This window comes from Asparagus officinalis, chromosome 5, assembly GCF_001876935.1.
Source record: "Asparagus officinalis chromosome 5, Aspof.V1, whole genome shotgun sequence".
In the NCBI taxonomy this organism is placed as follows: Eukaryota; Viridiplantae; Streptophyta; class Magnoliopsida; order Asparagales; family Asparagaceae; genus Asparagus; species Asparagus officinalis.
The window spans coordinates 104145300-104217388 of NC_033798.1; the positions used below are offsets into that span (position 1 = coordinate 104145300).

The window sequence follows — 72089 nt, forward strand, 5'->3', positions numbered from 1 at the left end:
ATCGAGGTCGAAACCCGAGACTTTTCATGTCTCCTCCTTGGTCTGCTGATTCAGCTGATATCAGTGGCGGTGGGAGACACAGAGAGCGGGGAATGGAAGGATTAATTTCCACATAACCCCTAAACTTTCGGGGTTGTTGCACATAATCCACCTGAAACTTCGTTTATCTCACGTAACCGGCTGAAGTTTAGGCTGTCCCATAAACCTCCTGAATTTTAACTCTCTCTTACGAGATTGGCTACGTGCAATTTGCAAATAGCTAAGATGCCCGTAAAAGAGAAATTTTCAAGTTTTGCCATTTATCATTTAGCACATACCCCCTCCCCTAAATTTTGGGTTCTTTTTTATCTCAAGAAAAGTTTCGTTTCCTGCAAATTACATGTACTGCTGGGGGAGGGGGGTTCTTGTGATAAAATTTCAAATATCAGGGGGTTCTTGTGAGACGCCTCAATATCCAGGGGTTATGTGAGATAAAGTTCATAGAAATTATGTGCAATACATTCCAAAGTCTAGGGGCCTATCTGAGATTAACCCTAAGCAGAATGTACCTATGTTAACTTTTAATTTTCAAAAACATCCTATTTGGACATTTAATCTAAAAAACAGATCTATTTGACTTTTATTTTCAAAAACTGACCTAGTTTCAGCCTCAGCGCTGAGCCTCAGCGCTGAAACCAGGTCGGTTTTTATTAAAAAACTTCACAGGACTTGAAGTCCTGTGAAGTTTAGCAGCTATTTTGATAAGCTGCTAAATTTTACGAGACTTCAAGTGTCGTGTAGTTTTGAAATTAAAAAAAAAATCACTGGACTTGAAGTCCCATGAAGTTTAAGGCTGAATTTCTAGAGAAACAATTCTCTAGAAAAACGACCCTGCAACTCCACGGGACTTCAAGTCCCATGGAGTTTCGCTCTGCCTATATAACGCAAACGTGATCTGTGACTCGTCCTAGCGTCCCCTCTCCAAAAACCCTAGCCCCCTTCTGACGCAGTGTGGAAGTAAAACCTCGGAATCCACCAAGGGGACGTTCTCTGAATCCACAAAGAACAATCTTCAAATCCACAAAGAAAATATTAAAAGAGAAATTTTATAGATAAAATAAGTTTTTTTGGGATACATGTCTCTTCTTAAATAGAAAAACAAATAAGACTCCTAGTAAGACTAGAATTACAAAAAAATAGAAAGTGTCAAATTATATCCTAAAAAGACTCCCTATAATAAAGGAAACAAATCATGAATCAAAATTGAATTTGTTTCTTAATCTAATTTGACTCTAAAATTGAATTTATTTCCTAATCTAAATAGACTCCAACTTTATTACTAAAAATAAACTAAAGGTTGATTATTTTTAGATATCAGCCAAAACTGGGTGTAACTAATGAGATTTTAAAAATCTGATAATATAGTTGGCCCTGTCTCATCGAGATAGGCGATTTACATATATAATATGTTAGAATCTGTCTTCTGGGTTGGAAGATATGATCATTTCTTTGCGGAGGTCAATAATACGTATAAATCTGTATTTAGCTCGTGATTGTCTGCATCCCTCATGAAATTATCAGTTAAACGTCCTACATCATTCTCCCCTTGTTGAAAGAAGCTCGACCTCGAGCTTATATTTGCTTGAATAGTAACTTCATCGATAAATATCTTTCTTAACCTTCATCGATCAGCATCTGCCTTGTACTTAGCAATAATTTTCTCCATTTGTTCTTTTACCTTCTCGGCTAGAACTTCTTCTAAATCAAATTCATATATTATTCTTTCCGACATTATGTGTATTTTATTGGCGGCATGTGGATGTGTAGTTGACTTCAAAACTCCTCAAAATATGTTCCATGTTGCTTCCCGTATTCTAGTGCTTGAAGTATCATCAAATTCTTTTTAAAATTATTCACCAACTTTGCTTCTAGGGAAGAAAATCCCGCGTCATACTCTATACACAATTCTTTCATCTCCTTCGTCTCTAGCCCTCCACCAAGAAATTTACACATATCATCAATTGTCTCACTCTCTAATTTATCCTTCTTCTCCATCGGGACAACATCAATATGTGTAATATCACTCTCAACCCCTTTGAGAATATCATGCATATCATCCATCTTCACTATCATATCACCATAATGAATCTCATGCATAACGATTGTTTGCACCTTAGGAGGAATTTCGGTAGGGGCAGGTTATTCTTTTTTAGTTACAACCAAGTCATAGACCTCTTCAGATTGCTTCAAGTTTTTTGCTAAAGCCTTGTTATTTGCCACCAAATGTTTCTTCTCCTTAGTAGCTTTTATCTTAGATGACTCCTTTTCTGTAAGAGGCAGAAGTACAATTCGGTGTTCATCTTTCTTGAAGATATAAATATTATCTCTACTTCTGTGGGTAGCTCCAATATCGAATTACTATGGCCTACCTAAAAGCATATGATAAGTATCCATCTCGACCACATCACACAACACATCATCAAAATACATGTGACCGATAGAAAAAGATACACGATACATCTCATCGTTCTACACATCATTTCCCTTGTGAATCCAATCGATCTTGTAGAGAGGTGGGTGTTTCTTTGTCTTCAAACCTAACTTATTCACTATACACCAAGAGACAATATTCTTTCTACTGTGATTGTCAATAATAACATCACAAATCTTCTGCATCACAGTGCACCTCGTACGGAAGATATTATGCTCTGGAGGTGATTCTTCTTTCTTTATTGCTTCTTTAGTACTCTTCCCAACTCCAAGGTCTTGCTTAGGGTCATTATCACTGTTGAATTCATCATGTAGAGTCGAATCACATCGCTAGCGTCCATCAACACGATTTCGGACTCTTCTCATGTTCAGACACTCCACTGTCGACGCAAGTCGCTCTACGACAGTCTTCGTCTGATTAACATCGGTCTTCAGCACATCGAACTCAGTTCGAGAAATAGGGGTTCATCACCTACCATCGGATCAGAGGAATAAGGCTCAGATACCAATTGATGCAGCGTGGAAGTAAAACCTCGGAATCCACCAAGGGGGCGTTCTCTGAATCCACAAAAAACAATATTTGAATCCACGAAGAAAATATTGAAAGAGAAATTTTATTAATAAAACAAGTTTTTTTTGGGTTACATGTCTCTTCTTAAATAGAAAAACAAATAAGACTCTTAGTAAGACTAGAATTACAAAAAAATAAAAAGTATCAAATTATATCCTAAAAAGACTCCCTATAATAAAGGAAACAAATCATGAATTACAAAAAAAATAGAAAGTATCAACTTATATCCTAAAAAGACTCCCTATAATAAAGGAAACAAATCATGAATCAAAATTGAATTTATTTCCTAATCTAATTTGACTTTAAAATTAAATTTATTTCCTAATCTAAATAGACTCCAACTTTATTACTAAAAATAAATCAAATGCTGATTATATTTAGATGTCAGCCAAAACTAGGTGTAACTGATAAGATTTTAAAAATCTGACAATCTATTTGGCTCCGTCTCGTCGAGATAGGCGATTTACATATATAATATGTTAGAACTTACCTTCTGGATTCGAAGATATGATCATTTTTTTACGGAGGTCAATAATACATATAAATCTGTATTTAGCTCGTGATTGCCTGCATCCCTCATGAAATTATCAGTTAAGCGTCCTACATCACCTTCCTCCTCAACCTGCTCCCCTCACCCCAGCCCTTACCCCCGCCCCTAACCCCTCCCCTCACCAGCGCCGCCACCGACCACGACGTCGTCCCTACCACCACCCATCACCGTCGTCGTCACCGTCGGAGTTCACCGGAATTAGGACATCGTCAATATTAAGGTAAAATTTTGAAAAAAAATATTTTCAATACTAAGTTTTTATATATTCACATAATTCTTGGTGATTACTTGTAAAAAATTAGATTTTAAAATAAATTTGAAATTATTTATGAATTTTGAGGAGAAAAATTAAATAATATTATATATGAAGTTAGAGGGGAAATTATCGACATTTGTAACCGTGAAGTTAGAGGGGAAATTAAGGTTTGGCATTTGGTTAAAATTAGGGTTTTACTAATTATGGGTTTACTAATATCGATCTAAGAGATTTACTATCTAAAATTATGGGTTTCTAATATTGATATTAATTTTTTTACTCTTCAGAGGTAACAATGAATGATCGAATCGTAATTCTTTGTTCATATGATGGGAAGATTAACTATCTCAAAAATAATATGCTCGTTTATAAAGCTTGGGTCATCCACGATGAGAGAGTACTAGAGTTGATAGCTCAAGCCGGGTTCCAAAAGTGTTCAACAGTGCGATATATTAGGCTTGATTGGCCGCTTATTAGTGCACTTATTGAGAGGTGGCGGCCAGAGACCAACACCTTCCACATGCATATAGGGGAGTGTACTATCACATTACAGGATGAAGTCGTCATATTTGGGCTCTGCATCGATGGCCCGGCATTGCGAGTACCGATGACCATAATTGGGCTGAGGTATGTGCTAGGCTTCTTGGTCAGGTACCCGACTTGAGGAGTGGTGCGATGAAGCTATCGTGGCTTCGTCAGACATTTCAGGGAGATATACGAGCAGATGCCTCCATTAAGACGCTTCAGTATCATGATCGTGCGTATATATTGCACATGATAGGGTGCACGCTATTTCTTGATGCGAGCAAGACTCTTGTACATGTACGATGGCAGCCACTGCTAGAGGATATTGGTGTATGCGGTGCACTATCATGGGACAATACGGTGTTGGCATACTTATATAGAGAATTGGGTAGGGTATCCTTGATGCATAATAAAGAATTCAAAGGATGTTGCACATTGATACAAATTTGGTTATGGGAGCACATTCATAATGGACGACCTACTTTGCTTGTGCATCGTGACCTACATGGCCAGTTTTCTTTGGCATACAAGTATAATTGTCCACACAATTTTATTCATATTGAATTTATACTCATATATTCTTTATGCCAAATAGGTATAACGTGTAGTACGCTAAGTATAAATCAGCGACGCGACATCGTGAGTTTTACCGCAATGAGCTTGATGGCCTCCCACACGAAGAGGTAAATATAAATCTCAAGTCGTTATGAATATTATAGTTTTTGTTTGTTGATACTGATAAATGTTTTATCTTATTTCAGTTCAAGTAGAGACCATATTCACCACCGAAGCTCGATATGCATACTCTTGCACCCATCTGTCGAGATAGTCTCAGCTTGTGGAGAGCCAGAGTTCCATTAATATGTTAGGAGATTGTGGAGATGCATGTCTCCGACCGTGTGCTAGGCAATTTCTGCTCTCTCAGCATGTGTCAGATCCTGTCGAGCAGATTGATCGTAGGCGATGACCTACATCACATCATATGGATTGGTCCGTACTCCGGGCGGCCTACATAGACAGGTGGATTCACAGGTGGGATTGCATACAGGATACGAGAGACACAACTATTGACTATACCACGTATATACGTTGGTATTGGGATGTCACACGTAGATGGATCACGCGTGACCCACAGCCATCAGCTGGACACCTATCACACCCGCCGACAGATAGTTACATCCCTAGTGGGATGATCGGGAGAGATTATGTAAGTTTCTAATTATGATAAATTAAAACTGTAAACTTTTAATTAAGATGTTATTTGCTAAATTGTGTATATATTGTTTAACTCATAGGTCCGTGTTTTTGATAACATTGAAACTAAGATTAATAAGCACATGCCTAAGATTTAGGATCCGGCGGCGTTAGGGGTCTTCAACAGAATCAAGCAGATAATAGCATAGGTGTTTCACAAGACTCATGTCGACGAGTTTGCAGGCCGTGAGGACAGGTCACGATCATTTGGGCAAATGTACACGCGGCGACGTAGGCCACGTGACGATGACGATGTAGCCGGCACTTTGCATGCTGATGGAGCCGGTACTTCTCAGCAATCGAGGCTCATCAGTAGGAACGCAGGGGGCGGGGAAGAGCGAGGGGAAGGGGGAAGAGAGGGAGGGGAAGGGGGAAGAGAGGGAGGGGAAGGAGAGGAGGAATTTTGGGTTGTATGTGATCTTATTTTGTTAAAATTTGTAACTTTTATGATTTTTTAAATACTATACTTTTGTGGATCAATTATTGTTTATATATATGATCTCCATGAGTATTGTTTGATTCGTGTTTAATTCATGGCTAAAATTTAAGAATATTGTTATAATTCAGTATATATGAGATCGATTATTGTTCATAGGTGTATTTTCATGATTATTGTTTGATTTAGTATATATTGTTTGATTCGTGTAAATCGATTAATTCATGGCAAAAATTTCATGTATATTTTGGATTGTATGTGTAGCTTTCGTAATTACGTTGCATATATAAAAACATGCACATGCTATGCATGTTTTTTAACCTGCAACTTCACGGGACTTCAAGTCCCGTGAAGTTGCAGTTCTTATTTTCCAGAGTCGCGATTCTCTAGAAAATAAGCTAAAACAACTTCACGGGACTTGAAGTCCCTTGAAGATTTTTTGAACTTTCAAACTTCACAGGACTTGATCAAACTTCACAGGACTTCAAGTCCTATGAAGTTTAGTAGCTTATCAAAATAGCTGCTAAACTTCACGGGACTTCAAGTCCCGTGAAGTTCGTGAAGTATTTTCACAAAAGCTGACCCGGTTTCAGCGCTGAGGCTGGAACCAGGTCGTTTTTTGAAAATAAATGTGAAATGAGTTGGTTTCTGGGATTAAATGTCCAAATAAGACGTTTTAAAAATTTGTCCCCTTCAGTTGGTCATGTAGTGATATATCTCTGGGCGATTATCCATGTGTGTAACGTTTAATCTTCTGCCCTCCAACTCTCTCTCTCCCCCCCCCTAAACACTCACACATCCCTCTCAACTATATTATCCTATAACCCCCCTATAGGTTTAAGTGCAATTTTAACATGGGTCGGTAAAAATTGTATAGGAAGATATTTTGTCATTCAAATTGCGGTTCATGCTTTTAGGGGTCTTTTGGAAAACATGAAAGTTGAAGGGGATTTTCTGATTACCCCTAAAGGGGTATCATATTTTGAAAGTATGGGGGTTTATTTGATAATTGTCCAAAGCTAAAGGGGCATTTCTTAAAGGGTTAATTTCAATAACCCCCCTAAACTTTGGGGGCTATTGCACATAACCCCACTAAACATTTTTTATCACACATATCAGCCCTAAACTTTGGGCATCTCACAATACCCCCTTCAAGTTTGAACTTTTCTCACCAACGCCCTCTACATGTAATTTATAGTTAATTTAAATTTTCTTGAGAGATTTTTAAACTTCATCATTTACAGACATCATACCCTATCTCCCACATTTTGGATGTCTTTCTCTAACTAAAATTTGAGCAATTTGAAATTACATGTAGCGAGGTCTGGTGAGAAAAATTCAAAGCTAGGGGTGGGGACGGGGGGAGGGGGGTGAGGGTTGTGTAGTGGGATCCAGTAATTTTTCTTAGGGGTCGGATGGCAAGTATATATTTACCCAAAACTTGATATATCATATTGTAAAATAATATTCTTAACAATCATGCTAAATTTCTAACTTAATGGACTAAAATTAAAATGGGATACAAGTTTGTAAGAATTTGGGCGAAAATATATTTAATTTGGGGGTGGGGAAAAGTGTAAATGTAGGGGTTACGTGAGAAAATACAAATTTACATGTTCTAAGCGTGCAACTGCACCCCTAAAGCATGTATATAAATTTGCCACTGGGGTTGCAGTACACCCAAAGTTCAAGGGGGTCAAGTACACCCAAAGTTCAAGGGGGTCAGGTGAGATAAACAAAGTTTTCATAGTTACCACCCAAAGTTCAAGGGTTTTTGTGAAATTAACCCGTTCTTAAATGTAGCCTTTCAAATATTTTTACGAATTCTTATTTGGTTTGAGCTGATATTTTAATTATTGCACTGTTTACAATAATTTCTATTATGTATATATCAATTAAAGATTTATAATAAAAACTGTATATGATTTTCTATTTAAAGTCTTTAGATCCCTCCACCCCACCCGCCAGTATGGAGGCATAATATAGCGAGATAAAAAAAAAAATGAAAGCCAATAATATTTTAGCGTTTTCCTAGTTTTGAATTCTTTCAATTGTGTCCCTCACATTTTTACTCACTGATATCCTAATTTTTCTTCGTGGTTTTATTTGGAGCAATGTAAAGAAAGCTTTCGCTCCGAGCTTAGAGGGTGACTATCCTTTCTCACTCCAAGTTTCAAAATTTGTCTAACTGAATTAAATTCTGGTCTAGTTTGAATATTGTATTAAATTTTATATTATGTTAAAAAATATGGTAAAAGAGTGAATCAGCCCTTTGCATTTATGCATTAACAATCAAAATACGCATTTTACATGAACACATGAGACAACTTTAAGAATGCATTTGCATGTTTCTTAGATTCAAGATTAACTGTTGCAGATTTTGCTGGAACATCACAAATTATGTGAATATATAAGATATTCCTACATGAACTTCCATCAATACTAGCCTTTAGATTATGATCAGCTCATTCACAAAGGAAAAAATATGGAGGAATTTTCAAAACAATCCCGTATACACTTTTAATCCCCATAAAAAGACATGTTTTCAACTTACTTTCAGAAACAGACCTGGTTTCAGCCTCAGCGCTGAAACCTGGTCGGTTTCTGAAAATAAGTTGAAAACGGGTCTTTTTTGGGATTAAAAGTCCAAAGAGCACTGTTTTGAAAATTTTTCCAAAAAAATATATATATCTCAACATACCAACGAAAAAAGCCTGAGTTTAGTTAGAAGTGCAAACCAAAAGCAGAGGATCAGTTCCATTTGCCGAAAGCAAGCCCCATAACCTCAAATTTAACACAAGACCGCAATAGTCTTTCAAATTACCACTTTTTTTAGAAGTTCAATATTTCAATTACAAGACAATTTAGAACATCCAAGGCTCCACTTGGATTCAAGGAATTGAAGTGAAAAAGAAATTTACTACATTTTACATTTACTTCAATTACCTCGTATCCAAACATAGCCTCACAGTTCATTATGTAAAACAGAAAATACATGGATTTCGTTTTCTCCCCGTTTGATGCTCTATGACATAACAAAATGTAAATAAAACTGAAAACCGTCTCAAATTTTCAGCAGGTATTACAACAACTACGGAGTCGGTAGCAAAGCTCATGCATATATTCCAACTGAATACTGGATTGTCCACCACTATTGCATTTTTACCTGTGGATATTTAAAAAGTATGGATATCACTGATGGTAATTTTAGGCTGACATAAGAGAATGTATTTGTGATGAAGAGGATAACACTGAAATAAATAATTAAGTTAATTAGTTCATTGTGAGAAAGTAATACCAGATTTTACCGCTCCAAGCTCAAAGGTTATCCCCGTCATCAATATCTTTGGATCCTTGAAACTGAAATATTTATAAAATAAGAGGGTAACCAAATAGAATGTATGCTAAATCTTGCAGTAAAATAGATTACCATAAAAATCTATGCCAGCAAGAGTATGCTAACAGCCTGCGTAATTAAGCCAAGAGGGGAGGGAGGGGGCGGGGGAATCAATGCTATAGATTATTTTGAAAAGTAAGGTGGTCACTGTCCAGTGGATAAAAATATATATAGATCTGGCATGACACTGAAAACCATCACATAGACATATACATGAACAGACTATATATCAACATACATAGTACATATGGAAAGATAAACTTGTCTATAAATCCTAAGTACATGGCAAGAAACTTCAATTCAGGCTTCCAGCAAGTTGCGTCAACTGTAGACATAGAACCGAGAGGGCCTCAGGGTTAGAAATTCTAAATCCATCAAGTGATAGTAACTGAACTTGAATAGTCTAGAACTACTAGCCTTTGTTCACTCAAGTGTGAGTAAATCACACAGATATGATGGTGCCAAAATCTAGTTGAAAAGATGATTATATTAAATTGTGGGAACAAGACCAAAGGTCTGATTCTTGGCGATAAATGATGAGCAAGTTCAGGAAGTTTGGATTGAAAGTTTTAACACAATTAATTTTGTTTTGTCAGCATTTGTCAAGATCAGGATGTTGTTTCCATGTTAAAAGCCGAGATCAGGAGTCTACGCCTGACAACTTTGATTCAATGTTCAAAACGTTACTATAATAGTTCATACGGAAAACTTGTTGCATATTACAATATAGCAAAAGCATAAACTAAGTTACCTGATGAAACACTGAATGAAGATCATCCGCTGAATCACTATTACTGAGGTGAAACGGTATTTTGTCCAGTGAATAGTCCAGAAACGGTGCTAAGTGTTCCAATGAGTTAACTCCCTCTAATTGTTCCCGTCCGCTGCTTTCTGGGATCATTGAATTTTCATTCATTTCGGTACCAAATTTAAAATCTGATCCAGTCTGAGCATTGAACTGATTTGGTTGACCTTGATGATGTTGCACTACACATGAGTTCAATATCAGGCATTCCAGAATGACATCGGTAAGTGATTGATATTTTCTTTGGATTTAAACTAAAAATAATGCAACCTTCTTTGTAAATATGGCTGTAAAGAATTTCAATGAGTTCAGCGATAGAATCAAGGGTTAATTGTGGACAGACCCATGTACTGTCGCCCAATTGCGGATAGATCCTTGTAGCTCTGTTCGTTGACTGAATTTTTTTGACTCTTTTACCCTTGGGGATCTATCTTCAACAATAAAACTACAAGGGGTCTATCCGCTATTGAGCGATGGTACAGGGTGTCTATCCGCAATTAACCTAAAATCAAAGACTTATTCTAACAAAAGAAAAAGTTGTTTTGAGAGACAAGAGTTACTTGGAACCAATGCATCAAATCCAGCTGCAAACGTATCTTTGAGGCCACCACGTTCTGACCTCTGCTCAAGTGTTGAATCAAAACCTTGTTGGCTAGGAACAAATCCGAGTTGATTAATTGAACTTGGACTAGGAGTTATACCATTGAGCCCATGAATACTAGAACCATTTTCCCTAAAGCTAGAAGATTGATTCATTCCTGGGACAAGAGATTGGTAAATCCTGGGATTGGATGCTAATTGAGGAGAGCTTGTTTGCATAACCAAAGGGTTTGATGAAGAGCCAAAATGGTTGAAACTTAATCGGTTTGCCTGAGGAGTCGATGAATAGGGGTGGGGTATATTGTTTTGATCGACGTAAGGAAATCGGAACCATGTTTGAGCCATAGGATTGTGACCAATATGGGATTGTTGAAATGTAGCAAATGGAATTGGCTGTTGATGGTTTTGGGGTGCCTGAACTTGAAATCCTCCAAGAGAGCTAACACTAGAAACTTGATTAATGAAAGACGAGAGACCAGGATTTGCAGTATTTGCACCACTTCCACTGGAATCAATATTACTAAAATAGTGTTGGGTAACCGCAATGCTATTTTCCTTCAGGGATTTCCTGTACTTCTGCGCATAACAAAACAGACTATGAATAAAAAATATATAAGAAAAGATAATAACTAATAACACAAATCAAGAATATTAGAAAACTAAATTTCACTACAGAAAACGAAGATAAAAGGTAACCTGTAAATGACTGGCAACATTCTCTCTTGTAAGCCCAGGGACATTCATGAGATCAAGTATTTTTTTGGGGACTGCTCCTGGAAGATATAAGGGGGGGAAATTCACTTCTTTGGAATTCGGAAACAAGATTCTATGGAGATGTATAATGTGCTAATTCATACTTACGGTCTAAGCCTAATTTGTTAATGGCATCTATGAACTTAGAGTGTAGATCCGATTTCCAAGCAACCCTAGGCTTCTTTGGAGCGGCGAGGTCTTCATCTGAGTCTTCATCACTATATCCAACGCCTTTGTCTTCTTCAGATTCTGATATAGTTTCAAGCTTGTTAGCATCATCGTTGGTGACCTTTGCATCAAGCAGTGATTTCTTCATTACATGCTTCCATATGAGCTGGAGTTCTTCTAATCGCACGGGTTTCACTAGATAGTCACAAGCTCCATGTTTTATTCCTTTCATCACTGTTTTGACTTCACTGTCAACAGAAAACACTGCAAAAAAAATGATCATATGAGATCAATTAATACCCTGAATCAGATAAAATAACGAAAAAGATAGTAGTTTAATCATAGTAAGGAATTGAATCTTTAGATAAATTATTTACTTACTAATTACAGGCAAGTTCATCTCAACACCAACAATCTCTGTAAGCGTGAATCCATCCATGTCTGGCATCTTAACATCACTTATTACAATATCATAATTTCCCTTGTTTTCTCGTAATATTTGCAAAGCTTTATTTGGATGATGTGCAATAGTAACTGCATGTAATTTAACAATCAACAAAAATAGTTGTATTTTGGAAAGTAAATTAATTCATGTATAGAAGGGCTTTTCAAAGAATAACTAAGGAAGTTCAAAATCTTCACAGGTCAAATATTACAACAAACATATAAGTTATTAGAACAAATCATTGTACAGAAGGCCAGAAGTTAAAATTTTCTTGCTTGTGTACAGCATATATAATTCCAAACTTCGTAAAGAAAAGAAAATCATGAATCTGCATATTCTAGTTTGTACTAGTTCATTATAACAAAACAATTAAAACACACCCAAGATTAATAGAGACATTAAATTGATGGGAAAATTTGCAAAATAGTCCGTTTTTGCTAATTATTTAGCAAAATAGACCGTTTTGCTAAATAATTAGCAAAATAAACCTTTTTTTGAAAAAAAAATGTCGATTTTGAAAAACAAGACTCAGAAAACATACGGGACTACTAGTCCCGTATCCCGTATGTTTAGAGCCAACTTAATCACGGATTAGTGACTCAGAAAACATACGGGACTAGTAGTCTCGTATGTTTTCTGAGTTCATCTCAATATTTTGTGAAATTTTCTGAGTTCACTAATCCGTGATTAAAACATACGGGACTACTAGTCTCGTATGTTTTCTGAGCTGTTTTGCAAAATAGACCTCTTTTTGGCCTGTTGGCCAAAAAGAGGTTTATTTTGCTAATTATTTAGCAAAACGGTCTATTGCTAAATAATTAGCAAAAATAGACTATTTTGCAAATTTTCCCTAAATTGATTGTAAGCAAATAAATGACGAATTAACAGTACGTTGAAAGTTTTAACCTTTTTTTAGTATAAAATACACCACCTCAAAATCATGATTCAATAAAAATAAAATTCAAAAAATGTTATCTCAGTTATGTACATGAATATAGGTCCAACTAAAAACAAAACGGAATACATAAGAAAACAATTACTGAAAAATGTCTTTTTCATAATCCTATCACTTGTTCATCTTACATAAAAGGATAGAAGATAGGCAAACGAAGGGATGAAAATATCAAAAGCAGAGCATGTCAATCGCTATATATTATTGGCTGGTTCTAAACATGATATAATAGCGTAACAATTATTATTCCTAGTTATAAAATCCTCATCAATATAAAGATCAAAGTGTTGGCCATGTTGATAATGAATTGATGGGTACTCCATGATCCATCTACCTTTGGGTTTTATCGACTACTTAATGAACCTAAAGATTGTCTTAAAATACTCACAAAAATAACTTTCATTGTAGTCTTTTTCATTGAAAATTTGTTATTCACTGGATAGCAAAAAATAATTAGTACCGAGCCAAAATCTCCCATTACTTTGATTGTTTTTCAAATAGAAATCGAAGGATTTTTTATAAACTTAACTAGGATAAACATGCCAATTACTTTGATTGTTTTCCCCAAGCTGCCAAAATGAGTTGTTCAATTTCCAATAAATACTTTTTTTAAAAAATTACTTGAATGGAATTTTATGCATCTCTATGGGTACTAAGAAAGCATGTATTTATTATTGTTTGCCCCCTTGCATAAGTTCCTATCTCCATCATTCACCAATAGGCTTGGATCCAAATCTTTTGTGTGTGTGTAATTATGGTATGTGAAGTTAGTGTCCATGCATGCGTTGATATTATGGACATGAGATCATGTATATGGTCGACCTTTGTGCATGTGCGCATAAAATAATGATAGAAGCCACGGGGTCTGAGTAAGTAGTTAAAGGGTAGATGACGGTATGCAGAGATGTGTGTGCATGTGGACGTGCATGCCCTCGTGCATGTGGACGTTCACGCCTTCGTACACGTGGACGTGCATGTGTTTGTGCATGTGGTCATGCATGCCTTCATGCATGTTTCTTATGTGTTCTGTATGGATAAGTTTGCATGCATGTCCTCTACAAGTTCGTGTGTATTTATTTTGTATCCAAGAATACAAATAAATAGATGTCTAAAAAGAAAAAAATTAAAAATATTGAATAACATTTGGGTGTTACTTAGTCAATGATGAAGCTTACCACTGTTTTACTAAAGATATGATAGAAGTGTTAGATATAAGCATCATATAAAACTTAAGTTAAATTGGAAATTTGGATTGAACAAAGTTATTGTATATGCATGCTACAAAGAAACCTGTATAGCTGAAACTAGATAGCAAAATTTTCAAACTAGCTAGCTTGTCTTAGAATTCCATGTAAGATAGAATATCACAACACATTTTAAACTCTATACTACTTCAATTCTAAATTTTATCTCCAGTACTCATCTATGCTTGCTTTCTAGAAAACTTGCATTGTTGTCGTCCAACTTATGTGAACATACCTCCTTAATCAAATCATTTTGTTGAAGAATATAAACCCTGAAATAATGAATCTCCTCTGTGCGTCTATAGATTAAAAGAAGAAAATGAAACAAATGAAGAGATTATGTTGCAAACTTTGAGAATGCACACCTCTATAGCTTGGCCATTTGGAAGGATGAAAGTCAAAAGTAGGGATGATAGTATTGAAAGAAAAAAGTATGAAATTCTTTTACCTTTCTTCACTGATATTAAAAATTAAATAAGTAGGAAAATAAATTATAAACCCTATTTGTTATAATATTTTTTCAAGTTCAGGGTGTTGACTGCATCAACGATGAATGAATCACCAAATAGTTTCGTTGTCTATGTCTGTTAAATATTGATTGGGTTCACGATCATTTACAAAAGCAAGAAAAGTGGATTTTTCTTATTTTCTTTTAATAGAAAAAGAAATAGTGACCATGGATGTGATTAGATAATTAATCACAAATATAAAATGATCCATTTCCTCGATTATTTTGCTCTAACTAGCTAAAGAATAATTGGGTGATTGCTCAATGAAAAATGTACAAGTAATATTGTCTAAGTTTAAAAAATTAAAATAATATTATTGCTTCTTGTATGTTTATGTACATGTGTCAGTATGTCAATTTACTCGTATACAGTTATTGCTTATACCTTGCATAAGTTCTTATATTGTTTTTGTCGAATCGTATAAGTAACATATATTTTCTAACAAATAGAGATGTCCCCTCATTGCTCACGTATCTTTAGTTGGACAGTCCTATACATCATGATTATGGATTGGATTCTCTGTTTGTCATATCCTAAAATTTGCCATGTTTCATAGGCATATTGAGAATATATCGAAGGTGTATGTGTTGTTGGATAGCAGGTTCCTAATCTGTTTTGGTAACAGATTATTGGGATTCCTAATCTGTTTTGGTAATAGGTTATTGGGATTCCCAATCTGTTTTGGTAACAGGTTATAGGATTCCTAATTTGTTTTGATTTTGGTTTTAGAATTCCTAGTATGTTTTTGGTTTTAGGATTTCTATATATATGGAACGATTGGAAGAGAGCAGAGAGAAAAAAATTGGAGATATTTGGAGCACAGAAAAAAGGTATTTTCCGAGCTATTGGTTAGGGTTTTGTTTGGATAGAATTAGAGATTTGTTGGTGAGATTAATTGGTGAGTTTGATTGATTTGTAATCTCAGTTTGTACTCTTCTTCTCTATTAGTGAAAAACTCTATCCTCTTCTTGTCTCATGGACGTAGGCAACTTGCCGAACCACGTTAAATGGTTGTTTGTGTTTGTGGCATTGATTTGGTTCGTTTGGTCTTCTCTCGACGTTTGTTTGATTTGATTTCTCGTAGCACATTGGTTTGGTTGTTTGGCTTCCGCAGCGCTCAACATGTGTATCCAAGAGTTTCCCAGGTTAAAAATTAAATGCAAGAATGATAGGTTCACAATTTTATTTTATTTGCAAATACAATACACTTGAAAAAAAAATCGATAAAAATTCGATTTCTTTATAAGGAATATCATTGCTCACATAACCCTTGATTTATATTATGTCATTATTAACTTGGAAATATTTCATATAAGATATTTAACTCTTGCAATCATTACAAACCTTACAAATTCATGTTACAAGTAATGAGCATTAATATACACATATATAATCATTGTTATCGAGGCGTAAGGCGCAATGCGGGGTGCAAAGGTCCCTTACGCGCACCATGCGCAAGGCGCACAACGGTGTACATGTCTCACTAAATTAAGGCGCACAACTCAAACTAATATTTTCCAACATAAGACAAAAAAGCATAAGCAACATGCTTATAAATTTTTACATAGAAAGACCAATATAATTTCACCTACTAAATCACGAAAGAGACTTAATTAGCATGCATAACATAAAAAAAGTTCATAAGTTTCCACAAATCACAATGCAATATAATCTCCAACATAAGCAAAAGTCTATGAAACAAAACAAGCAAGTAACAAATAAGAAATATGTATTTTTATTTAAAATATAATATATGTATTTTTAAGTAACAATTAAGTGATTAAAAAAACATGGTTGTTCATAATTTTCTAGTTAGCATTCTTAATTATTATTTGCTAGTTAGCATGAAAAGATGGAGAATGGAGGTAACAATTACATATTTACATGTTCATAATTTTCTAGTTAGCATGATATTTAGAGAAGTTATAATTAGCAAACAAGTATACTAAATTACTAATTATTGTTTTCTTTTTATAGGTTAAACATGAAAAGATGGAGAATGGATTAGCAACTAGCAAGAAAGAGTCTACTACATGATGTAAATATGTAATATGTAAATTATTTAAAAAAAACAGAAGAAAGAGTCTATTACATGACGCGGGTGTCAAGCGTGTGCAAGGCGCGCGCCTCGTGTGCGTGCAGCGCCCCGCCTCTGGTGCGGGGAGCAATTGTGCCAGCCCGCAGCGTCCGGGGTGCGCGCCTCGATAACAATGTATATAATGTCATTCTATTCACACTCATAACATATTCATACTTGTGCATCATACGTGCAATTTATTGGTGTATGTAAATGCATGCACGTCATTTGTTGTATTAATGCCATCCATGTCCTAGTTTGTGAAAGTTTTTCATCTTTGTGTCTATAACATATTGTACAACTATCCCATATTCATTTCCCATGCAAGCAGAAGTGTGAAATTGTTGTGTTTGTATGCATTCATGTCATCATGGATATAGTTCCTTCTTCCATCTTTCTCCGTATGCTTTTATGCGTGATCGAGAGGGATAGAAATTAAGGGATGTGAGAATGCAATTGTAAGATATGTCCATACACAAGTGGTCAGGGATCGCATGGTGCCATGTTTCGTTTATGTGAATGTTAGCGACTATGTGCTCGTGCATGCATCATGTTACATATGCATGCATGTGTCTACATGGACATCACGTGCATGTGTTTGTACCCTTGTCATGCGTAAGACTGCATCTATCTAGATGTCCAATACAAGGTCTAGAAAACTACCCAACAATGGTTGTGATATTGTTTCTTCATCAACAATTAAGATAACAATATCTTGTTAGAATTTCCATGAAAAATAATCTTAAATATGACCAGAATATGAAACATAACCTAAATTTGGGAACTCTAAGAGAACTAAAGCCATTATATGTGTAATGTTGTTCAAGAACTACTATGTGTGTATATGTTAAATAGACACAAGAAGTCTACCATTTTAGGCAATTGTGTTAACCATCTTCAATCCTATTATTACTTAAGCCTCTGCTTCAAATTCCATCCTGGATATGCAATGTGTACAAATATAGATTTCTAAACATCATGCTAAAAGGTTATAAGCTCTTTGCTGCCCAAACTCATGTATGAACTAAAATTACCAAATCACTCACCTACTTTTCAATTTCAAATTGCCAACCATAATTTTCATAAAAATTATTAAATTCGCTACCAAAATAAGACACGTTGCATAATTAAAAACCAAATTGAACTATATGTTCCAGTTTTGAGGTGACAGTTACAAACTACAACATGTATATCCATAAAATTCTAGATCACAAACAACACAAAACCCAATATATAACGAATTAAATAATCCAAAAAATATCCTTACAGAAAAATATGCCAAAAAGGTTTAAATCCTAAACAGGAATCATTAGCAAGTAAAAGAATATCTGAAAAAGATTCAAACAAATAACTATAGAAGGGAAATAATATACCTTGGTAGCCGCATTTCAATAGAAGTCTCTCAAGCATCTTTAAGCAAACAGCATCATCATCAACTGCCAAGACTCTAATCTCCTTTGGACAAAACTCATCCTCTGTTGATTTCTCTAGAGACCCACCTTCAGTTTCACCCATTATTACTCCTAACATAAACCCTTAACAAAATCAACTTAAACCTAAATAAACTTCATTAAGAGATTCTCTCATCAAAACCAACTCACTCTTAGAATCCTTATACCTGTTTTCTTTCCTCTAATAAAGAAATAACAAGAAAGAAGAAAAAAGAGAGAGAAAGAAAGTGGAGAAATTTATAGAGTAAAAAATGGACGCTGGCATCGATTGTTTCTAATTTGACTTCCCAGGAAATAGAAAGTAATTGTCAGGTAATTACTGGGTTTAATGCAACAAAATCTTTGGAAGATACAGAGAAGAGAAATTGATAAATAGGCTCTAGTTTTTCTTGTATGCCCGCCAGCATAGAAGGAAAATGGGGTACATGCACAGACACATGAGCAAGTGTATCAGTAGGAGATTTGGAGGAAAAATAGAGAATTGATTCCCCTCAAATATAGTTACTGTATTTTTTAATAGGGGAATGTATGTCTCTAACGTGTGTATGAATTAGATATATTGGTAGGTTCGCAAGTTTAGAAGGAAGGATGAGTACAGAGACTGAGAGATGATTGCATCTGTATAAAATTTGGAGGGTATCGTATCAAATATGAAATATCACATGTAGATAGCTAGGAATTGCATACTGGATTAGCTTGGAAACAAAGTGGAATCCGTTTTTACAGGGGAAGTGTCTTTTTGCATGTGCAAGTATTGAATTACTCGGATCTCTGTACTGACGCGAGTTTAGAAGGAAAGATGAGTACAGAGGCTGAGAGATGAGCGAGCAGATCTGTAGGAAATTTGGAATTTATAATGGAATATATCACACATAGCTTACAGGAAATAGCGAATTAGATTAGCTTGGAAACGGATTGGATTCACTTCAAAGGGAAATGCCTGCCTTCTGCGTATATGAATTGAATATATTGAACTGGATGTCTATACTGATGCAAGTTTAGAAGGAAAGATGGGTATATAGGCTGTGACATGAGCTAACCAATATGTAGGAAACTTGGAGTGCATTGTAAAAATATCACGTGCAGCTTACTAGGAAATAGCTAATTGGATTCACTGTGAAGGGTGTGTGCCTTTTTGCACGTAGACCAATTAAATACATTGGATCGGATTTTCATATGTACGCAAGTTTAGAAGGGAAAACGGCACAGAGGCTGAGATATGAGGAAGCTTATTTGTAGGATATTTGGAGTATTTCCTAACATATATCATGAGTTTTAAAGGGGGTTTCCTTCTCATATGTGTATATGAATTGGACACATTAGGCCAGATTTCTGTATTGGTTTGAACTGTATCCAAATGGGGCGGAGCCAGAAGCCAGGATTTTCATTCAGATAGGAAACAAGTTGCAAACATAAATTTAAAAATCAAAATATATCATCCCCTACAAAAGTGCATTGTTGTTTCATAAGAGATAATATGTATATAACATAAATTTTATATTAAACTTTCGCTTTAAATAATATTTTCCAAACACTGTAATCCTCCAACTAACATTGATTCGGCTTCATTTTCTTATACTTAATTTCTTGCGGATCGTTTTCTTGTGCATAACGTTCACTCTTTTTTTTTTTGATAAATATCTCTCTTTTGATTATTTACATAAACTCCAAAATAATATTACATAAAAGAGGAGACAAAAAATCTGAAAATCTGAACTTACCCTTAAACCTAACTAAGAATTAAAACTTAGCTGTCGCCTGCATGAGTTAACCATACAAAAGCAATGAATGAAACAAATAGAGAAAATCATATGTTTGATTAGGTGGCATTTAACAAGAACAATGAAAAATTTCACGCATGTTATTCATGAGAATAAAATGACAAATAACAAGTAAAGTATACTGAAAATAAAATTGATCCTTAGGTAAAATTGAGATATACTTACTTGTCAAAAGCTTCAGTATAAATTGAGAGCAAAATATGTGAGTTCGGTTGAATAGAGGGTCGACATGCGAAGACGGAGATCGCGTGGGCGAGAATGAGATGATTGGTGCTTTATATTCTTTTTCTTGAAAATTACGGTGGGAATTAAATTCTCTGGGAAAGGGAGGTCCTGCTCTTGATGGACTTTGAGCTTGTTAAAGGTTCAATTAGTTTGACTTTGATTGGCATTTAATTGGTGTCTAATTTCTCTATGAATGGTTGAGATTTATGTAAGGCGAGGTGAAAATTTTCGGTGGTACCCCTAACAAAATTCAATGTCGGGCATTGATGAGTAATAAGTATGGAATATAATTAGCATTAAATATATTACCTTAATGATTCTGTTACAATTGCGGGTTTAGATTTTTATAGCAGTTTAATTATTTAAACAATTTCTCAAACAAAATGAGCTTGTGCGCAAAGCGCCCGTGGCCTAATGGATAAGGCGTCTGACTTCTAATCAGGCGATTGTGGGTTCGAGTCCCACCGGGCGTGATATTAACTTCTATTTAATATAGACATATATATAATTTTATTTTATTTTTTATTTTTTATTTTTAACATGATCTTTCCCTGACTAATTACCATTACAGTGATCTCAAATTATGGATATAATAACTTCGCTCTTCTTGGAAATAATTATGTGAATCCTAGCTGTCTAGCTATCGCTGCAGAAATTTGGACATTCTAGATTTCTAAGATAAAGATGGTTAATTGTTTTAAGGGACAAATTTTCAAAACCAACCCATTTGATAAACTAATTGCAAAAAACGACCCGTTTCAGATTTATTTAGAGAAACCGACCTGGTTTCAGCACTGTCGCTGAAACCAGATCGGTTTTTCTAAAAAACTTTACGAAACTTCACGGGAGTTCAACTCCCGTGAAGTTTTTTCTCATAACAAAACTTCACGGGAGTTGGAACTCCCGTGAAGTTTCGGAAACTTTTTTTTCAAAAACCGACCTGGTTTCAACGCTGAGGCTGAAACCAGGTCGGTTTTTGCAAATAAAACTGAAATGGGTCTTTTTTGGGGAATAGTTTATCAAATGGGTTGGTTTTGAAAATTTGTCCTTGTTTTAAGTCTTAGGTAACAACATTACTTTAGGATATTGAAAAGTAATCTATGAAGCATATCATCTTTCTATTTCATTTTAGCAATCTATGCCTCAATCGGTTGAGGACATAAATTTATCTGTTAATTACTAATTAGCAGCCAAACAAATACTACTGATATCACCACCAACCTATCTAAAAAACGGATAATCAGGCCAGGAGTGCAAAAGCACATCACGCAGAAACACACCCAGCAACAAATATTAGAAAATGCGTATATGCGCACATAATGCCTCTCCTTTAGAGCGAGACATCCAAGGAAAGGCATCAACTTGGTACTTTCTCATCTGCACATACTAGAGCAAGCACATCAACAACAATATATGGAAAATTATTTTGTCTGCCTGATCTAAAGTCATCAGGCTCACTTCAGTCAATTACATTTACATAACGTGAAAATTATCCAGAGTAACAATAGAAAATTCATTCGAGAATCTAACTGATGCAAATTAAATTACATACACGATTAGTGTACAAGGATCTATCATCATAGTTCGATAGCATACATACATACGGGCATATCTTCATTCCCAATCAAAATTCACTAATCATCCAGCTCAACAAGCTGAGCTCTTCTCTCTGCTGCTTTTTTCCTAATAAATATGCCCCACCTCATGGCAGCTTTGATCTTGAGCCATCCAACCACAGCTTTACCAGATGAACGGCTGCGATCATCATCAAAGTTAAAGTTCGGGCAAGGGGAAGGCATATAGGACGGAAACCCAAAACCGTCTTCAGGTAAATTAACAGAACCTCCACCCATGCTGAAGACTCTAAGTAAATGTTGCATATCTTCATTCTCAAGCATCTCATGGCTTCTCATTCTGATTTCATCCTCTGTAAGAAAATCATCAACACCACCTCCACGGTTGTCCCTTTGATGAGACCAGTCATCATAGGGATTAGGGTTTGCAGACTGTGCATGCTGACTGCTGAGTGGATTGTACTCTAAGCTCTGTTGGGGTGGGCCCAGAGCTAGACCCATGCTGTCTTTGGATGCAACCTGATTTTGCTGAGAATTGCCAAATTGGTTTGTTGGAGCAAATGAAGTGCTACTGAAATGCATCTGGACGTTAGGGGTGATATGCTGCGAATGAGCTGGGTATTTAGCCACGTGGTCCTCATAACCACCACCTGAAGAAAAATACACATTTGGTTAAGAATATGAAAACTAGTATGGCCAGCTCCATAATCATGCCTTCCATATTATGAGGCTTTTTATATAGTAATCTGTCATTGCAGATAGACCCCTTGCAGTATCACAGTTGCAGATAGAGACCTGTAGTTCAGTATGTGCAGATAGATCCCCTGTAGTATTTGCCTAAGTGCGGACAGACCCCCTTGGTGAACTTTTTTGATACTTGTAAGAGTCAAAAAAGAATTTAGTAATTCGGGGTCTATCCGCACCGATAGAACTACAGGGTGGTCTATCCGCCTCTGTAAATTTTTTCTTTTTTTTTCTTTTCTGCTCTTTTAAGAGTTAAAAATTCACTCAAGGGGTATATCCACACAGTTATAACTATAGGGGGAGCATATGTTACTGGGTGATACGACAGGAGGTCCATCCGCTAGTTCACTCAGGGGGTATATCCACACAGTTATAACTATAGCGGGAGCATACAAAACTGGGCGATACAACAGGAGGTCCATCCGCTAGTAAGCCTTTGCTAAGCTAAAACTAGCATGAATATTTGTCGAAATTCTAAGTTCCATGATCAAACCATGGGATGGATCCAAGTGGATCTTGTATCATGTCTTGATCTTATGGTGATTGGGAGCCTAGTAATCAAATATCTTGACCAATTAAACTGATTTGAAACTATCATTCATAAAATGATTAATCAAGCTGATCCAATATTTTACAGTCTTTATTACCACAACAGCACAACTGAAATCATAAATGAAGAATAAGGTTGATTCTACATTTTATATTCTTCGTAACTATTGAAAAAAGACAGGCATGCTAATTTATCCAAGATTGTATGTGTAGTTTCACTTTTCAGCTTCTAATAAACAAAAGAAATGTACCAAGAAAGTTGCGGAAGCAAAAAGTCGGAAAGAAAGGTATCATTAATGTTCCATTCCTGGAGGAAAATAAAAAGAAAGCATGCATGCAGTGCGGAATAGTAGGGTATCAATAAAATTGTAGCGTGGAAAGTTATCTAAACGAATACCAAAGCACAGTAGCAATGCAGATTGACCAGCTAACTGAAATTATGAGGGAATATTATAATGAATGCCTGATTTTTCTATGCATTCATAGCCTCGTTCTGACTTTTAGTTCGTAAGGTAACATGTCCTTCAAGCAAATGTTGATTGTATCACTGTACAGAGAATGAAAGATGATATCCAGTTTGGTCCTTGTTAGAATATAAAAGTATAACACCCTCAACCCTAACCACTTTAGAGTTTCATGTTAGAGTTTTGGTGTGGTGGCAGGGTCATTTGACATGGCATCAGAGCAATCCAGGTTCAAAGTCCACTGGACGCAAATTCAAAGAAGATATCAAAAATATATAAAGACGATACACGTTTGCACGCATGTAAGTCCAATTTCTGGCCCATGAAAAGGGCCCTCAGCCTGAGGGCGCATTATAACACCCTCAACCCTCACCATAACTTCAAATTTCTGGGTTAGCGGCAGGGTCCTTTGACAGTTCTCATTAATGGAACAAGATTCTAGTATCGACAACAATTAATAAGATTATCATACAGATTCTGAGTGGTCATCTTGCGTCTATTAACAAACCTCAAAGCTAATTCGATCATTTTAACTGCCAAGCATTCTCAAATATCAGAATCATATTTTGTGTCTATTAACAAGATTCTAGTGAATATTTTGCGTCTATTAACAAACCTCAAAAAAGCTAATTTGATCATTTAACTCCCACGTGCACTCAAATATCAGCATCATATTTCAACCTTTGAGGTGTAAGGAACACAGTACCTCCAACTGTTGGATTAATTGAAGGCTGCTCCATAATAGCAGGAACTGGTATACTTGGCTGAGAGACTTGTTGATCATAAGAAGAGTGATAATTTTCTGGAGCTGGTAATTCATTTTGACTTGCCTTCTTGCTCTGTTGTATGCTTAGAAGAGCCTTACCGTCATATTCTATGACATGCATCCAGTTATCATATGCTTTTTTCACCAAAGCATCAGCAAAGACCTGCAAAATTTAGCAATTATCAGTAACTATCAGAGATGTTAGCCAATTTAAAGTTTGTTGGTACCTTTGGAAATGCAGCCGAAACATGCTTGAGCAAGAATCAGTTAAATGAAGCACTAGTTAATTCAGATTTGGAGATACAATAAAAAGTACTCTTCTAATTCAAATCTAGTAAGAGACTTAAAAGTTAACAAGAGTTGAAAGAAGATCCGAGATTTCCAACAAACTCTCAGAAAATATCATGCTAGGATGAGACAATCAATTAAAGTAACTAGTTATATGGCATAGGCCAACCCTGAAGGATTTGAGAGGATCATTTAACAATATAAGTATCATGATGTCGAATGACAAAACAAAAGGACATATTGTCCTGCTTCTTTTCCCAAACACATCACCATTCGTCACAAAGAGACTTGTGAAAAAAAGCATTTGTTTAAGAAACCCCCAATTTTTCTGAATATCCAAGCGAGACATAATTATGACATCAAAGACAACTGCCAGTAGTAATTGAATGGGACTATCTTGTCATACATCCACATCCAAAGATGCAGTATGCTATAATTTACTATCAAGAATGACAAATGTAATACATCTGAGACAGATTCCTGCATTACCAACCTTCTGGCTGTCATTCAGAGATTCAGCCGAGTAGTACTGCCCACCAGCAATCAGACCAGTAAACTCATATATGTTGTTAAATATTGCACCAACACTCCTTGTATCATCAGAATAATATATATAATATTTTCCACCCATGACACATGTCTTCGCATGTTCAACAAGGACTTCCCACATCCTATTTGACATGCCACTTCCAAGGATCTATATTGTAGAGACAATGCATTAGAACGACAAGTAAATGAGGCTGATACTCTAATCGGAACTATAATACTAGGAAACCTTACATTCCGCAATCTATGTGAATCCCTAACAACAAGACGGAGGAAATCTTCAACTGTGTAGATTCCAGCCTTATTCAACCTTTTATGAAATGCACCATCCTTGCCAATTTTTTCCAATCTCCAGACGTCATCATTTAAGGCAGGTGGATAGTGTTTCTTGTATACTTGAAAACAATGTAAGACAAATGTGTTAATAGATAATCATACTAATCTGAGAAACACAGAACAAGAAACTAAATAATGATGACATTTTGAGAAAGACTCACATTCCCCTCTGTGATCCCTAACTGGAAAAGCTTCTGTTTTTGCCTCCCGAACCCGGATACCTTCACAATAGCCTGAAGCAACCTTTACGCCGAGCCTAAATTTTCTACACCTTATCCAGCTGGAATTGTCAGTGAACGTGAGCTCCCCAAGGGTCCCTACGCCTTCTTTAAGCAATAGTTGCAGGTCACCAGTTAAAAGCGGTCGCTTACCTTCCCTCTCTTTTACAACATGACTCTCAAATTCTTCTTCAGTCCAATCCTCGTCATCTTCATTGTTAAACTCACCATCGAGCACAACAACCTCTAGTTTAGCAGATGATTCTGGCCCTGATGTTACGACATGCCCAGTGTTTGCATCAAGCAATACAACATGGACTGCAGCTCCTTGTTCCCCTTCAACCTTTCCTCCTGTGAAAAGTGGCATGGATAACCTTGACCTAAAATTCAGCTGGAGATTTCTTCCATCTGGCCCTTCTATCCGTTTTGGGGAAGACCTGGGTTTCTTGATTTTTAGCAGAATACAAACAGGGGAAAATAGAATATCATGTATATCAAAATTGCAAGAAACGAAAGGTTGGAACAACTGAACAAGAATTCTGATCGTATCTATGGCTATAACATGTAGTTAGCAATAAGATCAACTGTGATCAGTTAATAACTAATATACATATCTTCTTAGGGTTAAGAAGGGTCCATCAAATTGTGATTCGCTAAAGAGAATGACTCAGTCAGGATCTCAACAAAGAACTGGCCTAGCTTAAGGAAAGCTCTGAGCCCCACCATAATCACCTATGAGCACGTTACAACCCTGCAATGGTACCTTTCTGCTATCTCTTCTATCCAATCTCAAAAAAACTTATGAGAAAGAAAAGGGCTATGATTTATTTCATTTGGAACTTGTTTTAAGAGCACTGGAAATCTGTTACCCTTAATTTATGTTCTTAGCTGAAAGCCTGAAACCATATAGTCTTAGAAAGTTTGACTTAATTATTGACTCATTATTAGCAGTGTCCTTATGCCTCTCCCACTATGGGTTATGATGCCCGCTATTTCTCAGCTACGATGTGCTGAGAAATATGCACTGAGCTTCAGATCCAAGTTATCCAACTTCTTGTTTATTTCTTCTTGATTTTTCAACATAAATATGTTCTGATCATATATTGCTCGTTGCCCAGTTTCTAACTCAAGTATACGAGCAGATAGGGTATTATATTGAGCATCTGAGAAACATGAGTGATCAGTTTGCATTGGAGGTGGTATGTGACTTGAGGAGGGGTCTGCTTGATGAGATGATTGTGAAATTTCTTATGGAATTTGTTCTTAAGGAGGGTGAGGCTCATGTTGGGGATTTTGGTCATTAAATTCAAAGTTTGTTAACTTCATCCTAGTGAGGGCATTGGAATCAAAGAACTCAATTGAACGAATCATTGAATTTTTAGTTTCAAGTTCAACATGGAATGCTTCAAAAAATTTAGTTAAAAAAGCTCGAAATGGAGGAAATCCTCTAGGTAGAACCAAAAGATTTTCAAAATACACTTCAGCCCAATTAACTTGAATATTTACCATTATGGCATATAGGGCTTTTGCTAAGTCTAGAGAGATGAAATAAAAACTCCCGGTTTTTGGAAACAAATTGTAAGCAAGGATACGAACAATAAACCTAGGATTCTAGGAATAGGTCTAAGTTTGTTAGAATGAGAGTTTTTCTTGACATGGGAGAAAGATATGATTCAAAAGCAAGTCTTGATCTCTCATATTAACACTATGAAGACTAACACCATGGTAAGGGATATTGAAAAAATTTCAATGGTTTTAGGAGTCAAATTAATCTCAATTCCCTTAACAAGAGTGTTGATCGTTTCAGTTTTGTTAACAGTTTCCAGACAAGTGATATTTATGTAAAACAATTGAACTAAAAGAGGATAATGGAGTTTTCTATTTTCAGATGAAAATAACTCTAGTAGCCCAACGTTTTCAAAATATGAACTAAAATTATGAATTACGAAGTCTTCAAATTTAACAAAACGATCCGGTAGTATCTCAAAAGTTTGAAATTCTTTAAATTTCTCAAGCAAATTTGGATCTTTTAAGTACATAGAGTAGTCCTCAACAACATTTGAAGGACCTGACCTTGATCAATCCTAGCCTTATATCATATTCTATTTAGATCAAATCTTGACCATAGGATTGATTTTTGATCTAATCTTGACCATTCATTTTTAACTTAAGAAAACTACCCTAACTCCTCCACCCACTCACGTTTTCACTCTCCCAAAACCGAAACCCCTCTTCCCCATTTCAGGAACACCGAACCCTAATCCTAGAGCATCACTTTTCCTCCTCTCTTCTCAAAGTCTTCCTCAAATTGTTGATTTTCTGAGTTTGTTAGTACTTGTAGTCAACTACAACCACTATTAGCCGACTAATTTCATCTTCTAGAGTATCGATAGTTTGGGTAAGTCTCCTACACTTGATCTTTTGAAATTCCTTACTTGAATCATGTCCAGGTCTAAGAGATCAATGTCAGATCTTTTAAATGTTGTTGATGACTACTCTATGTACTTAAAATCCAAGTTTGTTTAAGAAATTTAAAGAATTCCAAACTTTTGAGATACTACCGGGTCGTTTTGTTAAATTTGAAGACTTTATAACTCATAATTTCAGTTCATATTTTGAAAACATTGGACTACTAGAGTTATTTTCATCTGAAAATAAAAAAACCACATTATCCTCTCTTAATTCAATTGTTTTACATAAATATCACTCGTCTTGAAAATGTTTACAAAACTGAAAAGATCAACACTCTTGTTAAACAAAACTGAAAAGATCAACACTCTTGTTAAGGGAATTGAGATTAATTTGACTCCTAAAACCATTAGAAAAAATTTCAATATCTCTTACCAAGGTGTTAGTCTTCACAGTGTTAAGATGAGAGATCAAGACTTGCTTTCGAATCATATCTTTCTCTCAGGTCAAGAAAAATCCTTGAGTCATTCTAACAAACTTAGACCTATTCCTAGGTTTATTGCTCGTATCATTGCTTACAATTTGTTTCTAAAAGCCGGGAGTTTTCATTTCATCTCTCTAGACTTCGTAAAAGCCCTATATGCCATAATGGAAAATATTCAAGTTAATTAGGCTGAAGTATATTTTAAAAATCTTTTGGTTCTACCTAGAGGATTTCTTTGTTTTTTTAACAAAAAATTTTGAAGTCTTTCATATTGATCTTGAAACTGAAAATTTAATGATTCGTTCAATTAAGTTCTTTGATTCCAATGCCCTCACTATGATGAAGTTAACAAACTTTAAACTTCATGACCAAAATCCCCAAGATGAGCCTCACCCTCCTCAAGAACAAATCTCATAAAAAATTCCACAATCATCTCATCAAGCAGGCCCCTCCTCGAGTCAGAAACCACCTCCAATGCAAACTAATCCCCCATGCTTCTTAGATGCTCAATATAATACCCTATCTGCTCGTATACTTGAGTTAGAAACTGGACAACGAGCAATATATGATCAGAACATATTTATGTTGAAAAATCAAAAAATAAACAAGAAGTTGGATAACTTGGATCTGAAGCCTCAATGTATATTTCCAAGGACATCTACCTCCTCCAGACCTTTCATGTTAAGAGGAGCATGAATGCATCTCATGTAGTACTTTGATTAGTTTCATGTTTATGTCAAAAACTATGTCATAAGTTGGTTTGTTTATTTAAGTCACAAACTATGTGGTAGTTTCTTAAGACTTATGTATTATATCGTAAGTTGCTTTATGTGTTTAAGACTATGTACCAATTTGTGTTAATATTGCTACTATGTTTCCTTTATGCTTAGTATGATTTATGCATTAGTATGTTGTGTTCATGAGCTAAATATTCTAAACAGATTATAACGATGGAATTTATCGAACTATTGGTCTTTATGGTAAGTCTTTGTTGGTCTATTTGGATGGGTGAAGTAATGGACTATGTTCACAATTTGGATGACCTATTTAAAGTGTTAGCTCATGACGAAGAAATACTTGCATTTTTAGAATAATGTTCAATTCTTTTTGCTAATGACAAAGAGGGAGAAAATATTAAAATATATGAATTTCAGCAACTCTTATATGCTTTTATGCAGGGGGAGTAAGTATATAATGTTCATAAGTGTTTAATTCTTTTATGATATACTTACATATGCATAAATTGTTTGTCATCATAAAAAAGGAGAAGAATATTGGATATATTGTCCTAATATATAGTTTTGATGATAACAATTTATATACTATGTGTATTATTATGCACTAACATATCAATGCAGATATCAACATCAAATATAATCAAGATATGTGAACAAAGTGCAGGATGAGTTCAAAGCAACAAGAAGTAAAGAAGAAAAAATGCATAAACGTCATAATGTAATTTTTACATTTTCTTTACTTAGATTTATTGTACAAGTCTTGATCACTCACAACACATACACACATTGTGTTTTAGAACACGCTAACACATGTTTAGTGTGTGGTTAACAATAAAAATCCCCAATGTTAACCATTAGAGTTTATAGATAAAAAATGAGTCTCAAAATACTTCATACATCTCATAGTTACCCCTTAGTAGTCGACCAATAAGAATAGTAGTTGACTACTAAAGCCTTGGTCAAAATATCAGTTTCTGTTATTTTACAGTGTAGTCGACTAATATATATTGTAGTCGACTATTAAAGACTCGCACAGAATTTCAGTTTCTATGAAATTACAGTGTAATCGACTACTAGGATTTATAGTCGACTACTAAGAGTCAGTTCAGAATTCCAGAACATCTATCTTTACAGTATAATCGACTAATGACTATAGTAGTCGACTACTAAGAAATTTTCTGACTTCGCAGAGTCTAATTAGACTCAGTATAGTCGACTACTAAGACAATTAGTCGACTACAAATATAATTTTTTCAGATTTTAAAGTTTAAATTTATGACTATTTTATAGTCGTTTGTGGACGTTATTTGGGTTTAAAAAATTTATCTTTTCAGAGGCTATAAATGGGTTTAAACTTCAAAATTCATTTACCAATGTTCATATCCATAAGATCAACCTTTTGTGCAAATTCAAGAGTTCAAAATCAAATTTTCAGCCTAAGTGTTGATAAAAGAGGGTTTCTGAAATAGCCATTGATCTTCATCATACATACAAATTGTTTAGGCAATATTCAGAGATTAAAAGAGTTCATAAGCCACTGCTGCACTTCACTACACATTCAAGGCTTATAGGAATTTGTATTCTTTCTTCAAAGAAGCTTTCTCTCGGGTGTGAAAGAAGATCTCTTGGTTAAGAGATTGTTTGTAATTTGCAGGAACTTACAAATTGATTAGGTTTGGTTTTTTATTTTGTAATAGTTTTTTAAAATCATAGTGAAAATCTCAAGCAAGATTTGCTTGAGGACTGAATGTACACCCGGGGTGGTGGAACCAGTATAAAAGCTTGTGTTTGTGATTATTATTTTATGTGATTGTTGTTATCTTTCTTGCAATTTATAATCTACTTTGCAAAAAATTTAAATAAATACTATTCACCCCCCTCCTAGTGTTTAGAGTGTACTTCCGCAGATCCAACAGAGCGGCTCGTGGATTTCATCTTGTTTGTTGTTGTTACATTGAGATTTTAATTTAAACAATCATAAAATTCACATCTTTCATATAAAAAACAATTTGTCATCATTGCACTAAAATTTGAATTTATGATCTAAAACGTCATGTGCTTTCACATAAAAACCTATATTGGATAAAGCAAACTTGTCAAAAAGAACGTTCGGGCTTCAATGGAAGCTTTCAAAACTTTTTAGTTGATTTTTTATATTTGTAAATAGGGCTTTTAAGATATTGGTCCCTCAAATCTCATTCTATTTTGAAATTAATCCCCAAATTTTTGATATTTTGAAATATCAAATAAGTCATCCAGACTCATTGATTACTCAGATTACTCCCTTTAGTTTACATGTGTTAGCTTAATCGCAAATAAAGTCAACAATATGTAGTTTTACTATTTTCCATTATATTGTTTCCTTTAATACCCCTTTCTAACAGTAATGAAGGCGACGATGCCTTCTACACCCATCAAAATTTACACATTGGATAAAAAATTTGCACTTAAGAGCATATAACATAAGGTGGATTTTAATGGGGTTAGTAGCAGTAAACAATACATAGTTTTCTTGTTTTCCATTACACCGATGTCTTCAATCCTCGCTTCTGACTGTCATGAAGGCAACGACACCTTCTAAACCCATCAAAATTTACACATAGGGCAAAAAAATTGCATTTAGCGGCATATAACATAAGCTGGATCTTAATGGGATTAGAAGGAGTCGTTGCCTTAATAACCATTAGAAGTGGAGTTAAAGCTGGATTTTAATTGGGTTAGAAGGAGTTGTTTCCTTAATAACCATTATAAGTGGGGATGAAGACAATGATATAATGACAACACAGAAAAACTAATATTAGTTACTTTATTTTGTAGTTAAAGTGACAATTTTAAACTAAGGGGATTAACCTGAATTCTGAAGTAACCTATCGGCTTTTAGGGGACATGTTTCAAAGTATCAGTTTTTTTGGTTTTTTTTTTTTTTTGTGATGGTCTTCCTTTTCTTTTTTCTTTTTTTTTGGGCGAGGGGGGTACCTTAAAAACCCTTCTAAATAACTACATCCTTTTTCTGGTACATGAAGAGTACATACCGAATAGATATGATACTCTCCATATTATAGTTATTGAAAGGATAACACTATGGTCACACAATTGATAAGTAGCTGCAAGAAACTCAAAAGTTCTTAGGCATAGCATACATGACAAAGTGTTGTTAATATATATCATCACTCCTACTAGGAATGCACGGAAAGCAGTGAGCATATGCTCATAGATAAATAGCATCATTTTAAGTCATAACCCTAAAAGTATGATGTTAGATTGAGGTGAGGTCAACCATGCAGAGACGACCATATACTATCCAATGAATGGAGGTTATACAGTCAATGGCCACGGTCAGATACATGGTCCTCTTTCTAGATGCTGAAAATTTCGCTTAATTTTGGTCTAAGTGGAATAAGCATAAAGTACACCATTCACCAGCTAAAAAGGCAAAATAAAAATTTAACACAAACTCACTAGTCTTTCTGAAGAGAAGCGGACTGAGGACTTCAATCTAAACTTGTATATTAAATATCGGCTGATATATTGCTATATCGGCCGATATATCGGTTTTGATGCCCTTCTGATATGATGTTTTTGAAAAAATATTAGTTTTCGATTTTTACCAACTTTTTTTCCAATATATTGGAAATATCGGTCGATATTTCATTAAGGAAATATTGACCGATATTGGCTAATATCCAAATGAAAAACGTTATTGAGTTTGGGTTTGGTTTTGGTTCCCACCAAACCACAAAAGTTAATAAATTCCCAAACTCAAATACCCTAAACCCCTAGTCAATCTCATATTTCTCATCCCTCTTTGTTTGACACTTCAGCTCAAAAACACTACGCGATCTTAGGTACTAATCTCTCTCCCTTCTCTCCACTCTCTCTTCTCCAATCCTCTCAGCTCCTCCTCAGACCCCCTCTATCTCTCTTCCTCACTCTCCTCTCTCTCTCTCAACTTCTGTCTTCCTCTCTCTTCTTTGTTCATGTCCTCTCTCTCTCACACACAACTCTCTACTTGTATCTAATGTCTATAAACGTCGTATATCATTATCCATAATTCAATTTCTTATGTTTAGACTACATTAATTATATTTTGATTACATATTACAATGTTACATTACATATAAACATCATCCGATATGACGCCCCGATATTTTATGTATCCCCGATATATCCCCGATTTCCACAATCCGATATGGATTTTGGCTATCCAATATTTTTGATATTTATTACATTGATCTAAACATGATGAATCTTAATTTTAACTCGCTGGAATTTTGCTATAACATAAGAAAAATATTAGTTTTTAATAAAAAGAGTAGTGTTTTCAATCCTAGGGACCTTCGACTTCACTGGATATGATTGAGTGCTTGTTTGGTGGATTTTAGGGTGTAAAATAGTTGTCTGTTTGGGGCTGTTGTCAGCTGCTGGACAAAAACAAAAAGGATGGAGCTACTACAGGAAAGAAAAAGAAAGGGAGGGGGACTGTTTGAATTCGTTGTAAGAAGTCAAGAGTCGAATCTGAACTTCTGTTGGTTGTCTCAAGCTGAAGATTAAGACGAAGGTACTGAGATTATAACAGGGGAAAAATTTAAAAAAAATAAAGAAGAGACGTCATGCCATTAATTTGAGGACTCACTCCAACTTTTCAACTAAACTCATTTTTCATTCATCAATGTTCATCTCTAAAAGAAAGAATACATGTTAGTTGTAAAGAAACCAAACAACTGAAAATAAATCTCAATCCTAACCAAACATCACAAGTAATGAATGAAACAAAAAATAACCTGACACCACAGGAAATCAACGAACTAAATATCTAACCAAAATATCAATTAAATCTGAACAACATTAGTTTAATCCTAACTAAGTTTCCTAACCCTAATCAAATCCTTTAAGTTCTCCTGCATCACCTTCACATTAGATTAGTCATAGTAGATGCTTTGAATAAACCAACCAATGATGCAGCAACCAACAGCCTATGAAACCAATAAAGACGAATTATGCATCATTCTTTCACGCCCTATGTGTAAACTTAAGGAGTTAGCTGCAACACCAAATTAACAAATATGCCTACAAAGATAAAGTTCCATATCTAACTTAAAAGGTATAGGTTAACTACGTGCTATATGAAATGTCCTAGAAATGTAAACATTGTAGAAATATTAACTATCCCAGTTTCTTTAAATGGAAATGCCACAGCTCGCACCTGCCTCCAACCTTAGCAGGACCCAACTTTGCTAGAGCACGCTCCACTTCTTCACTAACCTGTACAAGCAGAGAGGAACATAACAAACCATGAGGTACAAATAAAAAGAGCTAACTAATCATGCATAATAGAGCACACTCCACTGCGCTTATTTCCTAACAACATGAAGCTGAAGTTCCTATCAAAACAATCAATGTCAAAAAAAATCATGACTATGTAATGTTATACTACTGTATGTAATATAAACTGCCGCACAAACTAAAGGAACAGAAGGAATAGACAACATTTCATCAAAATTTAGGAAGAAAAGAATAGGATGTAGAAAAATTTTAAGAAATGTGAACTCGGTTTGATGCACGAGCAAGATAAAGTGTTACCATGAGATCTTAGAGATTTTTACATGACCATTATTCATCATGATATACCAATCGTAAGAAAATGTTTACCACCTTTAATCATGCAGATAAAGATATGTTTGAAGTTATATAAGAATGTGGAATTTCAACATTTTCAATTCTTTTTTAAGGAATGTTGAATTTTATAAACAGCAAAAATACAGGGGCATGCATATGTCCAGGTTCACAAGAGTCACCACATGGCCAGTTTCCAGACTGGTCCTTACAAAGACCAAAAGGTCATGACCAAAACCGAGATGACATGGCCAAATACTTCGTCCAAATTTAAAAGACATTCTTTTTATCTTGCTATATCACAAGTTTTTTCCTTATTCATCAAGTGGTTAAAATATGGACAATTTTTATTAGAAGCTACTTAGGCCTGTGATGTGAAAAATTAAAACCCAAAAGAAGTCGGTTTAGGGTTTATAAGTCTTCAGATCATATTTAGTAGGTTGGGTTATCAAATTCTATGCTCCAAACCTTTGGCCTAAGCAACTTCTTATCACAAGCACTTGCTGTATAAGGAGGGAAGAAAACTATGAACGCTTTGCAGACATGAAGCAGCATATTTCTTTTGGACAATGATGAATAATAATAATATCAACAACATCCACAGCCAACAATCACAATTAAAACTGATTTAGGGGAAAGATCTTACAACTCGGCGAAGAATGGGCTCCAATGACGAACATAATTTCTGCAAACTATCCACCTTGAGAGCTTCCACAATCACACTATTCATAAAAAAGCAATTTCCAATCAACATAATGGAGCATGTTAAATTTTTGCATCAATAAGGGATGTGAGACTAATGACACTCTGGAGGGCACAAAAATCTAAACATGTCAAAAGTTAGGTGCCACTTGCACTACCTCCTTACAAGAAAGAAAAGAGCTCACAGTTACTTATTTATAGTATGATGGGCCTTTTCTTATCAATCTCCCAACATATATGCAACCATTAGCCCATGATGGAATATAAAAATAGTTGGTCATTACATAACAGTTCATCAAATACACACATCATACCGGTTACCACTGTCTGAGAAAGATCTTCCTCTTGCAACTAACCCTCTCTTTCTACAAATTTAAGTATCTTGAATTAGATAATCATCAGGCTTTGAATTCTCGAGACATCTAGCATTCTGACATCATGATATCGTCATATTAGCTATCTCAAAGTTCTAATTTTAAGTGGCTAATCTATCTGATTTTGAAGGAGGTTCCAAAGACAAGAAACTTATGCCCACTGCTAACCCAAAAGAGTCTTAAAGTTCTCAGAGATTTTGTAGATTGCTTATTTCCTCTTTTCCAACAGTAATGCAATAAGTAAAGGAACATCAAGCAAACAATTCATAGTGAGAAATAAAGCAAGCAAAACCTAGTTCAATAAGATCTCCTCTCAACGTCACTATAAAGAAATTCCTAAAATTAGAAAGTAAAACAAATTCAATTAATATAATAACTGAGCCCAATAACCTAAAAAATTATAAATATAAATTATAACCAATTCCATTAAGATATTTACTAAACTCAATAATCTCAGAAACCAATTAAGCTACAAACCATTCCAAACTCGCAAATTTCTCCAAGATTAACCCCCAAATTAGCCCAAATCTACATCAAACAAACAAAAAAATTGAGGGAAATCAAACCTTGCGAGAGCCGGAGGCTTGTGCCTCTTGGGCTCAGGACTCAATTCGTCGCCATCGCCGCCAGAATCCAATCCCCTTTTCTCCCTCTCTCTCGTCAGCGTGTTCGATCTCGTCAGATACCTGCTCGGTCTCTGCATTTGAACCTCCCCCAAAAAAAACCCTAGATCTCACCGGGATCCAGTAAGTCAATTTAAGAACTGATACCGTCGGTTGCTTAATAGAAGGGAATACAATTGAGGAGATTATGTAAATTGGGGGAATCGAGGGAGGGAAATGAAAAATTACGGGATGAAGTTTGCTTCTGTTCGTGAGAGTGAGGGAGACTGGACGAAGACCTGAAGAGGATCTATAAATCCAATCTCTTACAGGCGGCCAGCTGAGCTGTTGACTTCCTTGGACATGCTTTGCCTTTTAAACCTCCGTGATTTCGGGAAATTACAAGCAAGTCCTACTTCTTTCCTCAGTTGCTTTGCAATGTGTTTGGGAGAAGACTCCTTTCCTTCCCTTTCCTTTCATTACACCCTAATTTGGGGTATAAAATTTTGGCTCAAATTTCTCTTTCATTCATCTCCTCTATCCTCCTAAATGGAACTCTCAAACAATGTTAAAATTAGATTTCTCTTCCTCTCCCCCTCTCTATGCTCCATCCAAACAGGCGATTGGAGTTTTCGAGCTGTAGACGGAGAGGATATAGGGAGTTTCTATGTTTTTAATAAAAATAATAATGCAAGAAATTTCTTTGTGACTTGAGCAACTGTGTAGATTTAACTAATTAATGGAACTGTTAGTAAAAATCCATCATTATGAGAATAGATCAGTTTTATCTAAGGACACTGAAACCCAAAATTAGGCCATGGGAAACTCGAAAACCGACCTTATAAAGCGTTTAGGCTTTATGTTATGAAATAATTGTATAATACAAATTTTTGTATCGTTTAGAATGATTGTTAGGGCTTTTCGATAGCTTTGCTTTTAAAGGGTGCCATTTATGTTTGCCATGCTAAAGCATAACAAAAAAAAATTAGTTGATATATTTGATAATTTACACACTTTATGGAATGTGCTACCCTCCAAATTCGAAGAAAATCAGGAGAATTACAACACTTGACTTTGTAGCTAGTTTCAAACTACAAAATCATTTAGCCAATATGTTTTCATTTTCATGTACAAATCGCCCACTCAACAACGTCTAAATTACGATTAAAAAGCTTAAGCCTGAAAATAGTGAAAGAGCACAATACTTTGTCCATCTCTGTTTTTTTTTTTTTTTTTGCCCCCTTCAGTTTTATTATCATGTCATCGTCACATAGATCATTGTATCGGAACTTCAGATTTTATAGAACCACGGCAAGATGCTAGATATGTTGTCTACGTCTCTGTTTTGTCTCCTTTCACTAGTTATGAGCTTGCACCTGAGAGTCCACTAGGGTCCTTGTCATCTTTACCCATGACTCCATGAGCAAAGCTTCTGCAAATAATTTACATATTCTTTTGTGACCGAAACATAGATTGAGGTTTGTGGAAGCTGGATTTAAATTCCATTAGCTTGCTTCATCTTAATCCAGTCCATCAAGTTCTCTTTTTTTTTATATAAATAAATTGATGTACAAATCAATTCACACGCACCCACGATTGTTCACATTAGTCCATCCTAGACAACTTCAATGTGGTTGGTGAAAGACAACAAAGGTGCAATAAACAAAAGAAAGGTCATTAAACCTGTAATCGTACATTGTTGCTAGAGGAGAACTCTTGGTCTCGTCAATAAAAAATACATCCTCATTGTAAAGTTTGATTCATTATAGAATCATTGGAGATGTATAAATCAGGGGATATTCTAATTAAGCTATCTCATATTTTGAACTATGCTTTGATTAATCCTCCAAGGCATGGTCTGACCTCATTATGGGCATATATGCCCATTGGATGCCTTTTTCAATAATCGTTTTACTTCCATTATCATGATAAATATTACAGAGAGGATCATAAAAGAGAGAGAGAAACAATACAACTATTGTTACATTATTGTTATGGATTACATAGACATATCATTGTTATATGATTGTTGGCAAATGCCATCATAGACATATAAGGATCCAAATGTTTAGTCGATTTCTTATGACTTTTTCTTTTATCTTCTATTTATGTGAATGATTGTTGAAAATAAACTGAAGTAGCAGTTCCTTTTTGGCACTTAATATTATTTATTATACTCTTTTTTATTAATTTAGTTATCAATCTTTGATGAAGGCAATCAGTCCCAGCTCAATTTTTCTTCGGCATGGATTAAGCATAAATAAAAACATTTTATGAGATTTTCCACTATTTTCAGGCTAACCTGGATGTTATATCAGGGTTGGACTTCTGATGGCAAATGAATTCATCACTACAGCCAAAAAAATATTTGATTTCCATTGTTTGTTGGAAGGTTAAAGCTTTTTCTTGTTATCTTACCTAGTACTTGACTGAATTAGTAGCCAAATTTGTTAATTTGGAAAAACAGTTATAGGTTACCAAAAGAGTGGTCCAATTGAGATACTAATCATATCATACTCCCTTTAAAAGCACGAGTTCAGAAAAATCTTTCTATGGTCAATATTACCCTTCACTATTTTGAATATTATATTTAAATTTTAATCTATTGTAATTCTAATTATATCTTATCTAATCCCACATGAACTATCTATAGTTCAACAATTTAAAAAAAGATTAACAAACTACGTGGAATATTATTTTAAACTTTTTATTTAAATCTTAATCTATCTAAATACTAATTATATCCTATATTACCCCATATGAACTACCTATAGCTCAGCAATTTAAAAAAAAATAAGATTAAGATTTAATTCAAATTTTACACAAAATATCTTTAAAAGTTTAAAATTACTCAAAACACCGTGACTTTTCAAAACTTAAAACAACAAACATAAAATCTAAAAATTAAAAACAGCCCCCGAGGAATTTAAAAATTACAATTATTCCCTCAAAATTTCTAAAATTGTAGAAACAACCTCAAAAATTAAAATTAGAAAAAAAAACACCCTAAAACCAATGACTTCAAAACTTGCAAACAACATAGATAGATTTCAGGGATTACAATTAGACACTTAAAAACTTAAAATTTGTAATAAATAACCTCAAAGTTACATAAACTACAAAAACTCCCTCAAAATTTAAAAAACGCAAAAATCCTGAAAATTCAAAACTTATAACCGGAAAACATCAAATCTAAAAATTATCAGCAGATCATTAAAAACTTAAATTTATCAAAAAACAACTTAAAGTTTTAGTAATTGTAAAAAACACACTCAAAATTTCAGAGTTGAAAGAAACATCTTAACATTTAAAAAAAACACACTCAAAATTTCAGAGTTGAAAGAAACATCTTAACATTTAAAAACTTACCACCAACTCATAAAACATAAAAATTACAAACACCTGAAAGAAACATCTTAACATTTAAAAACTTACCACCAACTCATAAAACATAAAAATTACAAACACCCAACTTAAAATTTAATTTTTTTTAAAAAATAACATTAAAGTTAAAAAATTTATAAAACACACTATCAAAAGTTTAAAATCACAAAAGGCTAAAAATTGGCAAAGAAAATAGTAAATGTTTGATATCATTTCATTAAGATATATAAATTTAAGTTTCAAGTTAAAGTTCATCATCCCTTTTTAGCATCTAAAAGTAGTCTAAGTTGACACTGGTAAAAAATAACAATTACGATAGATTAAAACTATCTAGTTAAGGAATAAATATTTAAAAAATATATGACAGATTAAAAATTAATATTACTGTATAAATTTAAGGAACTACATATAATATTAGTAACAACATTAATTGATAGAAGACTAAATTACATAAAACTAACAAAAGACTATAATATAATAAGTTAGCATTAATTGATTATAATATATAAATATTCATCTCTGATGTTAATAATATTTATAGAGTAAAAAAATACAAGAAATTTTGCATGAAAAAACTATCAAGAAGTTCAGAGATATCCTTTAAAAAAGTAAGCTTTTTTATTTTTAAATAGATTCAGAGATATCCTTTAAAAAAAGTAAGCTTTTTTATTTTTAAATAGAGAAGTGAAGTAAATAAACCCAAAATATGAAAACATTCATGAATCACTTGAACTGACATCGACAAAATGTATATCTAGCAAAGAGCACCAATGAGTTCCCCCTTGAAGAAATGTTTAACAATTTTGTCCCAATTAAAAAACATTCATCGTGAAAGATACAAGAAAATTTAGTTTGTATGTATAAATTTTCTTACTTTATTCTTAAAATACTAAATGAATCATAAACTTATTATAAAATTACATATAAATAATTTTACAATAGAAACTAAAGTAAAGTAATTGATCAACTATGTTGCGAGATATAACAAGCCAGATAAGATGAGAGAAATTACTATAATGGACAAAAGGTATATAGATGATAATTAGTTACAATAGCATAAGTAAAAAAATTAAAATTGATATTTTTTCCAATATATGGTATGACTTTGCAAGTAAATTTATTTGAGGATATGACTACCTAATAAAAGATTAGTTTTTAAAGACACGATCAAAGATAAGTACATAATAGCACTGTTAGATTTCAAGATATTTAAATATGAATGTAGCATATTTTACTACTAAAATTTTTATTAAAGGTCACTAAACATAAAATTCACATTATATCTGTCTCAAATTTATAGGGAAAATATGCATGTTATCGTAAATTATGTTAACAATATATACCAACACAAAGATACAACTTATTGAAGAAATAAAAGAATGATAAATAAATCAAGCAAACATACATATAACATAATAAAAAAATATTACACTTTAAAGTTAATATGTATGACTTATTCAGAACAAGCTGCTAATATAGAAGCATATCTATCAAGGCTCTTTACAAATATAATACAATTTTAAACTATTGATGTATGTAATAATCACAATATCAAAGAGGTATGATCTTGTAAGACCTACTCTAAAATTTACACGATTTAACTTAAAAATACTCTAACAATATACAGACACGCTATTAGACCTATAATGTAAAGATAACTACTATTTACAATAAAGTTGAGCTGTGGTTCTAGCTTGCAAAGGATACAACAAGAAGATTGGATAGAGATGTTAATAAGAATGTCCAAATGATAAATATCACAGAATTACTAATAAAGTAGTACCAAGATTGAGTAATGTCCCTTATTCATGAAATAAACATATCAATATTAAATATTAACATTATAATTTAAGCTAATTTGATAATAAAAAGTACAGTTATTTAGTTCAGATCATTATGGAAAATGACATAGATAGAGTAAAAGTAACATTATTTAATGCGACATAAACTCTTATTGGATGCACATCAAAAGAATTTATTGCAAAGAAAAAATAGATAACTCCTAACCTTTTTTGAAAAATAAATTAGTAACAAAAAAATTCCATATATATGAAATTAACATTCAGTCTCATTGAAACACAAAAATAATTAATGTTTGTATTTTTAGAATTTTTGTTGAACATCAAAAATGCATTCAACTTCTTTGTGAAGTAAGACGAGAAGACAAAACATGAATGAGCTCAGGAAAAAATAATTACACAAGAAATCCAGCTCTAGCCTGGTGTCACGATCAATATAGATGATGAAGACACTACTCTAGAATTGCTCAAGAAAAAGATTAATGTCAAGAATGATTGATCTTAACTCAATAAAAAATAAAACAAAAAGAATAAAAGTTTTATTTTTTGAATATTTTATATAGAATAAATTATTTTTGTGTGGAAAACCAGGAATCTTTAGAAATGATTTTCATGAACTCTTTTAAATATTTTTATATGGTTATGTAGATGCTTTTATCATATAAATATACGAGAGTTAGCATCACTAGTAGAAAATCGTGTATCCTAGATGGAATATTCTAGATGGAAAATTTTTCGTCTAGTTTGCTAGTTTGCTATTAAACTAGACGGAAAATTTCCGTCTAGTATATTCCGTCTAGGATAAATCATTCTAGACAGAAATTTTCGTCTAGAATAGTATCCTAGACGGTTATTGTATTTTAAATTTTTTTTTAATATGGTCAGGTATTTTAGACGAAAATTTCCGTCTAGGATGTATCCTAGACGGAAATTTCCATCTGGGATGTTTAGGTTCAGATAAATAAGAGCATCTCCAACAGCTTTCCCAAAAATTTCTCCAAAATGGGGAATCAAATGTCATATTCCCCAAATTATTTTTGCTCCAACTCCAACAGCTTCCCCATTTTGAAGAATCATGCAGTTATTACAATAATAAAAATATTCTACATCTTTGACTAATAAATAATAAATTATTTTTTATTTGAAACTTTGAAATAACGGTTAGTTTCCAACGGCTAGTTTCCAACGGCTATTTTCTAACGGCTAATTTACAACGGCTAGTTGACTTCTATTTTTGTCTATATATATAAGAACAAATCTGGACACTTTTGTTATTTCATTCTCACATTCTTTGCTTCCTCATCTTTGCTTAACTTTGAAAATATATTTTATGGCTCGTCGTTCGTTGGCTAGTCGTTATCTAGTTGATACGTTCATGGATGACGACGACAATATTGACGACGAATATGAAGAATTGTTACTTGCTCAAATAGAAGAAAAAGGTCGTGCCAACCAGAGTTCTAGAGGAGGTCATCGTGGTTCTATTATGGGTCACTGTATTGTTAATGTTAGGAATCTTGACCCCAAGATTAGTTTATTTTGATAATAACAAATATTATATATTGTGTGTATTATGTGTTAACATTTGTTTTGCAGTATCAGAACTATATCAATAATTATTTTCAAAGAGATACTCAAGACATAGATGAGTTCAAGGCAAAATGAAGCAAAGAAGAAAATATACTTTATTGTCAAAATGTAATTTTATATTTTCTTTGCTTAGCATTTTGTACAAACCTTGATCACTCACACACATGCACACACATAGTGTTAGAACACACTAACACATGCTTAATGTGTTGGTTAACAATAGAAATCCCCTATGTTAGCCATTAGAGTTTATAAATATTGGGTGAGTCTTAAAACATTTTATTTACACCCCTTAGCAATTAGAATCTGGAAAAACTCAAAAGATCAAAGTTGTAGGTCTCTTCAAGATCTTTTCAACAAATCTTAAATCACCTCATTTCGATATCGTATGACAAAGTTACAGTCAAAATACTAAACAGAAAAATTCCAGAATCTGAGTTTACAGTGTAGTCGACTACTATGCCTTGTAGTCGACTACTGAGCAATTTTCTGACTTCACAGAGTCTGTTTAAACTCAGTGTAGTTGACTACTATGACTTGTAATCGACTACAGATGCAGTTTTTTTAGATTTCAGGTTTTAAATAAGTGACTTTTTATAGCCGTTTTGTGGACGTTAATTAGGTTTAAAATTATGTCATTTCAGAGGCTATAAATAGGTTTAAACATCAGAAAACAACAACTAAGTTTTGCACTTATAAGATTCACTTATTGTGCAAATTAACTCTCTAAACTTTCAGTTTTTCAATCTGTTTTTCTATAAAAGAGAGTTTCTGATATTGCCTTTGTTCCTATCATTCTTAGAGCTTGTTTAGGCAATATTCAGAGAGTTAAAAAGATTGATAAGCCACTGTTATACATTCACATCTATATCAAGGCTTATAGGATTGAAATTTTATATTGCTTCAAAGAAAGGTTCTCTCGGTTTATGAGAGGGGTTGATCTCTTGGTCTAGAGATCGGTGTGACGATTGGCATGGTCTTGTCAATTAGGTTTGCAATTTGCATGGTCTTGCAAATTGGTCAGATTTGCTTTTGATTTTGTAAGGTTTTAAAATCATAGTGGAAACTCTCAAGCGGGATTTGCTTGAGGACTGGATGTACACCGGGGAGGTGGAACCAATATACATGCTTGTGTTTGTGATGTTCATTTTCTGATATTGCCATTCTTTCTTTACAATTTATAATATACTTTGCATTAATTTTAAAAGAACACTATTCACCCCCCTCTAGTGTTCAAGTGTATACTCTATTCTTAAGGGTCACGATCCTACACTTGGTATACATAAGCAAAACAGGACCCTACATTTGGTATCAGAGCAAGGTGAAAGATGGCATCAACAAATACATCACAATTCAAAGAGGGATATTTCACACAGCGACCATATCTATTCGATGGCACGAACTACAACTATTGGAAGTGTCAGATGAAGATCTACCTCCAATCTCTTGGCTACGACCTTTGGAACATTATAGAGACCGAATTCACAAAGCCAACCACTCTATATACTGAATGGTCAGTTGTTCAAAGGACTATAGTGAATTTGGACTCAAAAGCAATGAATGCTCTATTTTGTGCTTTGGACAAGAACGAGTTCAATCGCGTGTCTACTTGCAATTCAGCCCATCAAATTTGGCATACATTAGAAGTAACACACGAAGGTACAAATAAGGTTAAAGAATCTAAAATATCTGTTCTTGTGCACAGGTTTGAGTTATTCAAAATGAAAGAACAAAAAAAGGAATCCGCTCACATGTGCTTCATGGCACAAGAAGATGAGGTATGCAATAATGAAGAATTATTAGATGCTTTCAATGAATTATATGAAACATTTTTGAGATTAAAGGCTTCACATAATTTTCTTAAAGGTGAAAATAAAAAATTACTTGAAGAAATTTCTGATTTTAATTCTTCTACTATTTCTAATTCTCAAGTAATTGAATTGAAAGAGGAAAATAAATCCTTGCTTAAAGAAAATCATATTTTGACTAATGAGAATGTTTATCTAAAATCAGAATGCAATGATTTAAAAATCCGCATTAATGTTTTAGATAAAGATATTTCTTCTATTAAATTAAAATATGATGATATATGTTTGAATGTTAGTAAATTCAATAAAAGTAAAGAGAATTTGAATAATTTGCTCTCATTTCAAAAATCTTCAAACAATCATTTTGGCATTGGATTTGTTCCTAAGTATTTTATAAAGAATGATTATGTTTTGAAGAATAATAATAAGAATATTCATGCTAAACAAAATAAGTATATATGGATTCCTAAGAATTTGAATATTCATGATAGGAATTATTATATTTCATCTTATATTTATGAAGTTTGCAATTCAAAGAATTACACTTATGTTAACAAATGGAAACCAAATTCCAAGTGGATTTGGATTCCTAAGGGCTAATCCTAATGATATAATATAAAAGGGTACCAAAGTGCTTGATATTTTTATTAAGGTACCCAAGAAAAGAAATTTTTAATTAGAATTATGTTTATTTCTTTTTGCTAATGACAAAGGGGGAGTTATATAGAAAATTTTAATGCTTTGATGCAGGGGGAGTAAAAGATTTTATTTAATGATTTCATGCAGGGGGATTAAAATTTTTATATCTTAATAACATATATTTGTCATCATCAAAAAGGGGGAGAATGTTAGGAATCTTGACCCCAAGATTAGTTTGTTTTGATGATAACAAATATTATATGTTGTGTGTATTATGTGCTAACATTTGTTTTGCAGTATCAGAGCTATATCAATAATTATATTCAAAGAGATACTCAAGACATAGATGAGTTCAAGGCAAAATGAAGCAAAGAAGAAGATATACTTTATTGTCAAAATGTAATTTTATATTTTCTTTGCTTAGAAATTTGTACAAGCCTTGATCACTCACACACATGCACACACATAGTGTTAGAACACACTAACACATGCTTAGTGTGTTGGTTAACAATAGAAATCCCCTATGTTAGCCATTAGAGTTTATAAATATTGGGTGAGTCTTAAAACATTTCATTTACACCCCTTAGAAATTAGAATCTGGAAAAACTCAAAAGATCAAAGTTGTAGGTCTCTTCAAGAGCTTTCCAACAAATCTTAAATCACCTCATTCCGATATCGTATGAGAAAGTTACAGTCAAAATATTAAACAAAAAAAATTCCAGAATCTGAGTTTACAGTGTAGTCGACTACTATGCCTTGTAGTCGACTACTGAGCAATTTTCTGACTTCACAGAGTCTGTTTAAACTCAGTGTAGTCGACTACTATGACTTGTAGTCGACTACAGATGCAATTTTTTCAGATTTTAGGTTTTAAATAAGTGACTTTTTATAGCCGTTTTGTGGACGTTAATTAGGTTTAAAATTATGTCATTTCAGAGGCTATAAATAGGTTTAAACATCAGAAAACAACTAAGTTTTGCACTTATAAGATTCACTTATTGTGCAAATTAACTCTCTAAACTTTCAGTTTTTCAATCTGTTTTTCTATAAAAGAGAGTTTCTGATATTGCAATCATTCTTAGAGCTTGTTTAGACATTATTCAGAGAGTTAAAAAGATTGATAAGCCACTGTTATACATTCACATCTATATCAAGGCTTATAGGATTGAAATTGTACATTGCTTCAAAGAAAGGTTCTCTCGGTTTATGAGAGGGGTTGATCTCTTGGTCTAGAGATCGGTGTGACGATTGGCATGGTCTTGTCAATTGGGTTTGCAATTTGCATGGTCTTGCAAATTGGTCAGGTTTGCTTTTGATTTTGTAAGGTTTTAAAATCATAGTGGAAACTCTCAAGCCGGATTTTCTTGGGGACTGGATGTACACCGGGGAGGTGGAACCAATATACATGCTTGTGTTTGTGATGTTCATTTTCTGATATTGCCATTCTTTCTTTGCAATTTATAATCTACTTTGCAAACTCACACTCTAGTGTTTAAGTGTAAAGCTTTCGTAGATTTTTATAAGAGCGCACTCTATTCTTAAGGGTCACGGTCCTACACTTGGTATACATAAGCAAAACAGGACCCTACAGTTAATCGTGATCTAATTGAGGGTCATGAAAGACTTTGTCGTGACTACTTTGCCAATCCTCCAAAATATGGGGCTCGTCTCTTTCGAAGGAGATTCAGAATGAAGCAAGCTCTTTTCATGCGCATTCATATTAGCAATAAATTCAATGTGTTAGAGCGGTCTTATGTATTTAGTGGATTGGATGAAGGTAGTGCCCCTCATATTAGCTATAAAGTCAATGGGAGGCCATATGACATGGGATATTATCTTGCCGATGGTATATATCCATCATGGGCAACATTAGTGAAGACTATTCCAGCTCCACAAGGAAATAAGCATCGACATTTTGCTAAAGAGCAAGAAGGGGCAAGGAAAGATGTTGAGCGCGCATTCGGAGTGCTTCAATCACGTTTTGCAATTGTTCGAAACCCGGCAAGACTTTGGGATAAGGATAACCTAAAACATATTATGATGGCATGCATAATTATGCATAATATTATTGTCAAAGACGAGCGTGATGAACATGAGCGTATTCGTAGACTAAGGAAGATACATGATATCGAAGAAGAATATGACCATGTTGATGAAATTCCACACATATCACTTTCGCTCGAGCGTACACCAACAATAATGGAGTTCATCGCAAATCGTCATCGAGTTAGAGATAAACAAATGCATACTCAACTCCAAGAAGATCTTGTCGAGCACTTATGGAAAAAACATGGAGCCAATTAGTGATTTGCTTTCTTATATAAATCAATATTATGTTGTTTCAACTTCATTGTAATGTCGTTAAATTCATGAAGAATATTATGTTGTTTCAACTTCATTGAGTAGTAGCATACTTGGTCAAGATAAAGTTATTAACCCTACTGTCAACAATCAATTTCAAGATAAAGTTATTAACTTATGTGAATATAGCCGTTGTAGGCTGTCTAAAAATCACAATAGATAGCTGATCCCCATCAAAACACCGATGATGGAAGTTACAATCTGACGACTTCCAGATGGCTACAATTTGAAGACTTTCACGTAGATCGCTAAAGGTTACAATCTGACGACCTTCACGACAACTGATGGAAGCTCTAATCAAACAGCCTTCATAATCAACATCGGGAGTTACAATCTGACGACTCTCACATATCAGAGAGCTAAAGCAAAGATTACAAAATGACGATCTTTGCAACGCTTCGACAGAAAGAGACTACAAATCGACGGTCTCTTCAAATCAAACTGCGGAAGTCCTCCCCGCACACCAGCATCAAGACGCACCGTGTTCATAGCCACGAACGCAGCGCAAACATAGCTCCAAAAGCTGCAAACGCAGCTCAAACGCAGCTGCCATCTGCTGCCAAACGCAGCTTCCAAGCTACCAAACGCAGCTCAACGCAGCTCCAAGCGCTGCCAAACGCAGCTGCCATCTGCTGCTCAACGCAGCTGCCATCTGCTGCTCAACACAGCTCCAAGCGCTGCCAAACGCAGCTGCCATCTCAAAGAGGAGATCTTTGGCTTGGCAGCAAGGGGGGGATCGACGTTCATCCTCAGCAACGATCGACCACAGGAGCATTCCCTTGGCTTATAACCGACTTTCGGTTCAAATCAACTCTTTTTCAAGAGTTCAAACTCGTTCAGAGTTATCAACTCGATCAGAGTTCAAAACTTACTCTACGAGTTCTTCTAAAACTCGTTCAGAGTTATCAACTCGTTAAGAGTTATTTTCAAACTTGCCACGCAAGTTCTCCACAGCGTCAAATCGTGAGGAGAAGACCACGTTCCAGTGAAACAAGACATCGGATCGTCAACGAGAAGCAAACTCGACGCGAGCATTCGAGGGAGGCATCTCATCGCCACCGTGAAGAACCCAGAATTAAACAAAGGGGAGAATCTAGATCATTCTCTTCTCTTTTGTAATCAGGAAATCCAATTGTAACTGAGATTAAAGGAATACAAATCAAATTTTCCTTTATTGTCTTTTTACTGCAAATTTTCCACAAACAGCCGTGAAAGTGTTGGCCGCGGTAAACTTGATTGCGATGGGGAAGAATGAAGATGGATCAGCAGGAGGCACGACAAACTCCATGGATCCACTGTCAATAATGACAAGTTGAATGAATCGTTTAAAAAATAAATATCTGAAAGAGCTCCCATTACAGATTTATTCCTAGACATGATTATATTACCTCCGATTAGTGTTATCGACAAGAAGAATTGACCATTCCAATGTCGAATTCCTTGCATCATACCTGAAATTGATATATCAAAGGACTGAACCACTAAACAGGATAAATACATTTTCCTCATCAGTTAGAGAAATGGTGAAGGATTCGTAAGATTCTAAAGTGGTTAAAATATTAATTCTGGCTTTTTTGTTCTAAAGCAATCACACAACACATACGCACACTCCACTCAACCGGTGGGAGGCATGTCCAGTGCAAAATGGTTATGAAGAAGAAAACAAAGAATCAGAATTCAGAATCTATTTACATTTGCAAAAAGGAAACATCAACTTTACCTCCATTCTCCATCTATCTGCCTTACACTAGGTGGTTCTCGACTTGCAGGAAGAGGTATAGTTATCAAAACATTTTGCAGGTCAAACGTCTCAAAAGCTTCATATTCAATATTAACAAAGGTCTCACTTCCAGAAACAGAACTTTGTAGACTGGGAGCAATTGCAGGTAAAAAATAAAAAATGAGTAACAATGGTCAGCAAGCATACAGATTTAGACATGAAATTTAACAATAACATTGTTCAAGGTCCAAACTTGAGAAACAAGATACACTTTTCCTGCTAAACTAATCTCACAACAAAATATTACCCTCTAAATATTCAGCAGCTGAAAAGCTAGAAAGAAAGAATCCAAAACACATAACACAAGTCTCTGAATAGCATAAATATCCAGGAGTAATGACACAAGAGACTACTCATTTCCATTCTTACCAGCTCTTTTTGCCAAAATTTCTCTCTGAAGGCTGATGAAATACTCTGCTTGAATAGGATTCATGGAACTAGTATCCATAGACATTATTTTAGTTTCCTCACTTCGAGCTTGAAGTTCAATTTCCTTTTCTCTAAGAGCAACCTGCTTTTGCTCAATATTAATTAGCAACTTAAGTTGTTCTGCCTTTACGCGGTCACTTTCTAGTCTCCTTGCCCTAAACTCTTCCAACTCAGAACGGACTTTTGAAGATTCCTTCTCATCATCATCACCTTGCTCGTTGGATTTTGTTTTTTTGTTCGCTTCTTTTGCAGCCTTTCTTCCAATAGGCCTCTTCAAGGGTGCAGGTTCAGGAGCATTTCCATTATCATCTTCCAAGTTAATTGAAATTTGATTTTTAGTAGGAGCCTTGAAGATTCTAGTTGCTTCAATTTTTTTATGTTCAACCATCCATTTTTGCTGAAACCTCAAAAGAGTCCAACAATGGTCAAATCCAAACTGATGACCTTCCTTATCTTTGTAGACCGTTTTTGCCTCTTGTATCTGCAAAGAATAGCTCATGTAAATATCTAACAGAAAAATAACATTTGAGAATGCAACATCAGTACTAACATTTGAAAATATAAATAAGCAGTAGGATGCTTTGAAGATAATGAAGATAACAATGGTGTGCATCTTATCTGCCTCTGTGTATCCACTTTTCCGCAAGTGTTCAACTGCAGCATAATGTCCACAAAACCTACTCACACTGAAACTTGTTTTTGACCAGCGGTTCGTCAGTGATTTTTTAGTTCGTTCATCCGACCAACTCTTATGATCTTCAAAGTATCGAGTAATTCTTTTCCAGAATTGGTTCTTCTTTTGATCAGATCCTTTGATTGGATCTAAGCTTGTATTCAGCCATGCAGCTATAAGAAGTTTGTCTTTCTCAGGAGAGAAGTTGATAGTTCTTTGAGATTGTTTTTGTGATTTGTTGCTGCTAGGTGCACATGGCGTCTCTTGATCAGTGTGAGCTTCAGTAGTATATGTCTCTTCAAAAGGAGAACCACTGGAATGGTACAGACTCAATGGAAAATCATATGACAGATGTGGTTCATTGAGATCATCAAGGGACGATCCATTGTTGAGGAGCTCGGTGAAATTCATCTGCAGAATCTCAGAATTGCTTAACCACCAGATATAGAACTACTAAATTGCATGTACATAGAACTATACAAATTATTGTACTCAAGAGGCTTAGAGAAGGTAAGCGAGCAGATGTCTCCTCAATGACAGGTCACTTCACTTTACTTCAGCAATACTCTTGACAATTGATCTTATATATCATGATTCATTGCAAAAAAACTTAAACTACATGAACTAATAGTTGATAATATTACAGGAGGAGTATTAAGATTTGTGTCATCATAGAAGTTCCAATACAGAACTAAATATAGAAGCCTGTAAATTTGAACTCAATATAGAAGCCTGAAAATTTCTGACCAGTTCACATTTAAATTAGAAATAATGTAAAAAAACTTAAACTACATGAACTAATAGTTGATAATATTACAGGAGGAGTATTAAGATTTGTGTCATCATAGAAGTTCCAATACAGAACTAAATATAGAAGCCTGTAAATTTGAACTCAATATAGAAGCCTGAAAATTTCTGACCAGTTCACATTTAAATTAGAAATAATGTGCAAAGAGATGAATAGAAGAGGATAACATATACCAAGGACCAAGGAAAATCTCTAGTTCCATAATTCTGTACTAAGGGTTCAATAACTTGCTAAGTTCGCAGAAAACTCATACCAAAAAACAAGAGGTTTCAGCTCATACTTCAGATTGCAACAACCTTGATTTCGCCAAAAATTAGAAGCCAAGCAATACACGTTTGCCATGGTACACTATGCTCAGCTCTAATTCAAGAAAAAAACTCCTCATATAAAATTAGGTATTTTATAATGCTGACAGGTTATCAAAACAATTTTAATCTACAACTATTGAGCTAGCTAGACCAACAATCAAAGGATTAGGATATTCCAGATCAGAGGATTAGGATTCTTGATCATCCCCAAAATCAAGATTCAAGGGTCTATTACAATCAAAAATTGAAATTGAGAGAAGAAATTTACCTGAAATCCAATGGAGGCTGAAGCTCGTCGAAGATGGGAACCGGCAGCGAACGCTCGAGCTCGAGGAGATCGACGGATGGAAACCCTAGATCTTGAGGTGAGGGACGAGAACTCAAGAAATAGAAGGAGGAATCTGCGGCGAACGCTCGAGCTCGAGGAGAGCTCGAGGATGGGAACCCGTGGCGAAGATGGGAACCGGCGGCGAACGCTCGAGCTCGAGGAGATCGACGGATGGAAACCCTAGATCTTGAGGTGAGGGACGAGAATCAAGGAGTTGAAGGATCTGCGACGAACGCTCGAGCTCGAGCTCGAGGATGGGAACCCGCGGCAAAGATGGGAACCCGCGACGAACTTTCTTTGATCTTGAGGTTGTAGGCGTCAAAAAATGCTCAAAGGTATCCAAACACAGTTCAAAAGGAAGTCATCCAAAATGTCAAAAAAGAACACAAGTATGGACTGTCTCGCAGGCGAGACAGACTTTACTGTCTCGCCTGGCGAGACAGTTTTCACTGTCTCGCCCCCGCGAGACAGTATTTACTGTCTCGCCGTGCGAGACAGTATTTACTGTCTCGCCGTGCGAGACAGAATTTACTGTCTCGCACGCGAGACAGTTATCAGTGGTTCAAGAAACTGTTTTGCAACCACCGACACGTGGCCACCAACTGTTCAAGAACGTGGGGAACGTCGTGGGCGAGAATCACGTTGATAACTACCAGAATAACGGAGTTTAAAACGTGGGAAGGCAGTTACAGCGAGAAACTGTCAAGAATATTCGTTTGGCTGATCAGAGAGCATCCACAGGCTGATTTCAGAGCAGAGAGGGAGAGTACTCGAGCTTCTGGCAACTCCTTGATATTCAGGCTTTGACTTGATTTCAAGAAGAACGACTATCTTATCTTGATAAGATATCGTTTCAAGTTCTCACTTCAATAAACGAAGTCAGAATCATAAACCCCTCATGATTCGATCAGAATCTGTGATCTGGTGGTCCACGGGCTAACGCACCCCCGGCACAGGCAAAGATCCCACGCAAGCAGTGATCCAAACAACGATCCTGCGTTTGTTTCCCAAGAGTTGTAATTTTCATTTTGTTGTGTAAAAGAAGTCTTATAAAAAGGCTATTTCTTTTGAATTTATTGTAATCGACTGAAGATATAATGAATTCCATGACAAAACCAACTTTTGACGCAAACAGAGGTGAGGAGATCGAGTCGTTTTTTGTGTGTTGAGTCTAGAAGAACGTGAAATAGTGCTTTCCCAAAAATTTGCAGAATGCTGCAGATTTGGGGAAGGCTCTCTATTTTTTCTCCCCCATCCTTATTTTGGGGAATGAGATAGGAATCTGTTGGACCAAAAAAAGCTCAAAATTCTTCAAATTTGAGAATACCAAGAAGATGGGGAATATGTTGGAGATGCTCTAAAACCCGTATCCCCCCACCCCCCCTAAATCGAAATCCCCGCCCAAAATTTCCGCCCAAAATCCACTTCATCAGAACCACATCGCCTTCTCCTTCTACTTCTCCTTCCCGACCTCAGCCGTCCACTCCTCCGCCCTCTACACCCTCTCCTCCCCCTTCTCCGGCGACCTCACCCTCGACCTTCGCTCCCTGACCCTCTCCTCCGCCCTCGACCATTCCACCTTCTCCCCGATCCCCTTCTCCCTCTCCCCCGAAACCCTAACCCTATCCCTGGCCCACCCCTCCTCCTTCTTGCTGACCTTCGCCACCTCCCCCGCCTCCTCCGCCCTCCAGTGGTTGGCCGCCTCGAGGATGAAGTTCGACGGGTTTATGGACTCGATGTCGGGGTTTACTCAGTTTACAATCGAGCAGACGACGATCTCGAGCAAGCTGTGTCTTGTTGGTGACGCAAATGTGAATATATGCTGAGCCCCAAAATTGTCCTTTGCCCCAAAATCCTAACCCTAACCCTAACCTTGCTCTAGGATTTCATCGATTACGACAACTTCATCTCAAGGTGAGCCTGAATTTGTTTTGGTTAGTTTGTAATTAGGCTTTTGTTATGTGTAGGTGTGGCCTGACCTTATTAGGAAACGTAAGGAAGGGGGATTGGACGTGATCGAGACTTATGTGTTTTGGAACTACCACGAGCCTGTAAAAGGGCATGTATGAATCTGTGATTATGAACCACATAAGCTGATTTTAACTATGATTTAGCTAAGAATAACTATGAATCTGTTATTTATTTGGATGTTAAAGCTGATTTTAACTATGATTTAGCTAAGAATAACTATGTAAAAGTTTGTAAACAATTTATGTATCTTTAGTATTTTGGTGAATGTATTATTTGAATATAATCACATTTGATATTAGAATATAATTAGATTGTGTTGGATATGAATTCAATTTAGTATTGTTCAATGTTGTGTACATGCATCAAAAGTAGTTTCTGCAACAAAAAAAAAAACTGTAGCATAGCATCCTAGACGGAAATTCCGTCTAGGATGCTCAAATTCCGTCTAGGATACTTGTTTTTTTGAAAAAAATTTTAAAAACATCCTAGACGGAAATTCCGTCTAGAATAATCCGTCTAGGATATATTCTAGACGGTTTTGAATTCCGTCTAGAATAATCCGTCTAGGATGTATTCTAGACGGAATTTCCGTCTAGAATACTACATCCTAGACGGAAACATACTAGACGCGTATTCTAGACAGAATTCCGTCTAGGATACGCATTCTAGACGGAATTCTGGGTGTCCTAGACGAAATTTTTCGTCTAGGATGCCTTCTTATTTAGTAGTGCATTAATCTTTAGTCAATGATTTTTTCTGAAGTCTATTAATTAATTAGCAACAAACTTCATATTCTCTTTAGTTTCATTTTAGCCCACTTTTAATTTATCATCTTGGCTTTTAAGCTTTAATTATCCATCTTTCTTTTATAACACTACTTTTTTTAAGTGTTTTTCACTTTTACAATATTATACTTTCAAGCTTGGTTTTATGTCGGTCCAAATCATGTAAAAAATCAAATTGATTTTAAATTACATTTGTTTCCTATCAATTTAATTATCAACATAAAAATTTAAACTTAGTGTATCCCATTCAAACAAACATAAAAATAATAATCACAATGCTAAAATTTAAAGGCATAAGTGAGTAAAAACGATCAAAGTGGAACCGAGGAAAAAATTTTAGTAAGAAAATAAATTAAAAATATTTACTCATGATATTTAACCACGTGCATTGCACGTGCATAAAACCTAGTAAAAAAACGAGGGAGAAAAGGATACCACAAAACAAGAAAATGGGAGGAGGTGGCGGAAATTACAATCGAAAAATAAATGTACTTCATAATCCTCTAATCCCGTTTTCGTATCGACTTCTCGTGTAGGAATTAGCAGGTATTACCAATTTGATTTATTTTTTATTTTGGATTACGGGTTCATCGTATTGGGAGTTGCAAATTCCGTGTCTAACTTCATTCCCTTCACGGGCACCCTGAATATGTTAGCCTCTAGTTTGTTGAATGAAAAAGACAAAGCTTGAACTTTCATTGATGCAGTTCATTTGATAAAAACATGGACACTTGCAAAAAATGAGATTGCAATTGAAGGATAACAACTAATTCATCTCACGTGTGTCAGGGGGAAATTTGAACGAGATATGAGTTGGTGCCTAATTAGAGACAATAAGGTAGCCAATTGCTGTAGGCTATGTTTTAGTTCATTCATACATTAATAAAAAGAGTCATCTTTTCATAGTCTCTCTATTGAAGTTTTTTCCCGCTACAGTAATTCCGGTTTTTAACTGTTACAGTAATTTTTGGGTTTTTGAGGTGCTACATTATCCCGCCTTTGCTACAGTAGCCCGTATGCCACAGTAATATTTTTTTCTAAAAAACATAGTGCTTAGTTTCATGTTTGCTACAGTAAAATGTTACTGTAGTATTTATTGTAGCATGAATCGTAAATCTTGGGTTCTCCCCTTTTGTAATATTTTTTCGAAAAACTCATAGTGCCCAGTTTCATGATTGATACAGTAAAATATTGATGTAGTATTTTCTATAGTATGAATAGGAAATCTTAAGTTTTCCCATTTACATAGAGGAGTAGATTAATTGTCTTGTCATTGGAATATTGAAAACTGGAAAGTTTGGAAGACTATAGTTGGTTTTATATTAAATTTGAGGTTATGGAGGTTTGCTTTCGGCACGAGGGAGGCCATGCTCTTGGTTTGCACTCTTCATTGAACTCAGGCCTCTTTTCGTTTACTGTCAAGATGGGCCCAAGCTCATGGAGAGTTGGGCTTCTAAATTTCTCTTCAATAGCTTTAAAATAAAATACAAGAAAACCTATAAATACAGACTCACCCAAACCAGAAAGTTTACATGGATAGGCCCAAAATTAATCCAGCTGAAATTGGCCCACTCTCTTCTGCTTATATGTCAACAAATCCAACAGACCTTTAACTCTGATAATTCTCTTCTACTACAAGGAAAGCCTTCATCCTCTGTGAAAACTTACCAAATTAAACTAAACAACTTCTTGGTTCAAGTCTTACTAGGAATTTGAACTTATCTACCCCCACTAGGAAACTACTAGTTATCTTTGATGCGTATTTTATGATAGTCTACGTTTATATACTATTGTGGCATTAACCTAAAAAACATGCTCAGTGTCAATAATTAAGAAAAATCACGGGTTTGTGTATTTCATGCTTCAATGTGTTTTTCAATTTTCAGTCCTTCCCTATACTAGTTCATTGATAAATAAATTTCTTGTTGCTTAGTAGAGTATCCTTCTCTTTTCTACAACTCAGAATTTTCTCCTTGACATTATAATTTCCTTTGCACCATGCTACTGTTGGGATCCCTCTTTAATTGGGAAGATTCTAAAAAATTCTAGAACATTCTGGAGAACTCTAGAAATGTGTAGAATTCTCTAGAAGCGTGTGAAACCATCTAGAATATTCTAGAGATGTGTGGAGCCTTCTGGAATATTCTGGAAGAGTATGGAATAGAATGGATGAGTGTAGAGATTCCTTAGAAATATCTAGAAAGTAAAGATATGTGTGGAGAATTCTTGAGAGCTAATCTCCACCATTGGATCAAATTATTCCCCACCACTCATTATGAAGGTGTAGTAGTATAAATAGAGGTGAAGCCTTCATTCTTATCCATCTAAGATAAGAAAACAATTCACTTCTTAGAGTGAGAGAAAACCTCTAATATAGAGAGTTAGAGAGTCTCTTTGAGAGAGAAGTGAGATAGCTTGAAAGTCTTAATCCTCAAGCTCAAGTGAGCCACCGAAGTGAGACAGTTTTGTAAAATATAAATTCTTGTAATTCTACTATTCTTTTGTATAGCGGAAGAACCTCCATATTAGAGGACCATAAACTCATGTGTTCCTATTACTATCTTAATTTATAAATGTCTATCTTAACTTCACGAGGCGGGAAAGACCGAGTTTTCCCAACAATGGTACAAAGCCAGGTTCGTCCGAAGGCATCGTTAGCTCGTGAAGTTCAAGATGGAGGATAACGTCACTCACGATGGAGACATGTTTGTTCGCGGGAAAAATTGTAGCTTTCTTCATTGTTGATATCATTGCTATCTCAGTTAACAACTTTATGCGTTACAAAGATCCGGTCTTTTTATAAGATCCGGTTACAATGAAAAATCAAAGAAAACAAAGTAAAGATTACAATTTTCCTTATTTGTCGAACTAATCGCGAGCTCCTGTTTTGCGGTCGCTCGCTTTGGTGGGTTCTTTGCCTGCGCCGGGGTTATTTGCCGTGGACCACCGCGTGATCTCGATCCGGTCGGATCTACACGATATGACGGGTAATATTCCACCAAGGGAATAATAGCCGGGAGGGATTGTTTCACCAAGGAAACAACCGCTCGAATCTCGGGATCTAAGAACCAAGCTTAGATCCGGAGTGTGATCGTGTAGATCTCAAATCCAATCCTCTCGAACTCCTGCCTTATTTGGCGTTGGTGATCGCCGAGCACCGGATCTGAAAGTCCAAGTCTCCAAGCCTTCAAAGTTGTGATCTTTTTTAGATCTGAGTCTTCAATCCAGCAGGGCTTCGCCTCTCTCCAAAATTTCCAACCTCTGAAACAAATGAGCACAAGGCCTATTTATAGGCACTCAGAACTGTGCATTTGCACAGTTCTGAGCCTAGCCACCCATGGGTGGCTCGGCCTTGGCCGAGCCACCTCAGGGTGGCTCGGCCTTGGCCGAGCCACCCTGGGGTGGCTCGGCTTTGGCCGAGCCACCTCAGGGTGGCTCGGCCTTGGCCGAGCCACCCTGGGGTGGCTCGGCTTTGGCCGAGCCACCTCAGGGTGGCTCGGCCTTGGCCGAGCCACCCTGGGGTGGCTCGGCTTTGGCCGAGCCACCTCAGGGTGGCTCGGCCTTGGCCGAGCCACCCTGGGGTGGCTCGGCTTTGGCCGAGCCACCCTGGGGTGGTTCGGTTTCGGCCGAGTCCCCGGGTGTTTGTCCGTTTCGTCCTTTGTTTCCGGTTCTGGTTCTCTTGTGTGGTTGATTGACTTGGCAACGACTCTTTGACTTGATTCCAGATTTGGCAGTGAGTCGGGTTCCTGATATGGCAGTAAATCAACTTCTGAATTTGAGTCCGGAATTGATGTTGATTTGATCGTGATTCATCCGAGTTCGCTCTTGTTTAGATGACTCGGTGATTCACCTAAACATTGGTTTGATTCCGCGTGCGAGTGGATGCATTCCAATGCTTGGGTGCGATTTGTCGCCTCGTTAACCTGCTCCGTTGCGTATAGCTTGGCTTCAGCGTTGGCGAGCTAACGGTCTTGTTTGGATACGTCGCCCGGTGGTCCGTTTGTTAAATCGGCGTCGAGCTGTGCTAAGGGACCTATAGGCAATTTTATACGCCTACAGATACCCCCTCCAAAGTATTTCAGTCTCATTCTTTTATAGAAGAGTCTGGAATACTTTGGATGTGATTGCCCCAACCTTCAGTCGGTGTAACGGGACTCTGGAATGACTTCTGTTCTGGATTCCTTCAATTCCTTCAGGCTATTCAGTGCTTTGTAGAATGCCTGTAGGGGTTCCGGTGCTGCATTTATTGTCTGACCGTTGTTGGAATTTGAACTTGAAGTCGATTCTTGATTTCTTGACTTTTTGGCTCGAGTTTGCTGCTTCAACACAGAACTTATCATCGATTGACTGCGTTGAATCTTCATCTATAACGCGTTGTCTGGCGTTTGAGCTTCATTGCGACGCGTTGTCCGGCGTCCAGGCTTCATTATGATGCACTGTTCGGCATTTGACACAGTTTATACTCGTACGTCTGCTGGAGTACACACGGTTTAAGCTCTTAAGGAATTGGAGCATGGATCTTATCCCAAGGTCGTTGGATGCTCGAGTCACGAGACCAACTCATAAAGTTGATGCGTCAATGACTCGCATATTTATAGGATTTTTGGCAAATCCTCAGCCATCAACGGGTTTGATGCGCCTTTACCGACTACCGTTTGAGTCGGGCTAGCATGCGGATTGTTTTAAGTCCGTTCCGCATGTGACGTTATGCTAAAAGAGTTAACTCTTTTAGTGCTACGATATTGAATACGTAGACTTCGTCTTTCTCCTGTGAAAAGACTAAACAGCAACGTGTATCAGACGTTGACTTAGGATTTTTGGCAAATCCTCAGCCCTCAACGGATTTGTCATGCTTTTACCGATTACCGTTTGAATCGGGCTTACATGCGGATTGTCTTAAGTCCGTTCCGCATGTGACGTTGTGCTAAAGGAATGAACTCCCTTAGACTTGATGCTACGACTTCGAATACGTAGACTTCGTCTTTCTCACGGGAATAGACTACCCGGCGACGCGTGTTAGGCGCTGACTTTAGGATTTTTGGCTAACCCCAAGCCTTTAACGGATTTGATTAACCTTTACCGACTACCGTTTGAGTCGGGCTAGCATGCGAATTGTCTAAATCCGTTCCGCATGTAACGTTGTGCTTAGAGACTGAATCCTCTAAGACTTGTTGCTATGACTTTGAATACATAGACTTCGCCGTTGTCATGGGAATAGGCTACCCAGCAACGTGTATTAAACGTTGACTTATCCCTCCTTAGGCTTCGGGATAAAATACCCCAGAATCGAACTCTGGTGTCTTTTTCTACGGGGAAAGACTAAACCGGCGACGCGTGTTAGGCGTCGGCATATCCTTTCTTAGGATTCAGGATGAAATTCCCCATGCGTGTAAGGCATGGATTTTGGTGTTATTAATAACAACCTGTCACAATGTTGAATATGTGAACGGGTGTTCTTTTTAAACGGTTAAGAACTGACCGGCAGCGCGTGTCAGGCGCAGACTTATCCTTGCTTAGGTTTCAGGATAGAATACCCCAGAATCGAACTCTGGTGTCTTTTTGTGCAGAAAAAAGACTAAACCGGCAGCGCGTGTTAGGCGCAGACTTATCCCTGCTTAGGATTCGGGATAAACTTCCTAGGATGAATCCTGAATTCTTCGAAAAGGATTGGTATGGGGAAGGAAGAATTTTATATTCTATTCCCCGAACAAAGAAGGAAAGGAGACTCGAGGTGGGATCTCCACCCCCAGAATCCGGAAAGGTGAAACTAAGAGTGGGATCTCCACTCCGAGAATCAAAAAGATTCGGATAACCCTAACTGTCGGAAGGTTTGATTATCGAACTAAAGATGAATTTCTCGTTTATCGAGAATGAATCGTGGTTTTGGTCCTAACTGTAGGAAGGTTTGACCAAGTGGGAGGTTTGAGGTGACCCTAACTGTAGGAAGGTTTGATCACTCGATTTGAAAGTGGACCTCTCGTTCATTGGAGGAATCGAGAGGGGTTTTTGGTTTTGGTCCTAACTGTAGAAAGGTTTGACCGAATGGAAGGTTTAAGACGATCCTAACTGTAGGAAGGTTTGATCGCTTGATTTGTGGACCTCTCGTTCATTGGGAGAATCGAGAGGGGATTTTGACTGTGGTCCTAACTGTAAGAAGGTTTGACCAATCAGGAACTTTACGTCCAGACTCTAACAGAGAGAGTGTTGAGTGCACAGACACAGTGAGAACTTGAATGGGAGTCCTTATTCATTACATTGCTGTGGTTTTGGGAACTTCCCGTTACATAAATCGTCCACCCCCAGTTTCCTCTGCGGAACTGGTTCGGACATTATTATCAGTTAACTAACCGGGTTATCCTTAAGAATATTAGCTTAATATTCTCCAGGAACTTCCCGTCAAAAGTGGGGAAACAGTTTAGACTCATATACCTATTGGAGTATCAGGGAGTAGTTTAACCTCTTATACCGGTCGGAGGATTGAGAAACAGTTTATACTCGTATACTCTTTGGAGTGTCAGGAAGCAGTTTATACTCTTATACCGGTCGGAGTTTTGCCGTTTTTATTTGGCTTACCTTAGCGTTATAACGCCGGCTTCGACCAAGGTCTGAATGCTATTCCTGAGAGCAAAGCAATCCTTGGTGGGATGAACAACCCTTCTGTGGTATGCACAGTACTTTGGGTCCGTAGTGTTATCAGCTTCCTCCTGATTCGTGATAGGTGGTAGCTTGATCTTGTTGCCTTCGAGGAGCGATTCGAAGATGGTTGGAACGTCTTCGTCCTTGAAGGAATACTCTCTCTGGAGTCTCGGACCCGAAGTCTTCTGCTGCCTTCGGGATTGCTGTTGTGACGCTTGATTAGCACCACCAGCAGCTGCAGGTGCTTTGCCCTTACCACGGGAAGCGAAGTTTGAGTCCAGCAGATTAACCGTCGGTTGGTTCCTTTCGGCCTTCTTCCTTTTAAGGAAGCGTTCGGCTTGTTCACCGCGCACCTTCAGATCCTTCCAAGTGTCAGACGGTGCTGTCCCCATTGCCTCCAATACGTCCAATGCGAGGTTGTTGTGGCAAGTCTGGAGAATGAATTCCTCGGTGATCGGGTCCCGGCAATTCATCGCCTTGTTCCGGAACCTTTTGACGAAGGTGTCGACTAACTCCCCGTCTTTTTGTTTCTCGTCGAGCAACGATCCGATAGAGATCTCGGTGTCGTCGTCGAAGAAATTTGCAAGGAACTTCGTCTCCATGTCATCCCAGCTGTTCACGCTTCCTGGCTTGAGGCGACGATACCAATCGAAGGCAGCTCCGCGAAGAGTGCCGACGAATGACCGCACCATCAGAGGCTCGTTCCCAGAGATAGCACCCAGGTGCGATTTGAAATAAATCAAATGCTGGGTGGGGGAACCCCTTCCATCGAACGGCGTGAAGTTGATTAGACTAAACTTCGCCGGATAGGGGATTGATTCCCATTCCCTCGGGTATGGACAAGGAATGCCCGTTTTCTTTACCTCTTGAGCAGACAGCAACGTATTGATTTTACTCTCGAGGCTTTTGATCTTCAAGTCTTCACTTGTATCCCCGTTGGCATCCTCACTACCACCCCCTGCATTGATGGGAGGGTTATTGGCATTGTGAGCTTCATCCCCATCCGCGTGCTCCTTTTCCTGAGCAACCTGGTTACGGTGGCTTGGTTCACCTTGTTGGTTCCTGAATGCTTGGATTTGCTGTTCATGCATCTCTCTCATCTGCTGCATGGCCGTCTCCATCTCGAATTTAAAACTTTCTTTCTGCTTAGCCAAAGCGTCTTCAAGCATTTTGGCCATTTCTTCCGCGCCTATCATGAATGACTCGCGGGGTTGTCCTTCGCTGGACACTGTATTGTCCGATGCGACAGCAGAGCAGGAATCCGATTCTTCATCTTCCGAAGGCAATCTTATCCGAACCCTACCATAAGTTCCTCGTGCGATGGCTCCGGACTGCAGACGGGTTACACGCCGGGACGCTTCCAGAAACGATTTGAGATCAATCTGTGTCGATGTCTCTTTGCTGGTCATGTTGGCGGTGACCTTCGGAAATTCTCCATCCTTAACCACTGTTCTTCTTTGCCGGAAGCGCCTATGCCTTGGTTTTGGCGTTTCGGTGCCGAGCCTTTCGAACACTGAAATTCTCTCGGGGACTCCCTTGATGCAGTTGCATTGAGACAGTACTACCCGAATGAGCTTGGCACATGGGCACTGAGTTTCGAGCCCTTGAGGGCTTCTTTTTCTTGTTTTGTTCGTACCCCCAGCACGATAGTACAACTCGTCCATTTGATCGGAGTAACCTATCGCGTGTTGGCATGATTTCCCAGGTATAACGTTATCATCCTCGGATGACAACGTTTCCTTCTGAGAGCAAACTGCCTTATTTGGACTTCCGAGAGTCACTCGCCTCGAAACACGCCTTTGTAGACATGAATTCTCAGCGGGCTCCCGAACTTCGATGCGCAAGGTAGTGCGCTTGGGTGCCGTAAACTCTTTGTCATGTTGAGGGTTGTGTCGACCCCCAGCATGTTGATTAGTTCGGAGCCTCTTCATCGGGCCCGAGCGTTCATGGACTTCGTTGCGCTCGTCGGGAATTGGACCGAGGCGCTCCAAGATTGACCTCCTTCCTCGGGATGGTTCGGGAGGTTGAACTCGTTTTGAAGGCTGTAAAGGTCGATCCTCGGCCTGACTCACCACTTTGGACTTTGGCCTCCATATTTTGTGAGTTAGTGGTGATTTCTTGGCTACTCCATTCTGCCACCTTCTACGGGCTTCTTGAACTTGAGCTCGTGCTTGTGCTGAGAGTGCGCGGCGCTTCTGAATGCGATCCTCCAGCGTTGAACGGTTCCGTTTGACACGGATCCATTCGTTCGTTGGTGGCTTGGAGGAGTTGCCATTCATTGGTTGTTGAGGTCGTTCGCCTCTTCTGTTCTTCAGATCCGTGTTGTAACGGATCCCGTCCACAGATTCCATTGCCTTTGCGATTTGTTTCGCAAGGCGCTGACGTTGCCTTTGGCGGGCTCTCTTTGAGAGAGTCACTACGCCCTCGGCAACGGAAGATTCGGCCAGAGCAGATCTGACCTGGTTGGAAGGAGAGATCTCACCCGATGCAGCTTCGGCATCAAACGGGGCGAGATCTTCGTTGGCAGCTTCAACTTCTTCGTACCAACGAAGTTTTCTCTTGGAAGAGAGCTTTGGAGACTTGGACTTGCGAGGGGAGGTGGATTCGGACGAGGATGACAGATACTCCTCGAACTTTTGTTGGTCGAATTCGTACTCGACCTCCTCCTCGACCGGGATCGGGATCCGCGGCTGCGACGCGACAGCTTCGGCAGTAAAGCTGTTGGCTCCCACTGTGGTCGCCAGATTGTTCGCGGGAAAAATCGTAGCTTTCTTCATTGTTGATATCATTGCTATCTCAGTTAACAACTTTATGCGTTACAAAGATCCGGTCTTTTTATAAGATCCGGTTACAATGAAAAATCAAAGAAAACAAAGTAAAGATTACAATTTTCCTTATTTGTCGAACTAATCGCGAGCTCCTGTTTTGCGGTCGCTCGCTTTGGTGGGTTCTTTGCCTGCGCCGGGGTTATTTGCCGTGGACCACCGCGTGATCTCGATCCGGTCGGATCTACACGATATGACGGGTAATATTCCACCAAGGGAATAATAGCCGGGAGGGATTGTTTCACCAAGGAAACAACCGCTCGAATCTCGGGATCTAAGAACCAAGCTTAGATCCGGAGTGTGATCGTGTAGATCTCAAATCCAATCCTCTCGAACTCCTGCCTTATTTGGCGTTGGTGATCGCCGAGCACCGGATCTGAAAGTCCAAGTCTCCAAGCCTTCAAAGTTGTGATCTTTTTTAGATCTGAGTCTTCAATCCAGCAGGGCTTCGCCTCTCTCCAAAATTTCCAACCTCTGAAACAAATGAGCACAAGGCCTATTTATAGGCACTCAGAACTGTGCATTTGCACAGTTCTGAGCCTAGCCACCCATGGGTGGCTCGGCCTTGGCCGAGCCACCTCAGGGTGGCTCGGCTTGGGCCGAGCCACCCTGGGGTGGTTCGGTTTCGGCCGAGTCCCCGGGTGTTTGTCCGTTTCGTCCTTTGTTTCCGGTTCTGGTTCTCTTGTGTGGTTGATTGACTTGGCAACGACTTGTTGACTTGATTCCAGATATGGCAGTGAGTCGGGGTTCTGATATGGCAGTAAACCAACTTCTGAATTTGAGTCCGGAATTGATGTTGATTTGATCGTGATTCATCCGAGTTCGCTCTTGTTTAGATGACTCGGTGATTCACCTAAACATTGGTTTGATTCCGCGTGCGAGTGGATGCATTCCAATGCTTGGGTGCGATTTGTCGCCTCGTTAACCTGCTCCGTTGCGTATAGCTTGGCTTCAGCGTTGGCGGTCTTGTTTGGATACGTCGCCCGGTGGTCCGTTTGTTAAATCGGCGTCGAGCTGTGCTAAGGGACCTATAGGCAATTTTATACGCCTACAATGTTCAAGCTCACGGCCAACAACTACTCATACTGGAAGTCGATGATGCAGGACCATCTATGTTGTAAGGATTTACATGAGCCCATCATCCACAAAACCAAAGTAGAAGGAAAGAGCGATGCAGAGTGGGAGCTGCTAAATCGGAAGGTCGTTGCTATGATTCGTAAGTATATTGATAAAACTCTCTTTAAACATGTTTCTACTTATACAAATGCTTATGAATTATGGACAAAGCTTGAGTCCATGATTCAAAAGAAAACGTCTCGTAATAAAGCCCATTTAGTTCGACGGTTGGTGAAGTTGGAGTATAAGGATAATCAAAGTATGATTGAGCACTTGAATAATTTCAAGGGGCTCATAAATCAACTAACAAAAATTGACATGAAGATTGATGATGAGTTGCAAGCCCTTCTACTCCTTAGTTCCCTGCCAGAAAGTTGAGATACTCTTGTAGTTACACTTAGTAACTCAGCTCCGGAAGGAAAGCTCACCATGGATACCGTCAGTGATAGCATTCTACGTGAAGAAGCAAAGAGAATGGAATGAGGCGAATATGTCCATCCTGAGGCAAATGTTGTTGAGAACCGGGTTATGAATGAAGGTCATGGACGCAGCAAGAGTCGAGATCCGCACCAATCTCAAGGTCGATCCAAGTCACGCTCAAAGATTACATGCTACTACTGTGGAAAAATAGGCCACAAGAAAGTAGAGTGTCGATCCTTTTAGAGAGATCAAAAGACTAGTAATGTTAAGCCAGACCAAATCAACCCAACGAAGAAGCAAGAAGAGAAGAGCACTACTACTATGGCTGCAAAAGAACTGTTTTATCTCATTGGAGAATGTAATATCCTAAATATTTCTTATGATGATAGTTGTTGAATTATCAATTTTGGTACTTCCTTCCATGTCACTCCCCATAGAAGGTTCTTCTTATCCTACCAAAGTGGTGACTTTGGTACAATGCAAATGGGAAATCAAGATAGGAGCAAAATTGTCGAGATAAGAGACATCATCCTGACAACAAGCACTAGATGCAAGCTTGTCCTAAAAGATGTGAGGCACATCCCAGCCATGTGCCTCAATCTTATCTCTGCTGAAAAGCTAGATGATGCTGGTCTGGTGAATTATTTTGACGAAGGAAAGTGGAAGCTCACCAAAGGAAGTTTAATCATGGCTTAAGGAAATAAGGAATAATCATTGTACGTGATGCAAGCTAAACTCTGTAAATAGGAGGTAAACACCACCACCGGTAATATGGAGATATGGCATAAATGACTCGGGCACATTAGCGAGAAAGGTCTTTACATGCTTGCTCGAAAGAAACTCCTCCCTGACGTAAAATGTAAATTACTTGACCCATGTGCTGATTATTTGGCTAGAAAACAACATAGAGTTACTTTCTAAAGATCCTCCCCACCCACAAGGAGAAAGAATATTCTAGACCTCGTACTCACCGACGTGGGCTCGATGTCCAATAAATCCATTGGTGGGGCATTGCATTTTGTCATCTTCATCGATGACCATTCAAGGAAGGTGTGGTTACACCTGTTAAAATCAAAGGATCAAGTACTTGATGCATTTAAGGAGTTCTATGCCCGAGTGGAACGTGAGATAGGATGGAAGATCAAGTGTGTGCGATCAAACAATGGAGGTGAGTATAAAGGTCCTTTCGAAGCCTATTGCAAGAAATATGGGATTAGGCTGGAGAAGGCTCCACCTAAGATGCCACATTTGAATGGACTAGCTGAGAGAATGAACCGAACTATTGAAGAAAGAGTTCGATGTGTACTCTCTCATGCCAAGTTGCCCAAATCATTCTAGGGAGAAGCTGTGATGACCGTTGTTGATATAGTCAACCTCACATTATCAGTTCCTTTGGATGGAGACATCCCAAAGGAGGTTTGGTCAGGCAAAAGGGCTTCTTACAACCATCTCAAGGTATTCAGATGCAGGGCATTTGTTCACATCCCCAAAGACGAGCGAGCCAAGCTTGATGTAAAAACTAAGGAATGCATCTATCTTCGTTCTTCTAAGGATGAGTTCTGGTACCGACTTTTGGATCCAATCAACAAGAAGGTCGTTCGAAGCCGAGACGTTGTATTCTTCGAAGACCAAACAATTGAAGACATCCGGTAATTGGAGAGGCCAAGATTGAGAAGGAGCAAGAGAACATACCTTACACCGGTCCGACGTGAGGATAATGCCACACCTAAAAATAATGATGCTGAAGATCATGAGTCTATCCTAGAGTAAAACAACCAGGAGACTCATGATGAGCCAGTTCAGGAAGAACCTCAGTCTAGCTCTCCACTAGCGTCCTAGTTGAGACGATCTTCAAGGGACCGAAGGCCATCTTCCTGATAGCACAGAGGAGTTTGCGATGCTCACCGATGAGGGGGAGCCTCAAAGTTATAAGGAGGCCATAACTGATAGTCATAAAGTGGAGTGGATAAGAGCCATGCAAGAGGAGATGTAATCCTTACACGAGAATAACACTTATGAACTAGTGGAGTTACCCAAAGGGAGATGAGCCTTGAGGAATAAGTGGGTGTATCGAATCAAGACCGAAGACAATAGCTCAAAGCCCCGCTACAAAGCTCGGTTGGTCGTAAAAGGATTCGGTCAAGAGAAATGTATTTACTTTGAAGAAATATTCTCTCCAGTGGTAAATGTGTCATCCATCAGAGTTGTTCTTGGCGTAGCAGCAGTGCAAGACTTGAAGATCGAGTAGCTTGATATCAAGACAACCTTCATGGTGATCTAGAGGAAGAGATCTATATGGAGCAGCCTGAGGGGTTTAAAGTTCCAAACAAAGAAAATTTGGTGTGCCGCCTAACAAAGAGTCTATATAGTCTTAAGCAAGCACCTAGGCAATGGTACAAGAAGTTCGACTCTTTCATGGCAGAACATGATTTCAAAAGGATGAAGAGCGATCATTGTGTCTTCATAAAGAGGTATGCAGGTAGCGACATTCTCATACTTCTACTCTATGTTGATGATATGTTGATTGTTGGACAAGATCGTATAAAGATATTTTCTTTGAAGAAAGATCTAAGCAAGAGCTTTGCCATGAAAGATTTGGGACCAGCTAGACAAATCATTAGGATGAGGATCACTCGTGATAGATCAAAGAAGTTGCTATGGCTATCCCAAGAGAGGTACATTGAGAATGTGCTAGAAAGATTCAACATGCACAAAGCAAAGCCGGTCAACACACCACTTGCTGGACACTTCAAGATGAGATCGAAGCAAAGTCCCACAAGTGAGAAAGAAATGGAGGAAATGAAGATGATTCCATATTTATCTGCAGTAGGCAGTCTCATGTATGCAACAATATGCACAAGACCCAATATCGCACATGCAGTTGGTGTTGTTAGTCGCTTCTTGGCTAATCCGGGGAAGGAACACTAGGCTGCAGTCAAATGGATCCTCCGGTATTTACACGGTACTTCCAAGAAGTGTTTATTCTTTGTAAATGGAAAACATGTGCTAGAGAGATACACAGATGCAGACTTGGCCGGTGACATTGATTCTAGGAAATCAACGTCAGGATATCTAACTACTTTTGCAGGGGGAGCTGTTTCCTGGCAATCAAAGTTATAAAAGTGCGTTGCATTGTCCACTACTGAGGCAGAGTACATCGCAGCTACAGAAGCTTGCATAGAGATGTTGTGGATGAAAAATTTGTTGCTTGATCTAGGAGTAGATCAAGACAGGTATGTCTTGAAGTGTGACAACCAAAGTGCAATTCACTTAGCAAAAAATTTAACTTTTTATTCCCGCACAAAGTACATTGATACACGGTATCACTTGATCCGAGGAGCTCTCGAAGTAAAGCGCATACATCTTGATAAGGTTCACACAGATAAAAACTGGCCAGACATGATGACCAAGGTAATACCATCCAAGAAGTTTGAAGATTGCTGTCAAGGTGCAGGTTTGCTACTACCTCCCAATTAAGTCGGGAGGGGGAGATTTATTGGGATCCCTTCTTAATTGGGAAGATTCTAGAAAATTCTAAATTTTTTTGGAGAACTCTAGAGAAGTGTAGAATTCTATAGAAGTGTGTGGAATCCTCTATAATATTCTAGAGATGTGTGGAGCCTTCTGGAACATTCTAGAAGACTATGGAATAGAATGGAGGAGTGTAGAAATTCCTTAGAAATCTCTAGAAAGTAAAGATATGTGTGAAGAATTCTAGAGAGCTAATCTCCATCTTTGGATCAAATTATTCCCCACTACTCATTATGAAGGTGGAGTAGTATAAATAAGGGTGGAAGCCTTCATTCCTATCCATCCAAGACAAGAAAATAATCCACTTCCTAGAGTGAGATAAAACCTCTAATATAGAGAGTTAGAGAGCTTCTTTGAGAGAGAAGTGAGTTAGCTTGAGAGTCCTAATCCTCAAGCTCGAGTGAGCCACCTAAGTGAGACAGTTTTGTAAAATATAAATTTTTGTAATCCTACTATTTTTTTGTATAGTGAAAGAACATCCATATTGGAGGATCATAAACTCTTGTGCTCCCATTACTATCTTAATTTATAAGTGTCTATTTTAATTTCACGAGGCGGGAAAGACTGAGCTAGTTTTCCCAACAGCCACACTAGCATTTTACGACCAAAACCAAAATATCATCACACTCTATCAATAACAATATCAATATCGGGTCAATAACAATATCAATATCGGGTCCTAAATTCCTAACGACCTGATGCCTTCATTTATTATTCACTCGTCATTTGTTCATCATTGAATACCACTGAATCCATAATGAATCCAAAGCAGCAAAAATAATCTCTCATGCCCTTCCCATTCTTTCTTTACACTTGTCTCCCTAGAAATCTCATGTATGTACGTTTCTATCATTCTTTGGACTTTGGAATAGAATACCAAAACAAAATAATTAGCAGCGCAATTATTAACACCAATGCGCTCTCTCTGAAGCAGACACTTGCTAAAATTTCTCAGCTTCTCATGGTCGCCAACCCACAAGAGACAAATAAAGTTTGTTGAGCGGTTGGAGATCTCATAATCTCCAGCCAGGTGTCATACTCCATAACCATCTCGTACGATGCGGAGCGCATACACGTATTATCTTATTGTATACTTGTCTTAAACAAATGTACATATCATCTTAATTATGTGGGTTAGATTGGATTTTGAACAGTTTAGGGTCCCTACTCTTTTTTGGTTGATGATAACTTCGAGCAGAAGAAGATCTCTGCACAAATATAAAACGTTAGAGGGGTCGAAGGTTGATTCTCTGGTGATCCCTCCAACGATCAAGTTAGTAATAATTTTAAGGGGGAAGAGTATAGGAAAGAAGTAGCTTTTTTGGGTTTTTTGTGACAGAGAATAGCGCACCTTCATGCAGAAGACAATCTGTACATTTATAGTGAGCCAAAGAGGGTAAGTAGTATTTTTTTTCGGGGTTTTTTATGGCAGATAATAGTGCATCCTCATGCAGAAGACAATTTGTACATTTATAGTGAGACAAAAAGGGTACTGGCAATGGGTGATCAGAATCAACCTGGAGTTTAATGCGACGACCATAGAATGGCTAAGGTGCTGGCGTTTAATACGACACTTAACATGCAATCAGTTTAGTCAGCCTACACTTAACATGCATTGGCAATAGGTGATCAGAATCATCCTAGAGTTTAATATGACAATCATAGAATGGCTAAGGTGCTGACGTGGTCCAATGAGACATTATGATTTCGACAGAAGTATAATGATGGCTCTGTCCATACATTTAATGCGATATTGACTAACTGACGTCGCTGGGAAAGACAAAGCAGATAGGTTCCCCTGTGGTTCAAGATGTCTGAGTGTAGATACCTTTCGTCTTGGTCCTTCGAGAGAGCCCGGGTGAGAACGCCTTTTCTCTCAGGCTTTTGAGAGAAAGCGTGGTGAGGACACCTTTTGTCTCAGATTCTTTACGAAGGTTCGAGTGAGGACGTATTTCGCCTCGCTTCTCAGAGGACTTTAAGAAGAGGGAGATGGCACTCGTAAGACCCGAGTCGAGCTAATGTTA

At 36.9% G+C, this 72089-nt stretch overlaps 5 protein-coding genes and 1 non-coding gene across 9 annotated transcripts in view; 2 read left to right on the forward strand and 4 right to left on the reverse strand.

The window, feature by feature from the left end:
• Positions 1-208, reverse strand: part of LOC109840474 (two-component response regulator ARR14-like) — a 12688-nt gene extending 12480 nt beyond the window's left edge. For all 3 annotated transcript variants that reach the window (XM_020409141.1, XM_020409142.1, XM_020409140.1), the window contains exon 1: positions 1-208. This exon is cut by the window's left edge. The gene's annotated coding sequence lies outside the window, so the exon portion shown is untranslated.
• Positions 8863-20658, reverse strand: LOC109843210 (two-component response regulator ORR21-like). Of its 2 annotated transcripts, XM_020412150.1 has the most exons (9): positions 20409-20658; positions 18385-18534; positions 12166-12318; positions 11725-12048; positions 11560-11636; positions 10824-11439; positions 10210-10445; positions 9360-9421; positions 8863-9227 (listed from the first exon to the last, which is right to left on the reverse strand). In XM_020412150.1, the coding sequence occupies exons 2-8, from the start codon at positions 18524-18526 to the stop codon at positions 9380-9382; spliced, it is 1590 nt and encodes a 529-aa protein (XP_020267739.1). In that variant the 5' UTR covers positions 18527-18534; positions 20409-20658; the 3' UTR covers positions 8863-9227; positions 9360-9379. The 2 variants fall into 2 exon arrangements, with proteins under 2 accessions (XP_020267739.1, XP_020267738.1); XM_020412149.1 differs by lacking the exon at positions 20409-20658 and having other exon boundaries at positions 18385-18717.
• TRNAR-UCU lies at positions 20869-20941 on the forward strand. Its single transcript has one exon. It is a non-coding gene; the product is annotated as a tRNA-Arg (tRNA).
• LOC109840475 (calmodulin-binding protein 60 C-like) lies at positions 21881-37214 on the reverse strand. The gene is made up of 8 exons (XM_020409143.1): positions 36839-37214; positions 35843-35918; positions 34787-34845; positions 25897-26390; positions 25634-25794; positions 25347-25550; positions 24506-24728; positions 21881-22692 (listed from the first exon to the last, which is right to left on the reverse strand). The coding sequence occupies exons 1-8, from the start codon at positions 36973-36975 to the stop codon at positions 22103-22105; spliced, it is 1944 nt and encodes a 647-aa protein (XP_020264732.1). The 5' UTR covers positions 36976-37214; the 3' UTR covers positions 21881-22102.
• LOC109842289 lies at positions 47784-48398 on the forward strand. Its single transcript, XM_020411186.1, has one exon. It carries the CDS (start codon positions 47784-47786, stop codon positions 48396-48398), a length of 615 nt encoding a protein of 204 aa, XP_020266775.1.
• LOC109843727 lies at positions 50401-51211 on the reverse strand. Its single transcript, XM_020412682.1, has one exon. The coding sequence runs from the start codon at positions 51161-51163 to the stop codon at positions 50585-50587; it is 579 nt and encodes a 192-aa protein (XP_020268271.1). The 5' UTR covers positions 51164-51211; the 3' UTR covers positions 50401-50584.

Excerpts from the sequence above, each read along its gene's own strand:
- LOC109843210 (XM_020412149.1), bottom strand. The coding sequence starts at position 18,541 with ATGTTAGGAGTAATAATGGGTGAAACTGAAGGTGGGTCTCTAGAGAAA. Across the intron at positions 12,049-12,165 it reads GATGAACTTGCCTGTAATTA|TGTTTTCTGTTGACAGTGAA; the intron begins GTAAGTAAATAA and ends TTTTTTTTGCAG. Across the intron at positions 11,637-11,724 it reads TAACAAATTAGGCTTAGACC|GAGCAGTCCCCAAAAAAATA; the intron begins GTAAGTATGAAT and ends TATATCTTCCAG.
- LOC109840475 (XM_020409143.1), bottom strand. The coding sequence starts at position 36,975 with ATGCAGAGACCGAGCAGGTATCTGACGAGATCGAACACGCTGACGAGA. Across the intron at positions 25,551-25,633 it reads ATTCACATAGATTGCGGAAT|ATCCTTGGAAGTGGCATGTC; the intron begins GTAAGGTTTCCT and ends TCTACAATATAG. Across the intron at positions 22,693-24,505 it reads AATTAATCCAACAGTTGGAG|GTGGTGGTTATGAGGACCAC; the intron begins GTACTGTGTTCC and ends ATTTTTCTTCAG.
- LOC109842289 (XM_020411186.1), top strand. The coding sequence starts at position 47,784 with ATGAAGCAAGCTCTTTTCATGCGCATTCATATTAGCAATAAATTCAAT.
- LOC109843727 (XM_020412682.1), bottom strand. The coding sequence starts at position 51,163 with ATGAGCTATTCTTTGCAGATACAAGAGGCAAAAACGGTCTACAAAGAT.